At 36.8% G+C, this 72,089-nt stretch overlaps 2 protein-coding genes and 1 long non-coding RNA gene across 3 annotated transcripts; all 3 read left to right on the plus strand.

Annotated features, from left to right (window-relative positions):
• Positions 1-3,798: 3,798 nt before the first annotated feature.
• LOC118488100 lies at positions 3,799-5,683 on the plus strand. Its single transcript, XR_004883709.1, has 2 exons — positions 3,799-4,552; positions 5,118-5,683. It is a non-coding gene; the product is annotated as an uncharacterized LOC118488100 (long non-coding RNA).
• Positions 5,684-15,045: 9,362 nt separating this feature from the next.
• On the plus strand, positions 15,046-33,754 carry LOC110919548. Its single transcript, XM_022163816.2, has 5 exons — positions 15,046-15,111; positions 31,303-31,757; positions 31,821-32,130; positions 32,214-33,281; positions 33,365-33,754. The coding sequence occupies exons 1-5, from the start codon at positions 15,046-15,048 to the stop codon at positions 33,752-33,754; spliced, it is 2,289 nt and encodes a 762-aa protein (XP_022019508.2).
• Positions 33,755-69,811: 36,057 nt separating this feature from the next.
• LOC110919547 lies at positions 69,812-71,704 on the plus strand. Its single transcript, XM_022163815.1, has 2 exons — positions 69,812-70,070; positions 71,415-71,704. The coding sequence occupies exons 1-2, from the start codon at positions 69,812-69,814 to the stop codon at positions 71,702-71,704; spliced, it is 549 nt and encodes a 182-aa protein (XP_022019507.1).
• The last annotated feature ends 385 nt before the right edge of the window (positions 71,705-72,089 follow it).

The raw sequence follows: 72,089 nt of genomic DNA on the forward strand, positions 1-72,089 counted from the left end.
TAATCAACAAAAGACATAATAAAACACCCTACAACATTATAAATGGAAGAATTCCAAGTGTAAAATTTCTGCACACATTTGGTTGTAGATGTTTTGTTTTCAATGATTTTGAAAGTCTTGAGAAATTTGACAGAAAAGCAGAAAAGGGTATTTTCTTGGTTATTCAATGTCCTCAAAAGCTTATAGAATTTTTATTCTAAACACAAGGACAATCAGAGAAACTTTGTATGTATCTTTTGATAATTCATTAGAAACAGAAGTTTCTGATGAATATATGAAGGAAACAAACCTTTCTAATAAACAAGAAAAACTTGAACATCTTTTTGAAATGATAATAGAAAATTTCCTAGAACATGATCAATCTATCACAAACAAAGCTATAGATAATTCATGTACTAACCCTGCAGAACAAATGGAAAAGTATCAGAAACCTTGAATCAGAACAATGAAAATATTTCTAACAATCAAAATTCTGTTATTCAATACTACTGAGGCAAATGTTCAGGGGGAACTTCAAATCCATCAGAACCAACTTTTCACAACAAGTTGAGATGGATAAAAGGACATGTTCATTCTGACATCATTGGAAATCTAGAAGATGGTGTAAGAACAAGATCTCCAACAGCACATGAGTGTGCATTTGCTGGGTTCTTAAGCAAGATAGAACCCAAGACTGTCAAAGAAGCTCTTAATGACTCGGACTGGATTCAAGCAATGCAAGAAGAGCTTGGTCAGTTTGAAAATAGTAAGGTATGGGATCTGGTGCCTAAGCCAAATGACGAATCAGTCATAGGCTCAAAATGGGTATTTAGAAACAAATCAGATGAAAATGGCATAATAACCAGGAATAAGGCAAGGTTAGTGATCAAAGGTTATTGTCAACAAGAAGGTATTGACTATGATGAAACCTTAGCACCAGTGGCCATATTAGAAGCAGTAAGAATCTTTCTTGCTTATGTTGCATCCGAAGACTTCAAAGTATATCAAATGGATGTGAAATCTGCATTCCTGAATGGTAAGATTGATGAAGAAGTTTATGTGCATCAACCTGAAGGCTTTGTTGATCCAAAATTTAAAAACAATGTTTACAAATTAAACAAAGCCTTGTATGGTTTGAAGCAAGCACCAAAAGCATGGTATGAAACACTTTCAAACTTCTTACTCAACTCTGGCTTCACAAAAGGTACTATTGATACAACTCTTTTTCTTAAAACACATAAAGGTCACACTTTGTTAGTCCAAATTTATGTTGATGACATTATATTTGGATCAACAAATGAAAAGTTCTGCAAAAAGTTTCAAAAATTGATGACCAGCCACTTAAAAATGAGCATGATGGGTGAGTTAACCTTTTTCTTAGGTTTACAAGTCAAACAAAGAAATGATGGGATATTTCTGAGTCAATCTAAGTATGTAAAAACAATTTTACACAAATACTCACTTGAAAATTGCTCAATTTCAAAAACTCCCATGGCAACAGGGAATAAACTTGATTCTGATAAAGATGGAACATGTGTAGATATTAAAACCTATAGGGGGATGATAGGATCATTGTTATACTTAACTGCAAGCAGACCAGATATTATGTTTGCTACATGCTTTCTAGCCAGATATCAATGCAATCCTAAAGAATCACACCTAAAAGCAGTCAAAAGGGTTTTTAAATATCTAAAAGGTACATCAGAACTTGGTCTCTCGTATCCTAAAGATACAAATCTTGAACTAATTGCATACACAGATGCAGATTATGCAGGGTGCAAGATTGACAGAAAGAGCACATCTGGGGCATGTCAAATCTTGGGAGAAAAGTTGGTATGTTGGGCAAGTAAGAAACAAAATTGTGTTGTAACATCAACAGCTGAATCAGAATATGTAGCAGCAGCAAGTTGCTGTTCACAAGTACTGTGGATGCAAACTCAGCTGAAGGATTATGGAGTAAATCTGACAAAGATACCCAATCTATGTGACTCAAAGAGTGCAATTGCAATTACAGAAAATCTAGTTCATCACTCTAGAACCAAGCACATAGATGTCAGATATCACTTCATAAAGGATCATGTTGAAAAAGGTAACATAGAAATGTACTTTGTTCCAACAGAAAACCAAATTGCTGACATTTTTACAAAACCTGTTGATGAAAAGAGACACAATTTTCTAATCAGCAAACTTGGCATGGTTAACATAAAAGATGAAGATGTTTCAGAAAACAAAAAGTCACAACCTGAAAACCAAACTGATGACAGGGTGCAAATTCTAATAATCAACGAATGAAACAACAGATTTCTGATAAAGAAATCCATCAATCTGATGGAAAATTAGAAAATCTGATGAATTATCAGAAAATCTGATGAATCATCAGAAATTCTGATAAAACATCAGAAAATCTATTAAAACTTCAGAATCACCTCCAATCATCAGAAAATTTCATGATTTTACCATCTTTATTCATATCTCATAATTGTATAAACTCATAACTGTAAATAGTCTGTTTTTGAATTTTTTTTTCCTTGTTTAAAATTAAAAAGAAATCAAAAAGGGGGAAAGTAACTTGCATTAAGATAAATTCAAAGCCACAGCAGGGAAAATCAACCGTCGGAGGAAAAATTATTACAGAAAACTGAATTTTTCTTCTACTTCCAATGCATGCAATGTCATACTTCATAAGCGAATAAAGAGACACGGGGACGCAAAAATGATTAGGGGTTATGAGAGTAGCTGCCTAGTTATTCATTGCTTACTCACAAATGGGGGCTTCAAACTCTGTCATATACCCACTGCACCAGATATCGTCTTAAATGAATAGATAGAAATGGAAAAGAAAATCTTTGGTTGTCAATAACATTTGTGGTTTAACTATCACTTTCATCTATAAATATTAACAACTCTTGAAGACTTTCTTCATCTCAAACAACCTTCTCTTCAAACCACTTCTCTTCACAAACATCACAACCTTAGACTTAGGTCTAATCTGGAAGGTCCTGCATGGGAAGATTGCAGGTACGTGTACAACATGATTAAGCAAAATCCTTTGGGCTATGCTGTATCAACATATGTAACATTCTCATTTTTATCATATAAGAATTATAGATTGTTTAAATTTATTAACCACTAGTAACTAGTTTTATTTTTATAATTATTCAACCAAATAGTTTTAAAAACTATTCTATATATGGTTGGTTGAAATATTATACTAATTAATTGGCCTGTATATAGGTGACCTTTCTAAATAAAATAAAAGTATATAAACTTATATTATTAGACGGGTAGATTACGGGTAAGTGAAAATTAGAAATATGAAGTATTTAGACGGACCCATGAACCGTTTAATAATTAATACATTATATTTGAACCTACTCCGTTTTAATGAAACTTGGTTCAAAATGTAGATAAGATTATTCTCGTTCTCATGACATATTCATTACTTTATAAAACGTTATATTTTAGAAGTTATAAGCGCCAAATAAGTGAAGTAGTTAAATTAATTATAATATATATATATATATATATATATATATATATAATAAAATAACAATTTATAACTTACATAGTGTACGTGTAAGTTTTGAAAATAAAATAATATTAAAAATAAAACTAAAACATGAGTTGTATGCATTTTGAGTAAGTAAAGTATAAGTGTCCACCAGAAAAGAATCCAACATTGAATTGTGATTGATACGTGGCCCCTTTGAAAACTAATTCCCAATATGTATATATATAGAAGCGCTCAGTTTTCTTTTGTCGAACTCGCCATCTCTCTCTCATATATATGTATTTTCTTTTATTATTTACCTCATAATAATAATAATAATAAAGCCCTACCTCGTTTTAAGTATTTTAACTCTCGATCACCGCTACCCTTTCCGATTGATCTGGAGCCCCGTAACGCATGTCAAGGCTCTGCCCGACTAAGTTCGTTTGGGATCGGTCTCGTGACATAGGGATAAGGTTGATTTAGGGGTACTATAATTAACACAAGTGAATATATATATATATATATATACATATATATATATATTTAAAAATAGCTCGGGAGTTATACCCAAGATTTATACCAGGAGGCTTTCTAATTAAACCCTAAAGTTACAAAGTGAGTCCATTCTCTTTTCTCAACATTTTATTCCCTTTTTGTGATATAATTATATTCAAAAATGTCCCAAACCGACCCATAAATAAAAACCCGGACCCCCAAAACCCTAATCCATATCAAAAATCAAGAAATCAAGATTTGTGGTCTTCAGACGGGCCGCGTAAAGATTCAGCATAGTCTTACGCGGGCCACGTCAATGTGGAGTTGACCGGATAAGCGTCTAGATCCACGTGTAACCCACGTGGCACACCTACTCATGACCCAGCAAGCCTACACGTAGACTAGACCTCCTCGCGGGCCGCGTAAGGTTGGTCTTAGGGTTCACGCGAGCCGCGACAACCCCAGAAATCAGCTATAAATAGTTTGGTCATGAGCAGTTCGTCTGTGTTCGACAAATTCTCTCAAAATAAAGATTTACTGCATAAAATCATATTTTCCATTAAGGAGGCGCTGCCACGATACAGGGTATTAACTCGATCGCTGCTAGATAATAAAGCCCTACCTCGTTTTATGTATTTTCCATTAGCTTTCAAAATCTTTTTCTTTCTCTTTTTGTTTTTAGATTGAGTTTAAGTCGACAACTATATCGTCAATCCATGTGAATCGTTTAAAACTTAAAATGATTAAAGCTTAATGGTGCTAGTGATTTATCTTATAAACTGATATGATCCTCTTATACAAACTCGCAAAAATATTGTCTGTAAATATTTATTTTCTGTATTTCATTCTATCAAAAATCCCAAAAAGATTTTAGTGTGTTTTAACAAAAAATTTTGAAAAATCCAAAAAGATTTTCGACAACTGATGTTGATGAGCTGATTTTCAAAATCCCAAGTGCTAAACAAGAAGAATTGGTTTGGGTGTATGTGTGCTGAATTGAAAATTTTGTTTTAAAAAAAGAAGTGAGATTAGTTAATCAAGGTCATTAGTTTGAACTTGATGTAACTATTATGATTGAATGGTTTATACCAGTAAGTTTTTCTTATTGATTTAAGTAAAAACTTATGGTTTGGTTAGAGAATTTGTGCAGATGATGAGCTGAACAGAGAAAAAGCCAGGATTTGATTTCAAAGGCGATAACTAATTCCAGACAGAAAATCTCGGCTTGATGAAAGGGGGAGTCTGACGAGATTAGAGCTTGAGAAAGATCCAGGTACATTATTCCAGGAGAATTCCTGAAGAAGGCCGATCAAGATTGAAGAGTCGTCATGTTGAAGACTCTCACTGAAGATTCTGTCAACATTCAAGGGGGAGTCTGTTGGTGCAGTTGTCTGTCGACTTCATCTTCGTTCGAGTCTTGTTCTAGATAAGATAAATCATGACACGGAAAATGAGGAAATATGTGTTTATGGGTAATTCCGCTTGAAATGACACATGGTCATTTCAAGCGAAATCAAGTTGGTATTTCCGCTTGAGTGGTGATTTCACTTGAACAAGTGATTCCGCTTGAGCATGTTCAAGCGAAATCACATGCCTATAAATACCTCCTCAAGCGAAATTAGTGTTAATCTTCTTGTTTCCGATGCCGAAGTGCTGTCGAAGTGTCTCCAAGTCTGTAAACGTGTTCTAATCAATACAAGAGACAGTTAATAGTGATTCTAGTGCTGTACAAGCTAAACAAAGACAGAATCAATGAATTCCGCCTCTGATTCAGTCTAAGACCTCTTCTGATCGACTCATTAAGGTCGTTTCACGATCCTACATAAACAAGAAGGGCGCACGCGGCAAGGCATATGACAACCTTTGACCGAAGGATTAAATGCCATGAAAACAAAATATCAATAAAAAAGAGCAAGAAAGGAGTCGGACACCATTTGGGAGTCTGGAGGACATTGTCACATCTTCCTGGTAAGATTACCGAATAATTAAAATATGAGCAATGCTCAGGTGAAAACGAAACCAAGTCCATCGGATTAAACCCAAGGAACTACGTATGAAAGGTTTCGGGGATGAAACCTCTTTAGGGGAAGACTTGTAACACCCCAAAAACGGGTTTGGTAATCAAACCACGTTAATATTAAAGAATGGGTAAAATACCGTTAGTGGTAAAAGTGAACCCGTAAACAAAATAACTAGGAACAAATTAACTTAGTTAGTAACATGTATATAAGTAACAAGACAAAGAGTTGTAGTCACATATATAATCATAACTAAACTTGAGGGACCAAAGTTGCCAAAAAGGGAACTTGTGTTTTTAAAACATAAAAATTAACACAAAACACACACTTAGTGTGTGTGTATATGTCGATCATTAGGAGGTGAAATAAGGGCAAACCCTTGTTCACCAAGAACATCAAAATTGAAGGAGAGATTGGACCTCAAAGTCTTGCATGAACATGAATTATCGATCACCTAGGTTAGGGGATCGTAAGGTATGTCTAAAAACTTAGATTGGTGAAAGTTATAACTTGAGACAAGTAGAATACTTGCAAGTGGATTGATGGATTATGATCCAAAGATGAAATTGAGTGTATATGTATGCTTAATTTCGTAAGACATAATGAAATTATGAAATATTTGATGTAAGATTACTTGCAAGCGATTAACAAGTAGATTATGAAGTGGGTTTATGATTATATAATGAAATTGATTATATATGAGTGTTTATGATCATCATACTTGTATGTATGTGTAAGATACTTAAATAAATTAGAGATTTGGGTAAGTGATCTTACATGACTTAAAATGGGTTTTGTATGATATGATGAAATTGATGTTAAGTCAATGTTGATAGGTGCTTGAAATCATGTTATCTACTAGTTGTATGTAGAACTTGATTATATTAGGTATTCGGATGAATGTCTAGTAATATGATAAAATGGGTTTTACATAGAGATGAAAACACTTAGTTCTAGCATAATGAATGGATAAATTAGCATTTATATATGAATACTATGTTAACTTGATGTTAACAATTGCGTGAACTTAGTTAGGGAACATGGTTATAATGACGACCTAAGAATAGTGCCTACCGGGTAATTAATGAAATACCTAAATGAGTTGTCGAACTTATTTGTGGGTTTGTATCTGTTAATAGGCAGTTGACTTTTAAAGGTCAAACTGACCTATAATAAGATCAAATGAAAATTTTGATATAAAATCCGTAAGATGGAATAGTCGTGATAAATGATAATTTGACGCTTGACGAGCTAGGTGGAAGCTTGGGAAAGAATCGGGTCAAACGGATCAAGTACGCGGGATAAAGCATAAATGGATGCAAAGAAAGTAAAGCTTACATCTTAAAAATGGAATACTTATTCATGAATTTGGTTAAGAACAAGGTGACTTAGTAATTGAAATAAGTCCTTGAAATAAGATGTTCTGACGCAAATTGATACGGGTCGAAACAAGTAAAAATGGTAAGAAACCGTATTTTGTAGTAAAGAGGGTAACATGATAATAAGGTCACATGTTGACGAATAAATAATAAGTTTTGAAAAAGATTACATTATGGTGTAAGCCATAATGGATAAAACAGTAAAATGGTAATTTGGTCACGTGTTGACGAATAATAATGAGTTTTGAAAAGTCACCCTATGGTATAAGCCATGATGGGTCAAATGCGTAAGGAAACGACTTATGTAAATATGGCCACTAGGTCTAAACCGCAATGGGTCAAATGAGTGAGATGGTCAATAAATAACTTCTCACACTATTTTATTGTTCGATCATCCTAACGCAAAAAGGGATACGTTAGAAGTGGGTAAAATGGTCATTTAGGCCAAACGGGTCAAATGGTGATGTTATCACCATTTGAAAATAACGACTATTGTTTGCTTGTCGAGTCTTATGCTCACAGGGACGAATAGAGTATGAGATTGCGTTGTTATTAATTAGCAACTAATATGATGAGATATTAAAACGGGTCATTGCTTTGACCCGTGCTAGGTATGTGAAATGGGTCAAACTCTCATTGAGGACATAAGGTTTGACGAGAGTTAATCGAGTCATGGGTGGGCTTTGGATTACTTAATGTGAGGTATATCAAGCAAATTAAAATTTAGATATTATGTTCATAGGGACATAATGAATTTAAAAATGGAATATGCGTTAAAGAGTATACTTGGTCAAAACTTGCTTTCAAAATGTCCTTCGTGATTAAAAGGACTAAAGTTGAACAAAACTCCCTCGGATGACAAACCGGGCAAATGACCGTTAAGGGTAGTTTGAAAATGAGTTTTTATAATTCGATCAATCCTCATGGTAGAATAAAGTGAATGGCTTAAACCATTTTAGCTTAAAGCTACATAATGGGTCATTTTTGTAAATGTGTCAAACTCAAGGGTAAAATGGGGAATATAATGATTGTCCTATCATAACGCATCACAATTGAAGTTGTGATGATACATTAATAAAGATTATGGAGTGGGAATAATAGATATGGAGAAATGCGGATGAATTAAGTTTAAGTGCTTAAATTCCCTTAACGGGTCAAAATAAGCATACGCACAAAACGGATTAGGGGTGCGTAAAACGTAAGGATACCCCAGGTAACGGGGTATATTCATAAAAAGGCTGATCTAGCGAAAAAAAGAGGTAAATATATAAGCTCGTTTGTTTAATTATGCAAATGGGTCAAATATTTGTTTATATATAAATTAGTATCGTTAGTGTACAATTTAAATTTAAAAATCCGGGTCATGGGTTTACAACTTAAGAATGTGGGCAAATGTTTGACGGACACGTAGAAACAAGTTTCGTGCAAAACGGATAAGTATTCAGAAAGTTACGAAATTTTTCATTAAAAGGACAAAGTTGAAAAAGTTGCAGAGCAGCCAAATCGTAAGCTACGGCATAGCCGTAAGCTACAGAACGTAGTTGCTGTTTGGATCAGAACAACCAAATCGTAAGCTACGGAACGTAGCTGCTGTTTGGACCAGAACACTGCCGTAGCTTACGGCAGGCAGTTTTGCAAAATGTTGATTGTTTTGTTATTTTCGGCCTTCGGGCATAAATAGATACGTTATAAACTCCTTATAACTAACGTATCTTATAATTTATGAAATATAGGTAATGGTTTGAAGCACTGGATGATGATCAAGTTCAACGAAGAACCGAACACAATTAAAGTTCAAGCTTCCGCATTATGTTTAGTCGTTTACGAGACTAAACAACGATAACATGTATAATGCTCTAATGTTATGAAGTTTCTTATAAACTCAAAAAATGTGTACGGACGTATATTTGCTTTTATATAAAAAAGGTTTAAAAATTCAATTAATTAAGCAAGGGTCTTACACCAACCCATGCCCCCGACACCCTTCAGCCAACAAAAATGCTACTTGATAAGATAATTAGATAAAAAAACTGAAACTTAAAAAAAATTAAATTGTTATTAAAAGAGTGTATATGTACTTTTTATGGAGTTGATGCAACCTTATACTATAGCATGTCTCACCACTCTTCTGTTATATGTACGTAGTTAGTTTATTATTATTGTTGGTATTTCTTTTTGTTAGTGCTTTGATTTCTTTTGTCACATCTATGATATCCTTACATTTGTAGGATCGTGTCTTGACCCGAACGAGTCGTTCAGAGGAGTTTTCGTCAACTACAGGTGCGGAAAACAAGTAATTAACGTAGAAACAGCTTGCAAATCACTTTAAACACCTTTATGTATTGAATAATGACAGTTTACATCCAAATCTCGATCCGGCAGCACTTCGGTACGAGTATACAAGACTGTTACAAATGTTTCGCTTACGGGACTATTTATAGTTGCTGAGGTTCGCTTGTTTGTACATGTCATACAAGCGAAACCTTTAGCTGACATTCATGCGGAACTATATGTTGACACATAAGCGGAACCTCTACCTATGTCACTATAAGCAAAACTATCAACTAAAACACATACAATCTCCAGTTTTCTCGTAAAACGTGCCCTGATCTAACAATCTAAGACTAAGACTCGATACAAGACGAAGTCGACAGATGCATGCACCAACAACATTACACCCTTTTATCTTGATAAACATCTTTGTTTCATCTCACCCTCTTACATTATTTTATATCTTGCTATGAGAAGATATTATTGGGTCCATTTGTTAGTTTGAACTGTAAATTGATCTAACGGATAAGTGACACGAACCAAATCATTAACCAATTGAACGAAAAAAATAGATAAGAAATTTTAGAGAACTTGAAGATTTTTGAAAAATACTTAATTCATGTTCATTTCATAATTAATTCATTATATGGAAGATACTAGCCTATTAGACTAGTGGGTGTGGGGCGTTGGTTGGGGCGGGGGATGGCAGGCAACGCTGGCTAATCCACATCATGCCAGTATTGGCCACGGCGTTGCCCCGCTAGCGTGGCTTTGAAGCCCGGCGGGGGGTCTGAGGTGGCTGGCTATGATTGGGTGGTGAAATTGGACCGTTTGGGGTAGCCGTTAGCCAACGGCTAGTTTATTTAAAAAAATTATTTCTTTTTTATACCTTATAAATGCTCACCATTTTTTACAATTTTTTACCACTTCTCTACATCTCTACTTCTTCTATCTCTATATTTTTTTTTATAAATTTAACCCACCGAATCCTCTAAAATGCATCCATTTAACCGAAACTACGACCCAACCAACCCCTTTGGTTACCCAGAGAACCGAACCCTAGCCCGTCACAAAACTGTCAACCAACAAACCGCGATCATCCTCAAGGTTTAGTTTACTCACTGTGTCCGAAACTAGCGGGATTCGCGTTGTATTTAGGAAACTGTGTATTCACGAACTTTCCATACCACGATTCATTTATTCCTGTTAACCTTTCCCAACCTGATTCCGTATTCGAAACACAACCGCAAGACGTTGGTGGTTCGTCATCCAAACCGGCCAAAAAAAGAAGTCATAAGAAAAAAAAACGGATGAAGAGAAAGCACTAGCGGCCGCTCAACGAATACAAAGAAAGTGGACGCCTCAAGAAGAATCTACTTTGGCAAGATGTTATATCGACAAATCGCAAAATCCGATTCAAGGTACTTTTATATAACTTATTCTTTCAATTTTAATATAATTTTTTTATAACGCTTAAATTTTTTTTGGAATATGGAATTTCACGACACCACAAAAATTTTTGGGATTGCATTAAGAAATCCTTTCATACACAAATGCAAAGCAAGGAGGTATATCGTGAAAATTATAGCTTCTCGTCCAAGTGGGGTGACATAAATATACACAAGTCACCGCGTTTAATGGTATTTTCCATAAGGCGAAGAACTCGCCAAGGAGCGGTGAAACAGAGGCCGACTTTATCAAGAGTGCCATGATATCATACAGAGAAAACAAGAAGCACGAGTTCAAGTACATGCATTGTTGGGATGTATGTAAGTACGCTTCTAAATGGGTGAGAGTTCCTCTTGCTAGCGAATCAACTTCATCCAAAAGGGCACGAACACCCTCATCCCAAGCTCAGTCCGATGCTCGTGATCAAGAGATTGATCTAAATTTGAATGATTTTGATGATTCTCCTCGTCCACCAGGTGGAGACGCGTCAAAAAGGCGGCTTCAAAGAGGGAGATCGGGTTCGGCTCCTAGCTCGGTCTCCGGTAAAGGGTTGTACACCGAAAAGTTGAAAGAAATTGAGACGAAGGGATTGGGATGAGGGAAAATATCCAAGCTGCGTACGATAAAAAAACATCTCTAAAAGAAAAACGCGAAGATATGAAATTTCTCGCCATGCCTGTCGATCACCTTAGCGGCCCAGAATTGGAATTGACGTTGAAACAAGAAATCTTGAAAACATATGATTATGGATAAATGATGAAGTTTTTAATCTTTCTTAATGTAGCTTTTTTTTATTTTATGTAATTTTTTCTTAATTTTATTTTTAGTTTTAAAATTTTTATGTAATCTTCTATTTTAGTTAAATGAAATTTTAAATAGTAAAAAAAACTAACAAATTACACATGGTTGACCACGCCATCCGAAGACACGTCAACCCACTTTGTCGATCAATGCCCCCAGCCGCAGCCCCACACCCCAAAGTCTTAAATAACTTTACACGAACTAAACGTACGGAAATTACTGGTGCACTTAACCCACTGTTAGATGAAAAGTCTCATTTATTATAATCTCTTGCATTTTATCATATTCTTTAGGGTACTTAGGTGTATTTTATTTTATGTATATATTGGTCATATTCCTTGTATCTGATCATTCACAATCAATAGAATTATATCATTCACATGGTATCAGCCAATCCCAATCCATCGATTGGTTGAGTTCTCCTTCCTACCTCTTCTTCTTCTTCCTTTGCTCCCTCCACCTTCTGCCGCCTTCCTATGGCCTCCTCCTCATCCTATAACCTTCTGACCGGCCTTACCCCTCTCCTTTCCCTGAAACTTACAGCCTCAAATTATCTCTATTGGAGGCTACAAATTTTACCTGTTCTTTCTCTGCCGGATCTTGTGCCGCACATCGATGGCACCGTGTCTGCTCCTTCTCCAACCATCACGGCATCTGAAAAGACGATTGACAATCCAGAGTATGTTTCCTGGTTACGTAATGAGCAGAAAACTATGGTTATCCTCAACGCCTCTCTCACCGAGGAAGCCCTCTCGGTCGTTGTTTGCCTTCGCACGACCCGTGAAATCTGGCTTGCCTTAGAGAATGTGTTTTGCAACTCTTCGGTTGAGCGAATTCAGAATATTCGTGATAAGTTACGTCTCCTTTAGAAAGGTGAACAGTCCGTGTCTGAGTTTGGTCGCGCTTTCAAGACGTTATGTGATCAACTCAGCGCCATCGGGCACCTTGTCGATCCGATGGACCAAACCTACTGGTTCTTATGTGGTCTTGGACCACATTTTGAAAGTTTTTCGACTTCTGTCCGATCCCTTCATCCCCTCCTCAGTTTTGCCGATCTTCTGGCTCGGGCGGAGAGCCATGAGCTATTCGTCAAGGCTCTTCATGGCCCAAGTTCACCCACTGTTGCGTTTTCTGCCCAAGTTCAAAATTCCCGTTCCAATCGATCTGCCGATCCTCGTGGCCCGTCCAACTTTGCGGCCCAAAACTGGCGCAACCGTAACAACCAGTATACCCATCGCAGCCCACAAAATTCCTCTAATCACTCTGCCAATCGGACCAGAAGACCCCCAACCTGTCAACTTTGCCGCAACCAGGGTCACTATGCTACCCAATGTGCCAAACTATCTACTTTTGCCACATCTGTGACACCTTCTGATGAGCAACTCGCTCAAGCCTTCCATGCCCAATGTAGCCTAAATTCCGCAATACCTGATTGGACTTGTGACACGGGTGCGTCGGATCATATGGCAGCCAATAACAACAATGTTCCAAACTCATCTCCTGCACAAGGTACAAAATGTGTGTTTTTTGGTAATGGTCACTCCTTGCACGTTTCCCGCATTGGTAACACTAAACTTTTTGGTTCACTTGATCTTAATGATGTTTTAGTTGTGCCTAACCTTACAAAAAATTTGTTATCTGTAAGTAAATTAACCAAGGATAATTATGTTGATGTCCTTTTCTCATATCCTCACTTTTATGTTCAAGATCGTCAAACCAAGCAGGTCCTAGCCCAAGGGAGCCATGAAAACGGTCTTTATGTTCTTCATAATAATCACGAACCCTTGATTAGCACCTCTTCGTGTCCCAAAGCTTCGTTTGAGTTATGGAATTATCGTCTTGGACATGCCAATTTTGATATTATTAATATGTTAAAAACCAATGGTTATTTATCGTTTACTTCCATTTTACCCAAACCGGGATTATGCTCCCCGTGTGAGCTAGCCAAAGCTAAAAGGCTACCATTTTCTAATAACAATAAACGGGCTAATACTCCTCTTGCGTTAATACATTGTGATTTATGGGGACCATCCCCGGTAAAATCGGTTGAAAGTTTCTCATATTATGTTGCGCTTATTGATGACTTCTCCCGGTTCACGTGGATTTATCCCTTACGTGCGAAATCTGAATTTGTTGATGCTCTATCTATATTTATACCATATGTTCAAACCCAATTCTCGGCAAAAATTAAGACATTTCAAAGTGACGGAGGAACTGAATTTACCAATCATAAAGTCTGAGACATATTTGCTTCTAATGGCACGTTTCATCGTATGTCTTGTCCATACACTCTACAACAAAATGGTCGGGTCGAACGGAAACACCGACACATTGTCGAGACCGGGTTAGCTATGCTCTTCCATGCCAAAATTTCCTCTTCATATTGGGTTGAAGCCTTCTCTTCGGCGGTCTATATAATCAATCGACTACCCACCCTTTTACTTAATAAGAATCCCCATTTGAACTTTTATATAAACAACCTCCCAATTATTCATCCGTTCGCACCTTTGGTTGTCATGTGTACCCTTACTTACGCGATTATGCTCCAAACAAACTCGCACCTCGAAGCCTACCTTGCATCTTTATTGGGTATTGCTTCAAGTACAAAGGTTATAAGTGCTTAGATCCTAACACGTCTCGCATTTATATAACCCGGCACGCTCGTTTTGATGAAACATGCTTTGCTTTCGATTTATCCTCATCCGCCAAACCGATTGATAGTCTTGAACTATCTTTCTTCTTGGAAAATCCAAACAACGCTACATCTCCTCCACAAACTCAAAGCAAACCTACTGTTACCTCATCACCAACTACTACCACTCCCATGCATCCCATGGTGTTTTTCCTCCATCATCAAATCCTCCTATTGTTCACCCAATTGTCACACCACCTACACCACCTTCAATTCCAACATCACCCCCCACCTCAGCCTCTAAATCTACATCCACCTCCGCTTCCACCACTCCAGACATTACCCCACCCACTTCACCCACACATGCTCCACCTCCCCCCCCCTCCACCCCCTCAACCATCTCATCCTATGACAACTCTAGCTAAGTCAGGTATTTTTAAAATATGTCATCGTGCTAATTTGGCACATACTCAAAATATTCCTCTTCATCGTGCTTTATTTGCTTCCACAGATCCTAAATCCTATAAAATGGCGTCCAAGGACGTTAAATGGGTAAATGCCATGCAAACCGAACTCGATGCTCTTTGGACATTGGTACCATGTCCACCGAATACTAATATTGTCGGTTCCAAGTGGTTGTTTTGAACTAAATATCACTCTGACGGATCTATTGAACGCACAAAACCAGACTTGTGGCCCAAGGTTTTAGTCAAGTCCCCGGTCTGGATTTTTCGTTAACCTTTAGTCCAGTTGTCAAAGCCGCTACTGTTCGCACTGTTCTCACTTTAGCCGTCATTAACAAGTGGACCTTGCATCAGCTAGATGTCAACAATGCCTTCTTGCATGGACATCTATCTGAGAGTGTCTATATGGAACAACCTCCCGGTTTTATCAATCCTAAATTTCCTACACATGTGTGCAAATTGAACAAAGCTCTTTATGGCTTAAAACAGGCTCCCAGGGCATGGTTTCACCGTCTTAGTTTGTTCCTTACGGACTATGGTTTCTTATGCAGTCGTGCCGATCCCTCTTTGTTTATTCTTAAAAACCATCATTATATCATGTACCTTCTGGTCTATGTGGATGACCTTATCCTAACTGGTAACAATCCTGCTACCCTAATGTCTTTTATCTCTCGTCTACACAATGAATATGCTATCAAAGACCTTGGAGAACTCAACTATTTCCTTGGACTGGAAGTTACCTACACACAAGATGGACTTTTCTTAAATCAATCTAAGTATACTTTGGACATTCTAACGCATGCAAAGATGTTGGATGCCAAACCAGCTCCAACACCTTTAAGTACAAATGTTTCGTTTGTTTCTGCAGGTGATCCGTTTTCTGATACCACACAGTACAGGTCAATTGTAGGTGCTTGATACGTGATCGAATAATGGTGCTTGTGTATGTTTAAGTTTGGGTTTTTACTCGACTTTTAATATCGAATAGCCTACTTTTAATTAGATTTGTGTTTTGCAGGTTTAATTGAGTTTAAGGTGCTTTTTGGGAGCTTTACGAGCTACCGGGATGAAAAACGGACGATCGGGACGTGTTACGGATCGAACGGGAGTGCAAAATAGAAAATTGGAGAATTGGAGCCGGAGAGGCCGTCGCCGACGGGCTCCAAGCCGTCGGCGATGCGGTCTGGATAACCCCGTTGTCACAGAATTCGCGTAGCCAGACAATTAAGCCATCGGAGGGATTTCAATAAAAGGGATGTCGTCGCCGACGGGCCCCCTGGCGTCGGCGACGAGCTTTGTTTTTGTTAAACGCGATTTTTGGGTGTTTGGTGAAAAGGACGACTTCTATTGGTTCATTGGCCATGAATACGGGAGTTACACTTGAGTTTGAGTTTGAGTTTGAATCTCACCTTTGGAGCCTAATTCATTACTCTCACCACTTCCAATCCATCTACCATCATCAATCATCATCCGAATTAACCAACATCACCATCTAATTCACCTTCATCATCAATCTACAAACCCTAAACATTCATTCATCATTCTCTCTACTATCATCTCCCACCAAAACCCTAACCATCAACCATTCTTCCATTCTCCAAGCTTCAAGATGATCCAAATCGAGTTCCAATCACCCGGTGATCAAGTTCCTTCAACCATGAGCGGCTAATCACCTTGGTTTCACCCCGATGTAAGTAGTTGTATTACTTAGTTTTTGAATTGTGTTTAGTTTTGACTTGTGTGACAAATTGTGTTTTGATTTTGAACGCCTTTGATAATTGCCGTGTATTTGAATTGAATTGGCAAATTGTCGAACGATGATAAAGTTATGACTTTGTGAAATGAGTTTGTGCACTTATGCATTATCTTGGTTAGGATTTACTTATGTTGATTACGAAGTGCATTCTTGTCCATTCTTAGGAATGTTGACAGTTATTGGCACCTAAGTCACGGTACACTAAATCCGTTAATCACTTATCCAATTAGGTCAATTCTAAAACTTGTAAGAACCTAGGTTTGCAATTACCTAAACCGGGTGTGAACCCTTTTTCTCATTATTGTTTAAACAATCAAGTATCTTTCTTGTAATTTGTTAATCATTAGTAATTTAATCAATTCCATTAGTTTAATTCACATCTTTCAACCAAACAAAAATACAGAAAATATTGTAGCAAGCTTCATAAATTGTGACATTCATTTTAATTCAAACGAATCCATTCGCAAACCATATACTCTTCGTGGTTCGACCCCTTGCTACCACTAACTATTTGTTAAGGGTAATTAGGGTTTATAAATCTTATCTTTGACCAGAGTGCGACACTCCGATCAGTGCTCTCCAGTATCTTATGATCACGAGGCCTGACATATCTTATGCGGTAAACCAAGTTAGTCAGTTTCTGCATGCTCCAACTACTGCTCATTATCAGGAGGTCAAACGAATTCTTCACTACCTAAAGGGAACAATTGCATTTGGTCTTCATTATAATTGACCGAAGCACACTTATCTCCTTGGATACTCTGATGCTGACTGGGCCCGTTGTTTAGAGACTCGTCGATCCACCTATGGTTACTCGATATTCTTGGGTGGCAACCTTATCTCTTGGAGTGCCAAAAAGCAACCTACGGTAGCTCTCTCTAGCTGTGAATCTGAATATCGAGCGATGGCTAACACGGCAGCTGAGATCGTTTGGTTAACTCATCTTTTGCAAGAGCTTCATGCCTTACCCCCAGATAGACCCACATTCTATGTGACAATCAAAGTGCCTTGTTTCTCACGCAAAATCCAATCTCAGATAAACGTGCCAAACACATTGATCTTGACTATCACTTCTTACGCGAACTCGTTTCTTCATGAAAGCTAGTCACTAAATTTGTGCCAACCAAGCTTCAAGTGGCAGCCATTTTCACTAAAAGTCTTCCGGCTTCGCAATTCAACACGTTTAGACAGTTGCTTCGCCTTGGTCCGCCACCGTCTTGCTTGCGGGGGGATGTTAGATGAAAAGTCTCATTTATTATAATCTCTTGTATTTTATCATATTCTTTAGGGTACTTAGGTGTATTTTATTTTGTGTATATATTGGTCATATTACTTGTATCTGATCATTCACAATCAATAGAATTATATCATTCACACCCACTAACCCACTACTGTTACATTACATTACAATAACTAATAAAATGCAATAAGGAAATAAATGAAATGCAATTTAGGAACCCACATTCATGCTTGAATGGAAAGTGTATGGATTACGTGGGTTTGGGACGAACAATAAGGTCTATAAGAACACCTTGTCTAGCTCTTCAAAATAAGCTTATTTTGTCTGCATTAACTTGTATATCAATCTAACCATTTCAATTCACTTTACATCTGTCAGCATTCAAGGTGCCCTAGCTGGTTCGCTAGTTCAAACATGGCATGTGAGTATGTGACATATGTATAGAGTAGAAGAGTGCGTAAATTTACATATAATAAAATCAAAACTTAATGAACAGTACATCTTAAAATTAGAATAGATTAGAATGATAACATCATTAATATTTACATATAATAAAATCAAAACTTAATGAACAGTACATCTTAAAATTAGAATAGATTAGAATGATAACATCATTAAGAGATGAGCAAATGGTATCGGGTATAGGTATCGGTCTCAAATTTACTAAATCGGTGTTAATGTTAAAAACACATTTCAGGAAGTTGCTTTCTCTTCAATGGGCGACATTATTATTTTGTTGAATGGTGTTAGGCGTGGATTGGACTTGGACATGTATGGGCTCATTCATTGACACGTACAATATTAGTTGCATGTAGACGCCTACAAGGTTTGCATGCATTAATCATGGGGACGTTCTATTTGACTGAATTGAATTGACAAATATACAAGGCTATCTAAAAGGGATATGTATCCACGTATATGTTTGATATCACTAACAAGTAGTTATGCTTTCCCATTTTGGAAGACTTTTGTGTTAAATTGAAGTCCGGGTAATTAAGAGTGATCATTATATGCTCCACAGGTTTTAAATGTTTGGTCAATTCATATTCTGCTTCATGAGACAGGTAACTAATATAATTAAGTTTTGATCCCAAACCAAATAATCGGACCGTGACATTAACATTGGAGGTCCTAATTAACACACTCCTAACATGTTAAGATATCACTTTCCTTAACATTATTTGAAAGTTAAAAGCTAACTAGTTTGATTTAAACCACAAATCTCACCAGAAGATCAAAGCACGAAAATACACCATTCTTGATGGAAATATATTTGTCAAGAAACACAAAATCACTTGTAATAGATGGATCGATCTCTACCATTAGAGATGACATTGTACCATAGTAATTTGTATTGTTATATATAGCTTAGTGAAGAACAACTATTGGCAAAAGACTAAGGATTGCACATAGAACGGATTTGTTAATATTCACAGAGATCACTATACATCATTGTATTTGTGTAGTGATAGGCATTAGCGGATCATGAACTGAAAATCAGAGGGGCCAAACTTTCAAAATTCATATTTTACATTATAAAAAAATTTCATAAATTTTCAGTAAAATTAACACCACGAAGAGGAAACACAGAGGGGGGGGGGGGACCCCTGGCCATAAGGAAGCTCCGCCAATGGTGATAGGGTTGTAAATGAATCGAACCAAACTGTATTTAGCCTTGTTCATGTTCATTCGTTTAGAATTGGACTTGTTCACAAATGGTTGACGAAGATATATCAAACGAAATTTATTGTACGTGTTCATCTATTAAGGAATTGAATTTGTTCATGAACGGTTCCCGAACACAAACAAACATATACTATTTTAGGAAAAAATAAAAAACCACATTCTTAATCACGAATATCAGATATAATCATTTTGTTACGCACTTGATAAGTTGATATAATAGTCATATATATAATTATCCCCCCCCCCCCCCCCCAAAAAAAAAAAAAAAAATACACAAGTTAGACATAATAAGCTTAAACATAAGTATCGCAAAATAATGGTACAAAGATATAAGTTTCCAATGATTGAACATAAAATAAACAAAATAAATGACCATGAACACACGTAAACAAAATATCGAACATATTACTAAACGTTTATGAACGCAGTTGAACTAAAACGACCTTTGTTCTTGTTCTTTCATTTAATTAATCAAACAAAATTTCTTGTTCGTATTCATTTATTTATTAAATTAAATTACATGAACGAATGTAAATGAACTTTCTGCCAAGGTAAACTACCGTTCATCTACAACCCTGGTAGTGATATTTTTCTTGCATATATAATTAATTAGTGGACAAATACTCACTTGACTTTTTACAAACAATTTTAATAGGTTTTTTAATTAAAAATAACATATTCCCCATTATTATCAAATCAACTTGCTCTTATTTTGTTAAAACCGCCACAACTTATTTCATCATATATAATTTTTGCATAATACTTGAATCTAATCCATGAGTTAGACTAACTATATAGTTTTTTTATGGTTACACCATCCGTAAAAGTTAATGCTTTCTAATTAAGGGATATTTTCCGCTATGTTAGTATCACAATACTCCTTTAAAAAATGTGTAATGGTTAACACCATTAATGCTCTAATGCTCTTTCAATCATCATTTTCCAATTTCTTCCCCTCGTTTGCCATTATAACTCCCAGGGTCGGTGTTTGGACGCTATCAAGCCTTTTTCACACCCCTATAACGTCTATTACGCATAGTATTATACCATGGTTGCTACAAGAAGGTTGTTATTGGAAACAAAGATTTGAACTTATGTAGGTGTCACGTATATTGATGTTTATAATATTATTGAAAAAGGTAACTATATTCCTTAAACCATTGATTATTAAAATAATGATTACAAAACTATTTTTTTTTTATCCCGAAAGGAGGTGAAGTATAGATGATATATTAATCGGTTGCTAAAACTTATAGACAAGTTAATACTTTATAACCTTTTACATGGGAAAAAAAAGAAAAAAAAAGAATTTTATATTTGGGGAACTCTTCTAACAACTAATTAAACGAATACTATGTAACAAAACTTCCTAGGGCTCTATCTTACAAGAATGAGATCAAATGCAATGATCATAATTGAAGAATCAAAATACTTGAGCATCCATTAAATGGATGAACCCGATGGAAGCTTGAATGTTTATGATCTCATTGTGTAAGGAGATGAGGTAGCCTCCCACGCCAAGAAAGAAAAGATGAACTCCATTGCTCTCAAGTCCAAGCATTTCCAAGAAGTACTCAAGTGATCGACGATGAAGCATATAGCGAAGATGGTGAAGACTATGCTATGGTTGTTAGTCTTAAAAAATTTATAAAAGAGAGAATCTTATGTTCATTTAAGATCAACTAATGAGAATATCACCATTTAACAAACTAAAGGGAAAGTTTCAAAACAAGAAAAAAAGCTAAAGGAATTGCTTTGGATGTGGTTAGTGGCGGGGCTTGAAGGAAAATTAAGTGAGGGCCGGACTTTCAAAATCCAAATCTGTGGGAGCCGAACTCTTAAAAATCCAGTCAATATTTTACACTGTTGTGAAACTAGCCTATTGACAAAAGAATAAGAGATAATAATAGAGAGAAAAAGATTGATATTATTAATTGGATGTATATAATACAAGATATACAATGGTATATATAGGAGATGTAACTTGGAGAATAATACTAATCTATTTTAGGTGTTGATAACCATAATAAATAATAATAATAATAATAATAATAATAATAATAATAATAATAATATATTTATAACACTCCCCCTTGGTTATCAACTTCTTATGCTTGGAGATACTGCCTCGTTAAAAACCATGCCAGGAAAACCCAGTGGGATAAAACCATAGCTAAGGGAAAAAGAGTGCAGCCTATAATGCATATTTTCTCCCCCTGATACATCTAGATCAGGTTTGTTGCCTCGTTAAAAACCTTACTAAGAAAACCCAAATGGGACAAAACTTAGTAAGGGAAAAAGAGTGCAACTTGAATAAGTCTCCCCCTCATTTTAACATGTCTCCTTTAAGTGACGTGTGTCCATCTTCCTTGAAAGTTGATCAAATATTTTGTAGTCAATGATTTGTCACTCGATCCCTTAATGTGCAGTCATTTATGTTGAGCAATGTTGTATAATCTTCTAATGAGACTTTAGGTGCCTCCTTTCAAGAAATATCATATGTCGACGATTGTCGTTTGTTACATTCCTGCATCTACAAAACTAACCAAGCTTGTTTTGATGGGTTAGTAAAAGATAATCAAATATCGTTTATACCTGAAATATTTCTTTGAACTCATTCCAATGTCTCTTCGCTTGACAAAGGTTATATCATGACAATAAGGTCAAGTGAAAGATATTATAACCATACATAGCTAGCAAAACATATTAATGCACATATGCATTTAACGATGATACTTCTAGAATGAGAATCTCTACTTCGGTAGGAGATGAAAATAGGCATTTCTTATAACAAGTGACTTGAGAACCTTTAACATACTTTAAGGTTCAACTATGTCCATACTAAAATTTCCCAACATCATCTTGTAGATGTACTTGAGGGATTGATAAAATATAATTACATATATACTCAAACTGCAGTTCGAGTAATAATTAGACCGTGCCAATGTCTTTCAAAAATTCTCCCTCTAAAAGCTTGACAGTTTCTCTCGATAATGCCTAAACGTCATCACTGTAAACTGCGATTATAATGAACTTTTAAAAGTAGAATGTTGATAAAACATTGCTAATTTAATCAAACTTATATCCCTCTTTAGGCGAATATCTCGAGTTGTACAACACTCGATCCGACTATTTTAGTTCATACATATTTTGTCAACTTCATCTAGTATGTTCTTGAGGTTTTGACATCAATGCTTCCAGAATTATCAATCCATGAGGGAATTCATTCCATCTTATCCAAATATACATGTGCTTTCACTCTTCAGAAGTTTTGCTACATAAATTTGCCCATTTAACACATAGATAGCTATATTATATGCAAAAAATGTCATGAACACTTGCTTAGTTGCTTTTATCTCCAAAATCCATATTGTACAATACGTGTACACTATTTATTGAGATATCATAATCATCATGTACAAGTTTTCTATGTATCATTATTGGTGCACAAGAATTACATCGTTAAAATGTTTCAATTCACCTTTAGGTAACTCATCAGGAGTTCAGTCGTATTCAAATATGAATATGTATACAACGATCATATTGTTCTCGAGAACTATATTTTCATGATTTTGATAATTTAAATCCTCCAGAGACTTTCATGTAAACTTTCAGTATCAAGTGATAAATATTATTCATAAGACGCATGTCAATTCTCTCTTTAATTTTATTACCAGACTAGTTAAATATTGGAAAGCTATTGTATCCACCACTCGAGAATACGATTCCTCATAATCAATATTAGGTCTTTGCGAAATCCTTGTGCCACCAATTTTGCCTTATACCATTTACTTTTCATTTATTGATTCGCATAAAAGACATGTTTGTTTCTAATATGTTTTACAACATTTGTTGTATGGACTACTGGTCCAAAAACTTTCCATTTCAATAGAGAATTCAACTCTGCCTCATTTGCGTCTTTTCGTTTTGGCCAATTATTTCTTTGTATTTGTTCATAGGCAGATCTTAAATCTTGATCCTCATCATTTCATCATTACAAGCGCTATATTATATACAAAAGTATAACGACGTCGATTTTATTTCGATTCCATACATATCTTAGACATGATACAACTTATCGAGATCTCTTTAGTTTCAGGTACCTGAGGTTCTTCTTGAACCATCATGTCTATCGTCTCTTCAGGAGACCTTTTTAATATAACCCCGACTTGACCATCTTAATTAGTTGCTCCAACTTTCGAGGAATTTTATTATTGGAATCGACTAGTCTACCACGCTTCAGACGTGCAATAGACTCATTACAAACATGTGGTTGTCCTTCTTGGACACTCATCTTAGTTGGAGCATTAGCAGTTGGTATATGTGACATAATCACCTTTTTAAGGTCAGTGAATGCGTCTGGTAATAGATTCGCTAATCTTTGTATATGAGTTATTCTTTGAACTTCTGGTTCACACTTTTAGTTTTTGAGGATCAATGATAATTCATACCAACTCATCTATTTTCCAACTGCTTTTTATCTCCCCCCGCTGTTGGGATTGTTAATCCATTGAGATGGATATCAATTAATTTATCAAATATTCCCAACCACCTTTTAAGGTCCCATCTTTGTGCGTAGTGGTGGATCAATTTCAATATATGTCGCACAATCAAAATCTTTGATGGGACATCTTTGGTTCCTGACCAAAAACCAACGATACGGGGAGAAAGTATTATGACTTGTTGGCTTGATGTGAATTAATGTTGCATGTAAAATAACATGTCCATAACATATAATCATCGACGTTTAGCGATCATCTCAACAAAACATGTATTCCAATGTTGATCAATAACTTGGGAATCCAATTCACTATTTCAACCGAAATAAATATGTCAATCCGAAGTAATATGCTTGTGATCACATTAGCTAAGACATAATCACACAAACTTTAGGTTGTGGATTTGATAACCATTAGACGATGCATCGATTTAAAACACTAAATGGTATTATGTTGAGATATGCATATCCTTTATTCACTTTCAGAATATTTAGGGATTCTCACCTTTTTACTATGGTCGGTAAATAATGAATTTCCCCTGAGAGCAAATATTGCATTCTAATTACCAACTTGAAGAATCTTCTAGTTCTTCAAGACGTTTCACATCATCATTGACACGGTATGGTGATGTGCGTGAAGTTGTTATATTTTAGATGTATATTTAAGCCCCTTTTTACACTTTTAGCCAAGTTTTAAATTTATAAAACACGATATTTACTAACACTAAACACACATATGGGCAAGTGCACCCATCGTGGGCGTAGTATAGTGTTGGTAAGATACCGAGGTCGTCCAAGGACACAAGAGCTTTTAATACCGGTTTATCCTCAACGTCTAATCAAATCAAAAAGTGAGAAAAATGTTTTAAACTAAGAAAAATAAAAACTAACTAAATGCTGAAAAATAAAATAAAATAAAAACAGATAGACAAGATGAATCACTGGGATCCGACACGTGTGTTAGTATAACCTTTGATTATTTTCGCACTTTTGCACTTGTTTAAGAGATTATCTTAGTTATTGTAGTAGGCCCCTCTTTTGAAGGCGACGTTACCCTCAACCCAGTAGTTTGAGTCAGCAAGGATACAATCCTAAAGGGTCGGATTATTGAAAGATAATGAATTAAGTTATTAATGCAAATTGTGGTAGGCCCCGCTTTCGGCGGTGACGTTACCCTCGGCTAAGTAGTCTGAGTCAGCAGGGATACAGTCCTAAATAGCCGGGTTATAGTATTAATAGTAGTTAACTTATGAGGGGGTCAAAGAGTTTGGATCCCCGCCATCCAATACCTATGGGCATTGAAGGAGATCCTACTAAATTTGACCCAGGTCCCAAGCAGGACCTCTAAACGCTGAACAAGGGCAAGACCCTTACCAAACCATTCCCTTAACCCCCGACCAGGTAGCCAACATACCTCCATATAGACCGTGGAGATATGAATGGTGAAAATCTTTTATTTTATATAGACAGTAAAATAATGCCAAGACACCATGGACAAACGATAAGGAAAGATCACCTTCAACATAAGTAACTAGTTATTAAAGTCATTAATACAAAACCAAATAAAAAGTGCAAAAGATTAAAAATAAAAAGTATTATACTAAACACTTGTCTTCCCCAAGTGATGTAAGAGACTTAGGCAAACATGGCCTTGATTGTCAAGAACTCTTACGATCAATCTTGGATCCCGAGACGACTCACACACTCTATGATGGACAATGGATGATGGTGGTGGATGATGGTGTTATGGTGGTGGTGGGTGGTGGATGAAGTGTGAGAGAGGTGGTGTGCCAAGGGATGAGATGGAATGAAACCAAGCACCCCTATTTATAGGCTGAACAGAAGGCTGGGCACGGCCCCGTGTCCGCTGGACACGGCCCCGTGCCCGTCTGACATTCTCTCTCTTCATTAATTGTAATTCGCAATTACAATTAATGCGCCTGCTGTACTTTCACCACGCCCCCGTGCCCGCTGGACACAGCCCCGTGGTGGGTAATGGAAGCTTCTACTGGTTTGTCTTTTCTGCTGCTTCTTGGGCACGGCCCCGTGTTCGCTGGACACGGGGCGTGTTCAGTCTTCTGTTTTCTCTTCTTTGCCTTGGGAGGTGCCGTTGAGGGTCCGGGCAGTCTACTTTTATTCCTTTTCTTGTATTTATGCTAGAATTAGTTGTCTTTTTGCTTCTTTTGTGATTTTGAGCTCATTTCATCCTGAAAATACAAAAGGAAGACAAAAACACTCTTTTTCCAACATTAGTACTTAAAAAGGGTTAGTTTTATGCCTTAATTGATGTGATTTATATGTTGCATTTTACACACATCATATGGTCTAACCGGTCATGCCAACTAATTAAATAATTATGATCCATAAACTTCTGGTTTATGATCGTATATGTATTATTTGCACTTATTTACATTAGATAATTTTATTTGAAACTATCATGTTATATCACCATCATTATTTCCACATATTATTATCATATTATTATTCCCTTATTTTGCCACTTCTGGTGGTTAATCTCATTATTAACATAACCACCGTTGCAGTTGCATTTCTGATGACCAATCTCATTATTAATATGTCCATCCTTAACTCCCCAATTAAGTCCATGATCAAAACGATTAATATATAGTCACATTCACTTCAAGGAATGTAGTAAAACCAATTAGGCTTCATAATTTTCATTATTTTCTCATATATATACAGATATTAAGTCACTTCAAACCTTTCACACACTTTTAATAATATTGCTACTTCAAGAGCATATTTGAGGTGTGACAAACAATAATTGTTTTATCCGACTTTCCCTTGTAAATAATCTTCTCTTTGCATTTTCATAACACCAATAGAAAAAATAATTAGATGTCCGAGTGATATTAGATTTATCAATCTAGCATCTTACGACCTTCTACAACCTGATAATGAGATTCAAGGAGTATCACAATATAGATGTTATATCTAGACATATTAACACTCATTCATGATAGTGATAATAACCCATAACTTTGGTTTAGTTGTTCTCTCAATACTATCTTCATAAATAAATGATATCGTACTAAATATAAGGCATACTATAAAATTATATTATACGATACATGATGATCTAACATGTCACCATATAAACGAGTTATGATAAAACTTTATGAATTTTTTTCCGTGTCAAATTACAAACAAACATATGTAATTTATGTATTAACATATCACAGTCTAATCAATCACAAGTATATCTATATCTATAACTTAAAATATAAACACATATTAAAACCACCGTAAACGTTGGATGATCCATTCTATTGATAAAATAAATCTATTCCACGTATGATTAATATTAATATTGGATAAACAATACTTAATTATCTAAATGAATAGATTCTAAATCATATTTTTCAGATATTAAATACGACAATCATATTCGATAATCCATTTATATTTAAAAATATATAAAATTAAAACATATTTTAATATGTAATAATAAGATATTGCATAACAATACTTAAACGACAATTCATGGGTTCAAAATATTATTTACATGTAAACTTAGAACAATTATTAATCACATTATTAATAGCATCGCAAATATTATTAAACTGCAAGAAGTGGATTTTTTTAATTCGTATCCGTTAAATCCAACTGTATACAAATATTGATTTAATCAATGGATTATAAATAAATAAAAAACAATTAACTTGCAAGTTCAAAGTATGGTGCTATGTTAACAATGAAAATTTTCAAAAAGCTATTGAATCAAAGTAACCGACTAACTGTAGTACTTTAGGCTATAATTGGATTAATACTGAAATTATATTATATCATTTGATTTCTATTTTTTTTCTTTTTTTTTATCAATCCTATGGTAACCTTCCTAATAAAAGAAAATTTAAACTCAAACTTTTTACACTATTTTCCTAGACATAACATGCACTTATCAATATAGCAAAGCATACTAACATATTTTATAATTTATCACTGTAATATAGAAACAAGCACGTAATTGTTACTACAAACAAATTGCTTTTAATATTGCATACGCACCTATAGTCACCAATATTTACAACCATTCTTTTCTTTTACGGAAATTGTTAAATAAGGTTAAACATACAAACAAACAAAAAAATAATAATTAATAGCATATATTATAACAGAAAAAAAGCCTGGGTGAACACACTAAGTCATTAGATATTCTGATTCATATTTAGAAGCAATATCACTTCAAGATGTAAATGTCAAGGGCATGAAGTCATGAAGTTTCAGTACACAAACATAAAAACATGATATATTGCAAAATAAACATCAAATACAAGATCTAAACTCAAGAGCATGAAATCTTAGATCCATCATAAATTTAACATCAGGGCATTGAAAACATACTATTGAACATCTTTTAATGATTGAGAAGTTGAACCAAATATAAATTGAGCACATAAAACTTACCAATGCGTGGTATCTCTTTAGTATATAAAAGAAAAGAAATATATAAATAATTACTTTGTTTTATGAATTGCATGGACTTCTTTAGTATATAAAAGAAAATAAATATATAATTACTTTGTTTTATGAAGTGCATGGACTTGAGATGCTTTCTCAAATCCAATAGAATTTACACAATTAAACTTTATAATAATTAACCATCACCGTTCCAGTTGCAACCCAATACCCATAAATAATTTTTAATTTTCTAGGGAGTAGGAAGAAAACATACTTTGGAAACCAATATTGCAGCGCTTGCAGTTTGCGTACCATTATAATCATTCGAATGACTTGGAAGTAATAATAACGTTGGAGCATCAACGAACCTCAAACCACGAAGAATACGAATATTATGGATTAAGGTTTTGAATAGAGAACTCTCGTGCTGATAACGTGTTGTGAAACTAGCCTATTGACAAAAGAATAAGAGATAATAATAGAGAGAAAGAGATTGATATTATTAATTGGATGTATATAATACAAGATATACAATGATATATATAGGAGATGTAACTTGGAGAATAATGCTAATCTATTTTAGGTGTTAATAACCATAATAAATAATAATAATAATAATAATAATAATAATAATAATAATAATAATAATAATAATAATAATATATTTATAACATACACTATTTTTTTTTTGAGTTCGGTAAAATTAACACTACCAACGAAAAATCAGCAAAAGCCTGACACCCCTTGCCCCAATAAAGCTTCTCCCATGGATGTGGTGACACCGAATTTACATGATTTAGAGCATTCACATTCTATCCACCATTTTACACCCTATAAATACACTAAAAACAACTATATTTTCTCTCCCCTTTCAATTAAATAATAATATTTTATACCTTTATTATTATCTTTTCTCTCTCCTCTACTCACAACCACTTTCAAAATATATTAAAAAATTATACAGGGTGAACAGTGTCCTCCCAAATATACAGATGAACAGTAACATTTTCTCTCTCCTCCACTCACAACCACTTAAACCACTTTTTATAATTTAAAAACCTCTCTCTCAAGATTTGGTGGATAGAATATGAATGCTCTTAGTGATTTTCTAAACATGGCATCGTCAGAGCATTCATCGAAGAGCATGGAGTTATAGGATAAATGAAACAATCATCAAAAAGTTGGAAGATGCATACGCATGACTTTAAAATATATGAGGTTGGGATGAACATTTGGTACTGGATACTGATACCGTATTGGTACCAGTACCGAATTTTCCGTACCAAATTTTTTCGGTACAGGTACCGGTAAAATACCGAATTTTACCTTCAAATACCGGTACCAAACCGGTCCCGTACCGACACTGGTATACCGTACCGTACCGAATATTTCGGTACCGGTACCGGTACCCAGTTTGAACGAATTTCAGTATTGATATTTTCGATACTGATACCGGTTCGATACAGTCAATATCATGCTCATCCCAGGTATGTTATAACTTCAATTATTCTAACAAAGATAATTCTGTATTAACAAACATGATGGTTTATGACAAGTCATGCATTCTTAATTAGTTCCAAATTGGCAACAAGAAATAACTCACATCATTTTGATTCCCTTTTAAAAAGTGGTTTAGGATAAAATATAAACCTTTTAAAAGTAAGAAGTCGTACAAAGGGTATTAAACAAACTCTGATTGATCTCGTTCAAGCGGCATTGGAACCGTCTAATTGAACTCTATGATGTGAGATTTTCGGTTTTCACTTGTGGATTTATAGGTTGTAGATTTTAGAAATTTTGTTTCTTATCATTACGTCTTTTATTTATCATTGCGTCTTTTATGTATTTGCGTCATTGTGTCTTTTTTGCAACTTATTGTGTCTTTTTTCTTCGACAATTGTTATATATTTCGACATTGTGTTATATTTTGTTTGACATTATGTCATCTTGTGCAATCTATTGTGTCTTTTTACACTTTTTATTTTTTAAGAGTCTTTTTAAAATATGGATTTTTACATATTTCCCCCTCCTAAGCTTCCTTATTACGTATTTACCCAAACCAAAAAACTAATTACATATTTCCCCTTTTTTTGAGAAATTACCTTACTACCCTCAAATTAATCAGCGTGTATATCCCATTCCTGCATACTGAACGTCTGAACGCATCCAAACCCTACACCCGGCGTTTCTTCTCCCCCCACAATTCGATGTTCATCTTCATCAGGTTTGTGTGTTTTTTTCAAAAATCGTTCATCGATTGTTCATATATTACTTGTGTGTTTACTGGTTTCAACGATGAACGATTTTAACTGTTGATGTTCATAAAATCGTTCAACTTCATCTTCGATTGTGTGTTTTTTTGGTCGGTTCATCTGTTCATCGATTACCTGTACATCGATGATAACTGTTCATCGATCAGAATCGATGTTCATCTTCAATATTGCTTGAGCATGTTGTTGGATTACCTGTTCGATCGATTACTGTACATCGATTATAAGTGTTCGATCGATTACTTGTGTGTGTTTTTTTTTCGATAACTGTACATCGATTATAACTAGTTCACTGTGTTTTTTTTTTCATGGATTACCTGTGTGTTTTTTTTTTCGGTTCATCTTTTCATGTATGAACTGTAACCGGTGATATTACTGGTTCGATTTTATTCAGTTTATGTCTGATATTACTGGTTCACTGTTAATGGTGGTGTTTATGTCTGAATCAGGTGCTTTGTATGGAAGATGATATGGATGATATGGAAAATAATTCATTTACACCAACTTGGGAGAATGGCGCAGAATCGCCAATATTGCTTGAGCATGTTGTTGGCCAAGGATCGACTAAGTACAAGATAAAATTAAAATATGGAGGTTACTTTCGGTTAGCTAAGAACTCATACAAAAAACGTTATTGTTTTGGCTTTCAAAAATGTTTTAACATTGACACTTGCATATACGACTTTGATGATTTGAATGAAGAGGTTGCCACTCATTATCCTCCGGATCCGGAGCTATCCTTTTCAGTTTTTTATATTGACAAATACGCTACTAAGCAAAAATTTGTGAAGGTTGATTCTCATGAGAACTTTAAATTCATGCTTAGTATGTACGAAGTTGAGAAAGAATTAACCATTTATGTGACAATGAATAATAATGTCGAGACAAGCTCGGTGCAAGAAAGGTAAATATCGGTTTAGATACATTTTAAATATGTTTAGATACATTTTAAATATGTTTTTTATAGGGAATCGGATGATGCTCATGATGAAGAAGATGAGGAGGATGAATCAGTGACTTTTAGTACAGATGATGAAGTTGGGCATGCAAGTTCCGAACCGATAACTGTTAGCAGCAAGAATGGAACTATTAAAGTTAACTCCACGTTTGAAAATGTTGTAGAGTTTAGACGAGCGTTGTCCCATTATGCAATCATGAATGAATTTGCATACTTTACAGAGAAAAGTGAACCTACATGGGTCACAGCAAGGTGTAGTGACTTGCAATGCAAATGGAGGATACATGCTTCTGTTATGCAAGACGGAATTTCATTTGAGGTAAGTGTATTGATGTAACTAATTTTAAAATTAGAATCTAATTATATTTTTAATAAAATATATGTTTTATTAAAATTCTGTAGGTTAAGAAATTGGTCGAACCACATTCTTGTACTAGAAGCAACAAAGGTGCTAATAAGGTGGCAACACAAGGATGGGTTGCAAGTGTGCTTAGACATAAGTTGAAATGCGATGGGGATGTCTCAATTAAAGAACTCCACAAGTGGGTTAAGATAAATTTCAATGTTGATCTACCCTACATGAAAATCTTTCGAGGTAAAGAACAAACTTATAGTGATTTGTACGGGAATTGGGAAGACTCATTCATAAAGACGAATGCTTTTAAAGAGGAACTATTAAGGCGAAACCCGGGAAGCGTTGTCGAAGTTGACATTGAGACTAAAGGTAATAAGAAACTATTTTTACGCTTTTTTGTTTCACTACTAGCTTGTTGGAAGGGGTTTCTTGTTGGTTGTCGTCCCTATATTTATCTAGATGCATGCCATCTAAAAGGCAAGTTTAATGGGGTACTAGTCGCTGCTAATAGTGTTGATGGTAACAATTCTATTTTTCCGGTGGCTTATGGTGTACTTGAATCTGAAAACAAGAACTCATGGATATGGTTTCTTGAGTTACTTAAGAAAGCAATCGGTACGCCTAATGGACTAGTTATATCATCAGATATGCAAAAGGGTCTAGACATTGCAATTACACAAGTTTACCCTAATGTTGAGCATAGAGAGTGCATTAGGCACTTATTTAGTAATTTCCAGAAGCGTTTTCGTGGTGATTTATTCACAAGAAATTTATGGCGAGCTGCAAAGACCTATTGTGTAAACGAGCATGATCGACTGTTAAATGAAATTGCTGGAGCAAATAAAGATGCACTTACTTATCTTAATGAGAATCACAATAAGATATGGAGTCGTTGTAGGTTTGGGGAGACATCAAAGTGTAACTATGTTACAAATAATATTTCGGAGTCATTTAATGCGTGGATAGGTGAGGTGCGTTATAAACCGGTTCTTGAATTACTTGATTCCATTAGAGAGAAGATTATGGTACGATTTGACAAAAAAATGAGGCTTTCAAAAAAATGGAAGGGTACCTTAGTACCTAAAACTAAGACTTACCTCGACAAAATCTCTAAGGTTCGTATAATGTTCCTTTTTTTACATATATTTCAAATATATTTTAGGTTAACGATTTTTAATATTTTTAATGTTGTATGTAGAAATTAGGTGCATATGAAATTTGTAGAAGTGGTGAAAATCGAGCTGAGGTGAAATACGAGGACAAGCGTTGGGAGGTTTCCCTTGATGAGAGAAAATGTACTTGTCGGGTTTGGCAGGTAAAAGGTGTCCCGTGTATGCATGCAACAGCTTTTATTATTTTCATAAGGGATGTTAACTGGGACATGTATGTTGATCCATTTTATACTATTGAGAAGTTTAAATTAGCTTATGCGTTAGAAGTTGCTCCAATGCCTACAAAGGATCAATGGGTGCATATAGATAACGAAGAAAAGATATACCCACCTGCAATCAAACGTCCACCTGGGAGACCAAGAAAGAACAGAATTAGACCAGGTGACGAGCCTAAAAAACGACAAAAATGTCCATGATGTGGTGAGTATGGACACCGTGAAAAGACATGCAAAAACTCAGCACCTGAAGATCCTACTCAACAATCCTCAACAAGTAAAAGGGGACGAGGAAAAAGTACAAAAAAGACGTGAAAGTAATTAGTCAAAGATGAGCGGTTGATTTCGAATTTTTGGTATCGTATATATGTTTTTTGACCGGAAATTATTATGAACGGAATTTATGTTTTGATTATTATGAACGGAAATTATTATGAACGGAAATTATGTTTTGTACTTTTTGGTTTTATTTATGTTTTTATCATTGTAAATAGGGGCGAAGAACTATAGAAGAATTGGGGTGATAATACATAAATTGGGTAAATATGTAATTGATTTTACATATTAGAGTGGGGAAATATGTAAATATTCATTTACTAGTTCATTAAGGGTAAAATAGTCATAAATAAGGGTTATTTTAATGAAAAGGGGAAATATGTAATATATATCAGTTAGGAAGGGAAAATATGTAATTGATTTTTTGGTTTGGGTAAATACGTGGTCGTGGGTTCGAGTCCCACGGATGGCGCCAATGTTGAAACAGTGATTATCACAAGGATAATCAATGGGGTTGTTTCGTCCAGTGGGTTCAACCTCTTCTTCTACTCGTATTGATGGCTCGAAATCTGCAAAACAGTAAACACCGTTAGTCTCGTTAAGAGGGGGGAAAGGGGATTTTCCCTCTTAACCAGGCTCCGCCGTGAGAATAAGTACTGTTCCGAGAGGAAATAAACAGTGTGTGTATAGAGTGAGTAAGGAGAAAAAAGATCCTGAACCTGAATGATGAAGGGTCCTATTTATAGCCGGAGGGTGAAGAAGGAAGGAGCAGCCATGCCAGCTGTGAGCGCGTGCCAGCTGTCCGACCAAGGGGAATATCCTCTTGGTCTGCTCTGTCATGGCAGGTGTAGTGGTACACGTGGCGTTCTTGCATTCGCCTGCGCTGGGTACCTCGTACCGGTATTGTCAATGCTGCTCCCTGGATTGTCGCAAGCCTATGTGGCATTCTGCTAGTGGTGACACGTGTTGTCCTTTATGTCGGATAGAGCATCTTTGGTGCCAACTGTGAATCATCCAGAAGTTTCTAGAAGCTTCTGGAGTGTTTTGTCGACGTGGATGCCTTGTGTGCACAAAAGTGGTGTGGTCCCTGCCATGTAAGCAGGGAATTGGGACCATACCTCTTCAGAGGGGGAAATATGTAAAAAGCCCTTTAAAATAACTTAACCCTAAATTACTTAATTGTTGAAAGAATGAAAGATTTTAAACTTGTTTGAAGCTTAAATATTAAATAACTAATTTTGAAAGATGATCGAGGACGAGTAAAGAGTGACATCTATACCTATTAAAAATCACTAATAGTAATAACTTTTTTAAAGGCAAATTTCTCAACTAATTTATATACGACAACCGTTCAAAAAATTAAAAAAAAAAAAATAACATTTATTAATTCCTAATACATATTAAAAATGAAAATAATAGAATTGCAAACTATAAACCAAAAAGAATAATAGAAGCATATTACAATGGAACTTGAAAATTAGAAACAAAATACTGAAACTGTAAACAAATAACAAAACAAAGGAAAGAAACATAAGGCGATTAATGCACGTGTTCAACACGCTTCTGTTTAAACAGATTTTGGGCAACGTAGGTGAACCCGTCTGTTTCTCAGAGTACAACAGCCAAAATAGATTGTACTGCCAGACTTAGCCATGCCCTAGGGATGGCAAAAATACCCGAGCCCGATGGGTATACCCGAAACCTGACACAAATGGGACGGGTATACCCGATACCCGACGGGTATTGGGCCGGGTATGGGTTTAATTTTAAAAATTTTCGCGGGTATGGGTTGGGTATGAGATTAGGTGATACCCGACCCGATTACCCGAAACCACATACCCGTTTACCCAAACTATATACCCGATCATATACCCGATTTTTTTAATTTATATTTTTATTTTTCATTAACACTTGCCTATTGTTGATTTATTTTAGTATGATCATAATGTGAAAAAATAAATTTTCTTTTATTATATGCATTTGATAATAGTATTATATTTTGTATGTTGTGAAGTATATATATATGTAAGTGTATAAGTATAATAAAGTTATTATTAATTTATGATAAACCTTATATGTATGTAATGTATATTTTTAATTTATAATTGTTGTTGTATAAATAAAATTATATAATAATTATAATAGTAAAAAATGTATTTAGAAATCCCAATGTATTTATTTTAACAAACTAATGGGTATACCCGGTACCCGTGGGTATACCCGATACCCGATGGGTAATTACCCGATGGGTATTGGGTCGGGTATGGGACACGATTTTATAACCGAGTATGGCTATGAGATTACCAATACCCGACCCGAACCCGACCTATTGCCATCCCTACATGCACCTGAAAGATTATCTGGGAATTTGTTGGATGTGGTGTGTGTTGAATTATGAACCATAAGAATTTTGTCTTGTGTCTATGTAGAACAAAGCACAAAACTTCGTATATGATTTGTTTATAATTCCAAATGAAAAGTCTCACTTGAATACAAAATTCAATGACACAATGAATTTGAAGAACTTGATCAGACTTGACAAGTAGGAATGTAAATAATCTCCAGCTGACCACACCAAGCCACTGCCTTGAGCCCACACGAGTTAACCGAGCCACGACACATCTAAAAAATAGTAAAGGCGGTAGAAGCGGCTCGTAACGATATGAAGTGTGCCCTCAAAATGGCACATTTCGCCCATCGCCCTCGTCCTGGTCACGTGCGCGGGGACATTTGCGCGTTGGGTGCTTCGCACCCTCCTGGCTACCACCGGGTGTGACTTGTCACATAGGAATACAATTATGTAGATAATTCCACTTATAAATCAACAAAAGATTTATCTCTCCACCAATGTAGGACAAACAAAATTTCCCACACATTAAAGTTCCAACACACAAACTTAAAGCTCAAGATCTCTCATTCATCTTAGCTTATAATTAAAGAATAATTATATTAAACATAAATATAATTATTATTCCTAAATTTCCAACAAATTACACCACAAATATCCCATGCCTAGAACCAATAAATCACACTCCAAACCGGGGTTTCTTTAGTGTGTTTCTCCCTTTCCCAAAGGGTTATATAATCATTGTAAATGAACTTAAAAAAATGAAATTTTTAATTTTAATAACTGTAGGATCGTTAGACGACCTGACGAGTCGATCAGAAGAGTGCTCAGACTGAATCAGAGGCGGAATTCATTGATTCAGTCTTTGTTTAGCTTGATTTCACTAATTTGTCTCTGTTTATTGCACTTATTAACAATTTACAAGCTCCGGAGACGATTTGGCAGGGCTTCGCCGTTACACAACTTCACAACTCTGCTGCTACCTAGTTTCGCTTATATGTACCCTTATATAGGGTTGGGGTTTCGCTTCAGTATACATGTCATACAAGCGAAACCTCCAAGTGACATTCAAGCGGAACTATATGATGACATATAAGCGGAACCTCTACCTATGTCACTATAAGCGAAACCTCTTCAATAAACACACTATACTTCCTATTTTCTCGTACAATGTACCCTAATCTAACATTCTAAGACTAAGAACTGATCCAAGATGAAATCAACAGATGTAGTGTGATGGATGGGTTTAGGAATGTGATTTATATGTGTTTAATGTCTAATCTTATGCATATTTGGTTGTTTATATGTGTGGAATTGGATAACTATGAGAAAATGATGTTTAGCAGGTTAAATACGAAGATTGGGTGAGTTTTGGGGAATGTTAATGGATTGAAAATGAAGATATTAGAAGATGGCATGATAGAGGGTTGAATTACGAAGACGTGGGCGAAAACGCTGCGTAAAACAGAGCTAAAACGAAGAAGTTATGAAGAAAACAATTTTGGAAGAATCTGCTGAAACTGTAAGCTACGGTTCACCAACCGTAAGCTACGGTTGGGTGCTGATGTTGGTCAGAATTCTGAAACTGTAAGCTATGGTTCCCAAACCGTAGCCTACGGTTGGGGTTACGAAAAAAAGACGCAAATAAGGTTATATGGTATATATTAGGGTTTGTGATGTTGGTATTCATTATCATTCATACACAATCGATCAAGGACACTCCAAGACTCAATTTTCAAGGCTTCTTTCACCCAATTCCATCAAGATTCTTCATCCGATCATCGAATCAACCATGATTTCTTCATCAATTCAAGCTTTTGAAGATTCTTCGTGCGAGATGAGCGGCTAAACTTTTTATGGTTTCCTCCGGATGGAGGGTTTTTGTAAGTTAATGAATATTATGTGTTGATACAATCGTATAACTCGGTGATCTAAGCATTCGATGCTTTTCACCATTGATTTGATTTCTTGATTGTAACCAATTGCATTTATTTAAACCTTAATTTCTAAGCATTCAGTTCCCGAGAGTTCTAGTAATTGGGATATATTTGACATGGGGTTAGGGTTTGTAAATTGTAATTGATAATCATTCGATAACCTCCCGTTATGTATTGACCGGAGTACTTAGTCGTTGATTATCAGAATTAGTTAATCAGGTTTAACACCTATGTCTATGTAGGTAACGATTAAACACATAGTTGAAGTTAACTAGAAAACCTGAAATCTGAAGGAACCATCTTTTCTTCCATTGATTTAAAACACAATTTTTATTCGTTAATTTAGCTATTTCTCAAAATCAAACAAACCGATTTTCTAATTCTGTAGTAGTTAATTGAAACTTTTCATTACAACACTTTCCACAATCCTCCTCTGGTTCGATATCCGACTTACTCTAGCTACTAGTTTATTTCGGTTTTTGCATGTCCTTAACGACAGACATCAAAATGCACCAACAGACTCCCCCTCAGATGTTGATGGAGTCGTTCATCAAGTCTTTGACAACTTCATGTCTGCACTTCTTCAGTCTTGATCAGTCTCTGGGCTTTTCTCACTTATTTTGGACTCGAACTAAGATGTAGTCGACAGACAACTGCACCAACAGACTCCCCCTTGAATGTTGACGGAATCTTCAGTGAGAGTCTTCAATCATGACAGTTCTTCAATCTTGATCGGTCTTCTTCAGGAACTCTTCCTGGAATTATGTACCTGGATCTTTCTCTGGCTCTAACTTTCATCAGACTCCCCCTATCATCAAGCTGGGATCGCCGTCTAGAATTCGTTATCACCATTGAAATCAACTACTGGCTTTATCAGTTTAAATTTCTTCTCAGGTTCTGATGTATCTCCTGTTTTTCCGTAGCAACATGATCAGAAACCTGCACAACTCAAACACTCTATCACAAAACAAAACACAATTGTGATTCAACTTAATGAATCAGCTAATCATTTAAGAATATCAAGAATTTTCATATTTAAACCTATTAAACTTTCCAAAATCTGATTAACCATTTCAAACCAATTTAACCAAACTTCTTGTTCATCCTGTTTAGCCTTTGAGATCTTGAATATCAGCTCTCCAACATCAGTTGTCGAAAATCTTTTTGGATTTTTCAAAATATGAAATGCAAAAATTAAATGCAGAAATGAAATATATACAAACATATTTTTTGTGAATTTGTGCAAGAGGATCATATCAGCTGTTGACAAGACACTAGCACCATTAAGCTGTTATTTCATTTTAAGCTTTTAAACAGTTCGCATTGATTGTCGATATATTGATCCACTTAAATTCTCACAAAATGTTCAACCTGTCCGGGATACTGAATTAGTGTTTTAGAACTTAAACATCTACATGTGTCCCACCTCAGTATATACTCCCGTATCCAGACCCCAGTATTCAGTCTTACAGGTGAGTATATCACAGTTGCTATCTGTTAAGGGGTTATGTGCGAGGGCCGTGAGAGCTCAGGTCGATACTTCCGTATATGCAGAGAGATGACGGCTTCGACTTTCGGTGTGTCCCCTTTAGAGGATCTTTTAATTACAACAACAGCGACTATCAATTTTATTGTTTCATCAGCATGCTGAGGGCGAATGAAATATATACACACATATTTTTTGTGAATTTGTGCAAGAGGATCATATCAGCTGTTGACAAGACACTAGCACCATTAAGCTGTTATTTCATTTTAAGCTTTTAAACAGTTCACATTGATTGTCGATATATTGATCCACTTAAATTCTCACAAAATGTTCAACCTGTCCGGGATACTGAATTAGTGTTTTAGAACTTAAACATCTACATGTGTCCCACCTCAGTATATACTCCCGTATCCAGACCCCAGTATTCAGTCTTACAGGTGAGTATACCACAGCTGATATCTGTTAAGGGGTTATGTGCGAGGGTCGTGAGAGCTCAGGTCGATACTTCCGTATACGCAGAGAGATGACGGCTTCGACTTTCGGTGTGTCCCCTTTAGAGGATCTTTTAATTACAACAGCAGCGACTATCAATTTTATTGTTTCATGTCACACCCCGATTTCCACGTGTCACCGGTGGGCCCGGTGTGGGGTACAGTGACGTAGTTGGCATCGTCATAGACAATCAACACAATATAATAATGCACAGCGGAAGCAGAATAGATACATTTCAACTTTTAAATAAAGTGCAATAATAATATCACAGTAGTTGAAACGGATCCACAGGCGGATCAATAAAATAAGATAAAAATTGTTCAACAGATATTTTGTCGTCCGAGCTTGCGAGACTATAGTGGACGCTCTTAGGAAAACAGCCAGCCTATTTCGTATAGTACCTGCACTTAACCTTTTGGGAAAAATACGTCAGTTTACACTGGTAAATACAAATCGACTGACTCATTTTGAAAATGATTGAAAATTGATTTAAATGCACAAGGCATAAATATTTTTTTTTATTAACTTGGGATAATTATATAATATAAACTTGTGAACGATTTACATGCACTCGTATCTCTGGTGGCCCGGGATCTGCTGTCCGGGCTAAGAATTAAATGACACACCACATTAAAGAGTTATACACGCCGAGTGTACGCCTACACCCCGTGCTCTGGTCGTGGCCATCTCGTAAGATAATGCCAAGGATATCCGGGACACGGTCAATAACCCCCCAAAGCCTAAAGTAAGACAAGACTGTTTAAACGAAGTCGCACAAGCTATTCAAGATTGTACACCCATAAGGTGCAGGACTTGTGCGCCCGATCAAGCGGTATTTTAAATACCGTACCCCAAGCCCGTATAGGGAAAATAAGTCAAAATGTATTTACCTGAGCAAGTACAAGTCACAAATGATAAGTGTTGGTAGCTTTTACCGGGCCTCCTAATCTGGAACAAAGGTTTATAATTAACCTATTAGATTCCTAACGGCCTTTTATTTAAGCTTAAGCTTTGACCGGTTAGTTTAAGGATGGTACGGTTTACGCACGATTAAGCGAAAGACCGGATAGAATGTGATTTAGACCCGACAAGTTTGAATACTTGTATAATATGGGTATACTAAATACATTCTGGATTTTGAAATAAAAATGATATCGTTTGACCCGTTTCGGTCAATTTACGCAAACTAGTTACGTAAACCGAACCGAATGCGAAAAGGGCGATACGGGTAGTCAACTGATTCAAATGCAAGCTCCCTGATATAATATGCTTTAATTATGATATAATATCAGTAAGTTATGTTCTATATTGCCCGGAATAATTTTAAACCCGATTTATGCCTTAGAAGGGCATTTTGGTCATTTAAAAGGTAATAAAAGAGTAAAATTAGAAATCTGAGTTTCGGGTCTGGTTCATACAGTAAATATACTTAATATAACATATTATATCAGTAGGGTATGACCCATATATCAAATTTATCATTTAAAATCAAACTATGCACCGTAGGGGTATTTTAGTAATTTCACAAGGGCTAAAAGTGCCAAAACTGGAAGTCTGAGTTCATATACTTATACTTACTGTTTTTATATGAAAATATGCTAAACACATCAGTAGGTATAGGTCTTATATGTTAAAAACAAGTATAACGCTTACTATGCGCTTAAAACGCTAAATATGCGATTTAGAGCCGTTTCCGGGTTTATATATGAAAGCTGAGATTTTTATACTTCCAGAAGGCTCAAAATAATTTATTTAACATATAAGATCAGTAGGAAAAGGTTTCGGGTCAAAAGAATGTGAAAAACTCATTTTATGGCTTAAACGGTCAAAACCGACATAACCCGAAATAACTAGGCGATCTAGGATCCGTTCAGCCAAAAATTAATTAAAAATCATCAAAATTCCCAGAATATTATATTACATCTGTTGGTAAAAAGTTTCGTATCAAAACGTGGCCAGAAACGGGTTCTACGCGAAAAGGACCGTTTATGTAAATTTATAATATAGTTTTACGCTAATGGCCATAACTCACAATCTGGACCACCAACTGATCCGAAATTTTCGGTGCAAGTTTATATATTAGAAATAAAGATTTCTACTCTTTCACTTTTCCAAAAATCACGTTTTATATCAAAAAGGGAAAAATAGTCAACTTTATGCATAAATCGGAACATGCATTCGAATCGGTTAAGCATAGACTTATGACATAAAATTTCCAGAAAGTTTAACTAAAATGCCAATGGTCAAAAATGCTCTAAAATACAGATCTCACACATGCATGTACGGATCCGAACCGATAGTTTACGAAAAAAGTCGTTTATTAAGACTTTCGGTTCCAATCCGGGTTTACACTAAAGATCGTCGAGTTGATCGTGATAAAATACATTCTTATATTCATAATAAAGCTTTCTATGAAGATCAAACAGATTGCATGTCATCTATATCATTATTCATGTCATTTTTCACAAAAATCGCTTCTGTTGACTTTTTAGAAATAGGTTTGACTCGACATTTAGCATGCATGTAGTGGGAATCAGAGAGTACCCTTTTGAGGGTTTGTTTCCCATAATATTACCAACATGTATCAGGTTTCAATTCGAGAAATGACTGATTGAAACTTGTTTAATCAGAAAGTCAAAGCTTATGAACAAACAGTTTGACTTTTAGCAATAATCACAACAAGAACGGATTAAAGATTGAATTGAGAGCTTACAAGGGTCCTATTGATGTTTAGTGAACACTAGGAATCAGCCTTGACGTTCAGATTAGCTCCAGAAATGCTTGAGAGAGTTCTTGAATGAAGAGAGCTCCTTGTTCACAACTTCAAGTGCCAAGAAAAATGATAAAAATCTGATTTAAGGAGTGAATCAGATGTTTGGAGTAGGCTACTGTAGAACTAGGCATGCAAGGGCACGTATTGGAGCAGATGGGAGGTGGAATGAGCTGTTATCAACTTAAATTCGGACCCAAATCAGCCTGTTTTGCGAATTCTGTCGCTGGCAGACCCACGCGGCCCGCTTGGGTCAGTCCAGGCGGGTCGCCTGACCCCCTGTTCAGCCAAACAAGTTTCAATCTTTGACAGCTTTGGCCCCTGAACTTGTACGCGATGTTTCGGCTACTTTTCTCGACCCGTAAACCCCCAAACTTGGTTTCTAAGAACCTTAGGACTTTTACCAACATGGAAATGTCCTCGGAACATTTTGCGCTCAACCGAAAAGCCCTGAAATTCGACGTTGACGCTTTTAGTCCTTCAAGTACGGTTTTAGCCATAACTTTCTCATACGTTGACGAAACTTCATGAAATTTTTACCACATATTCTAGTGAGTATATTTTAGCTTTACAAAGCTTCGGGTCTGCCAAAAGTTCACTCAGAGGTATAAATTAAACATGTTGACACTTTTGGCCCTTATAGTTTGAAATACTTCACTTTTGTGCAATTTCCGCGCCGTATGATCCATGAACCATCCGTTTAAGGTTATAAACCTTATGTAGGGTTATCATAGAGTCTATTTATCCATTGTTGACACTTTGGACCCTTACGTTCCATAGTTTTCACCGTTTGTCACTTTTAGTCCCTCTAAAGTATATTTTCACATACCGGAACCTTATGACACGTGTCAAGACATTATTGGACGAAATTTTTCGAGGTGTTACATCCTCACCCCCTTAAAAGAAATCTCGACCCCGAGATTTATTCAAACAAATGGGGATATTTTTCTTTCATCGTGGATTCCACTTCCCACGTGTATTCGGGACCTCTACGGGCATCCCACTTGACCTTAACAATAGGCACATGCTTCCTTCGAAGCTTCTTTACCTGTCGATCCTCAATCGACAAAGGTTTTTCCACAAATTTTAGACTTTCGTCTATGTGTATATCTGTATGCGGTATAACCAGTGAATCGTCAGCGAAACACTTCTTCAAATTACAGATATGGAACACATTATGAATAGCACTAAGCTCTTCAGGCAAGTTTAACTTGTAAGCGACTGACCCGACACGTTCGATAATCTCGAAAGGTCCTATGTATCTCGGGCTCAGCTTGCCTTTCTTTCCAAATCTCATCACACCCTTCCAGGGCGATACTTTAAGCAATACTTTTTCACCCACATCAAAGTGAAAATCTTTGCGCTTAGGATCCGCATAACTTTTCTGCCTATCCCTGGCAGCTTTCAAACGATCGCGAATCTGAACGATCTTGTCCGTCGTTTCAAAAACGATATCTGGTCCTGACAACTGGACATCTCCAACTTCTGCCCAACAAATGGGCGATCTACACTTTCTACCGTACAGGGCCTCAAAAGGCGCAGCCTTTATGCTGGAATGGTAGCTGTTGTTGTAGGAGAATTCAATCAGTGGTAGGTTCTTATCCCAACTACCACCTAAGTCGATCGCACATGCACGAAGCATGTCTTCCAAGGTTTGAATAGTACGCTCACTCTGACCATCGGTCTGAGGATGATAGGCCGTACTAAAATTCAAACGAGTGCCCAACGACTGTTGGAAACTTTTCCAAAAATGCGACGTATATCTAGTATCTCTATCGGAGATAATAGATATAGGTATACCATGTAGCGCTACTATCTTATTGACGTATAATTGAGCTAACATATCTGAGCTATACGTCTCTTTGATGGGTAGAAAATGAGCTGACTTAGTCAGTCTATCTACAATGACCCATATAGTATCATTTCCCTTTTTCGTCTTCGGCAACTTGGTGATAAAATCCATTGTCACCATTTCCCACTTCCATTTGGGAATTTCAGGTTGTTGAAGCAAACCTGACGGCTTCTGATGCTCGGCCTTGACTTGCGCACAAGTCAAGCATTTAGCTACATGCTCAGCTACTGACTTTTTCAAACCAATCCACCAGTAGTTTGATTTCAAATCCTGGTACATCTTATCTGCTCCAGGATGAACTGAGTATTTAGAGCTGTGGGCTTCCTGGAGGATAACATCCCGAAGTCCTCCATATACTGGAACCCATATTCGTCCGTTTAGGCGTAGCATTCCATCTTTATCGTAGGATAACTGCTCCTCAGTTACTCCTAACTTTTCTGCAGGATAGTTAGCTTCCAGCACAGCTTCCTTCTGTGCAGCTAACACCCTTTCATTCAAGTTATTTCTTATTTCAATGCGCTTGGCATTGATTCTGATCGGTTTAACCCTTTCTTTTCTGCTTAAGGCGTCGGCAACCACATTTGCCTTGCCTGGATGGTATCTTATCTCACAGTCATAATCATTTAGAGTTTCCATCCATCGCCTTTGTCGCATGTTCAATTCCTTCTGATTGAACAGATGCTGAAGACTCTTGTGATCCGAATAGATTATACACTTGGTTCCATACAAGTAGTGTCTCCATAGCTTCAAAGCAAATACAACCGCACCCAATTCCAAATCGTGGGTGGTGTAGTTCTTCTCATGCACTTTGAGCTGTCGAGAAGCGTAAGCAATGACTTTGCCTTTCTGCATGAGTACACAGCCCATGCCAGTATGTGATGCATCACAATACACCACAAATTCATCTATACCATCGGGCAACGTCAATACTGGCGCATTGCTCAGCTTCTGCTTCAGAATGTCAAAGGATTCCTGCTGCTTAGGGCCCCAATCAAACTTAATCTTCTTACGGGTCAATGAGGTTAGGGGCGCAACAATCCTTGAGAAGTCCTCGATGAATCTCCTATAATATCCTGCCAATCCGAGGAAACTGCGAATCTCAGTAGGAGTCTTCGGCTCCTGCCAATTCATGACTGCTTCTACTTTAGCGGGATCTACTTGGATACCACGCTCACTCACTACATGTCCAAGGAATTGGACTTCTCGAAGCCAAAATTCACACTTCGAGAATTTGGCATGAAGCTTCTCTTGATGCAGAAGTTTGAGAATACAACGAAGGTGTTTCTCATGATCAGCTTGGCTCTTCGAGTAGATAAGAATGTCATCAATGAAGACGATGACGAACTTATCTAAATAAGGTTTGCAGACGCGATTCATGAGATCCATGAACGCGGCTGGTGCGTTAGTGAGCCCAAACGGCATCACTAGGAACTCGTAATGTCCATAACGAGTCCTAAACGCGGTCTTGTGTACGTCTTCCTACTTGACCTTCAACTGATGATATCCTGACCTTAGGTCAATCTTGGAGAAATAGCTTGCTCCTTGCAACTGATCGAACAGATCGTCGATCCTGGGTAACGGATATCTATTCTTAATAGTGACCTTGTTAAGCTCACGGTAATCGATGCACAGACGCATCGAACCATCCTTCTTTTTAACGAATAAGATTGGCGCTCCCCAAGGAGAGGAGCTAGGTCTAATAAAACCTTTGGCTAAAAGCTCATCCAACTGCGTCCTCAACTCCTTCATCTCCGTTGGTGCCAATCTGTATGGTGCTCTTGCTACAGGTGCAGCGCCTGGTATGATATCTATCCGAAATTCTACTTGCCTATCTGGTGGCAAACCAGGTAGCTCTTCAGGGAAAACCTCAGGATATTCCGAAATAACAGGAATATCTTCAATCTTCGGCTTCGGCTCATCAATGGTAACTTGTGCCATATAAATGACACATCCTTTCTGCATGCATCTGGATGCCTTGAGCATGGACACTTGCTTCGGCAATCCATGCTGGGTGTCTCCTTGAATAGTAAGTGACTCACCGGACGGACTCTTAACTATTACTTGCTTTCTATTGCACAGAATCTGGGCTTGGTTGCTCGACAACCAATCCATGCCTATCACTATGTCGAATCCAGCTAGCTTAAAGGGAAGCAAGGATAACGGGAAAGAATGATTCCTAATGGATATAACACATCCATCTAGAATAGTCGAGGCGGTTTCTAAGGTTCCATCGGCTAATTCCACCTCATATTTCACACTTAAGGTTTTAACAGGAAGGTTCAACAGTTTACAAAACTTATCATCTACAAACGACTTATCAGCCCCTGAATCAAACAAGACTCTAGCAAAAACATCATTTACAAGAAACGTACCGGTAATGACGTTATCGTCAAGGACTGCTTCCTTTGCGTCCATTCTGAAGACTCTCGCATTAGTCTTCTTCCCATCATCTGCTTTCTTCGCATTCTTTGGGCAGTTGGGCCGAATATGCCCTTTCTCGTTGCAACCGAAACAAGTTGCATCCTTCATTTTCTTGCAATCCACAGCTTTATGATCTGTGGACTTGCAGATCCCACAACGTTTCTCGAAAGACTAGGACTTAGACTCCTGCCTGCATCTCCCAAAATGATGCCTCTTACAAACCTTGCATTTGGGTTTCTCACCCGACTGATCCCCTTTCTTGAACCCCGACCCTTTCCTATGGTCGTTGTTTCCCCTGTGTCGTTTCTCAGATCTTCGTGAGGTGTCATCCTCACGTTTCCTTTTGTTTTCCTCCGAGCTCTTCATAGCTCTTAGTCTGACGACATCTTGAGTGAGGGAGAGGGATAGATCAGCTACTGACCTAAATGTAGTAGGCCTTGAAGCCTTGACGCTTGCCTTTATCTCCGGTGCCAGACCCCCAATAAATCGAGCAATCCTACGCGGCTCCGGGGTCACCAAATAAGGCACCAACCGGGATAAGGTGTTGAACGTAGTAAGATACGCCTGACAATCGAGATTCTTCATAACCAGAGACACAAAATCCGATTCAATTCTCTCGATCTCATGCTGCGGACAGAAATTTTCCTTGATCAGTGCTACAAACTGATCCCAAGTCATGCTATACAGAGCAGTCTTTCCAGTAGCTTGTAGAAGCGACTTCCACCATGCTAACGCGTCTCCCTTGAACGACTGGGACACGTACTTCACAATATCCCTATCAGCACACCCGCTGATATCGACCACAGTATCCATCTCATCGATCCACGTCATACAATCGACGGCTCCCTTTTCCCCAGTGAAATCTCTGGGCTTGCAAGATACGAAGTATTTGTACGTACAGGACCTGCTGTGCGTATCATGGTTCATCTTAACTTCTTGCTTTGGGATGCTGCTGTGGTTGGAGGAGTGATTATCATCCTCAGCTTTCTTCGGCTCACTCTTTTTAGAGGGTGGCTTACTATGAGCCTCAGAATGAGTCTTGGGCTTTGCGTGCGGTTCTGTTCGGGTCCTACTCCGAGTACCACTAGATTCCCTGAATTGCCTATCCATAGCTTTGGCAACAGCGTTATCTATCAGTGCTTGCAACTCTGCACCGGTAACGTGAATCTTTGCATTATCTGAGTGTTCCCCAGAATGACTGTTGGTCTCCTCCGATTTGGCCATTGTAGCTTTAAGCTACAATAAAGGACAAGGTCTAATTTAGAACTAACAGTATTATCGTTCTAGACGATTTATTAACCATGGTATCAAGAACCTTAGCAGTTAATTTAATAAATTTCATTCAGGCTCTTATTAGCAATAAAGGAATGAAAATATATATATTGGCACCATAGGCCTAGTCACTTGGACAATTACTAAATTGTAAATTTAGATTTTTATAGGATTATAAATTGTATAATTAAACAAATAATCCTTTACTAGACAGAGAGTCATAAACCACAACTGTCACTATATGACATAGTCATAACAGGTAGGTATCAAGTCATTAATAGACTTGTATACAGATATAATCTGTAGATAATTTATTAAAAAAGGGTGGCTTGTGTGATTCTACCGATCACGCTTAGCCAGGAATGTTAACATGTTTTCAGATGTCAACAGGGAGTGGAATCTTTTCAACCAGGTTTTACCATCATGGTCAGGCCTGTTAATAAGGCATTCAAGCTAGGTTATACCTTACTAAGATTCTTATAAAATGGCAAAATAAAAAAAAATTTATATTTTCCATTATTTAATTGTTAAATTCATGCATATAAATAAAATGAGAAATTCAATTTAACCATTTCAAATTTCAAATAAAGTACTAGTACATCTTTGCCCTAAACGGGACTTTGAAATAACCTGAATAACATGAATAACATGCCCGCGCAGGGGCTAAACAAATAACAACAAAAGCAAAATAAAATAAAGCAAACCCACGCAGGGGTCAACAGAACAGCATACCCACGCAGGGGTAGAATAAGATAGATATACCCACGCAGGGGTAGAGTACAAGGATAGATGTCCACGCAGGGACATGAGTAAATGAGACAATAATTAAAGGATTCAATGATCCCTCTTGCTCTTACCCTTGAGCAGGTCAAACACCTTCTTGAACATGCCACTGGTGCGTCGGCGATCGGCTCGCATCTCGTGTTGAAACTCACGTCGCATGCTATCAATCCCATGCAGGATTTCCTGAACCTGCGGCGGCGACATCATAGGCGCCGGTGGCGGTGGCTGGTACTGCTGCGGCTGCGGCGGCTGGTACTGCTGCGGCTGCGGTGGCTGCTGGTAACCCGGAGGGTAACCAAAAGTAGACTGCCCAGCAGCCCAAGTGTCTCCCAATGGACCACTAGGTGGGAGTGAGCTGTAGTTCACAGCTTGCCAATAAGGGTCTCCTGTGTAATCATAACCCTGAGGGAAAACATGCTCGAATGGGTTAAACTGAGCTGCACTAGCATAAGCCGGAATCGGCTCTCCATAATTCTGCGGCGGCAGAGGCGGGATCGGTACTGAAGTGACCTCCGATACGGGATGCTGAGACTCCCCCGTCTCGGACTCCTCGGGAAGAGGCGTGTAGCGGCTGCTACCAACATGTGGAGGGGTGCCTATGCGAATCCCTCCGCGCGTAGACATGCGCGCATTCCTCCTTGGCCTCTGAGGCGGAGGAGGTAAAACTGGTGGCGGCGGTGGTGACGGAGTGATCACGTCACGCCATAGGGCCTCAGATAGGTCCTGCGGTAGAGGCGGCTGCTGCTGAAGCTGCTGCTGCTGCGAGTGGTGCTGCGAGTGCACCGGCGAACCATGGCGAGACTGGAGCATCGGAGAGTTGTGGCGGCTGGGGGTGTAATACCAATCGTGCTGCTTAAATCTCTCCTGAAAGCTGTCCCCACCATTGTAGGGTGATCCCCTAAATGGCGATCCATCCGATATCTCAATCGGATGGTTAGGCGTACCTGACGGTGATAGCGAGGGGTCCGTATCCTCGTCGACGTCCATCTCGTGACCACCAGAAAAGTGGTCCTCCGGTCCAAGTGGGTTATGACCCACTGGCTCATCCACAAAAGCATCAGGGTTATATAAACCCTGGTAGACTGGTGCTGGATACTGGTGCGGTGACTGATGCAAAGGTATGTAGGATCCATGCGAACCATGGGGCCCATTCTCCGAGTGGGGCCCAAACGAGTGGGGTAATGACGGTGAAGTGCTCGCGGATACCGAGTGTCTAGCAGGCTCGGCGAAAGACCTCCAAAGGTCGTTGGCGGCTGTGTTGTGCGTGGCAGATGGAGCTCGCCTATGTGAGGGCCCTGCCTCATGGTCGTGAGACGTAGCAAATCCTCCTCGACCTCTCATACGGGGCGGCATAGTGATCCTGTCAAAAGTCAAACAAGTTGCACAACAAAATATATAAGACAAAGCAAAATAATAAAAATAAATTAAACGAAATGTTGAACATTTCCTAAGTTCTTTGTCTAGACTCGAAAATCGAGGAATGTGCATTTGTGTAACTGAGATTAAACACAAAAGACTAGTGTTTAATTCACTCAACGTTGGCTCTGATACCAACCTGTCACACCCCGATTTCCACGTGTCACCGGTGGGCCCGGTGTGGGGTACAGTGACGTAGTTGGCATCGTCATAGACAATCAACACAATATAATAATGCACAGCGGAAGCAGAATAGATACATTTCAACTTTTAAATAAAGTGCAATAATAATATCACAGTAGTTGAAACGGATCCACAGGCGGATCAATAAAATAAGATAAAAATTGTTCAACAGATATTTTGTCGTCCGAGCTTGCGAGACTATAGTGGACGCTCTTAGGAAAACAGCCAGCCTATTTCGTATAGTACCTGCACTTAACCTTTTGGGAAAAATACGTCAGTTTACACTGGTAAATACAAATCGACTGACTCATTTTGAAAATGATTGAAAATTGATTTAAATGCACAAGGCATAAATATTTTTTTTATTAACTTGGGATAATTATATAATATAAACTTGTGAACGATTTACATGCACTCGTATCTCTGGTGGCCCGGGATCTGCTGTCCGGGCTAAGCATTAAATGACACACCACATTAAAGAGTTATACACGCCGAGTGTACGCCTACACCCCGTGCTCTGGTCGTGGCCATCTCGTAAGATAATGCCAAGGATATCCGGGACACGGTCAATAACCCCCCAAAGCCTAAAGTAAGACAAGACTGTTTAAACGAAGTCGCACAAGCTATTCAAGACTGTACACCCATAAGGTGCAGGACTTGTGCGCCCGATCAAGCGGTATTTTAAATACCGTACCCCAAGCCCGTATAGGGAAAATAAGTCAAAATGTATTTACCTGAGCAAGTACAAGTCACAAATGATAAGTGTTGGTAGCTTTTACCGGGCCTCCTAATCTGGAACAAACGTTTATAATTAACCTATTAGATTCCTAACGGCCTTTTATTTAAGCTTAAGCTTTGACCGGTTAGTTTAAGGATGGTACGGTTTACGCACGATTAAGCGAAAGACCGGATAGAATGTGATTTAGACCCGACAAGTTTGAATACTTGTATAATATGGGTATACTAAATACATTCTGGATTTTGAAATAAAAATGATATCGTTTGACCCGTTTCGGTCAATTTACGCAAACTAGTTACGTAAACCGAACCGAATGCGAAAAGGGCGATACGGGTAGTCAACTGATTCAAATGCAAGCTCCCTGATATAATATGCTTTAATTATGATATAATATCAGTAAGTTATGTTCTATATTGCCCGGAATAATTTTAAACCCGATTTATGCCTTAGAAGGGCATTTTGGTCATTTAAAAGGTAATAAAAGAGTAAAATTAGAAATCTGAGTTTCGGGTCTGGTTCATACAGTAAACATACTTAATATAACATATTATATCAGTAGGGTATGACCCATATATCAAATTTATCATTTAAAATCAAACTATGCACCGTAGGGGTATTTTAGTAATTTCACAAGGGCTAAAAGTGCCAAAACTGGAAGTCTGAGTTCATATACTTATACTTACTGTTTTTATATGAAAATACGCTAAACACATCAGTAGGTATAGGTCTTATATGTTAAAAACAAGTATAACGCTTACTATGCGCTTAAAACGCTAAATATGCGATTTAGAGCCGTTTCCGGGTTTATATATGAAAGCTGAGATTTTTATACTTCCAGAAGACTCAAAATAATTTATTTAACATATAAGATCAGTAGGAAAAGGTTTCTGGTCAAAAGAATGTGAAAAACTCATTTTATGGCTTAAACGGTCAAAACCGACATAACCCGAAATAACTAGGCGATCTAGGATCCGTTCAGCCAAAAATTAATTAAAAATCATCAAAATTCCCAGAATATTATATTACATCTGTTGGTAAAAAGTTTCGTATCAAAACGTGGCCAGAAACGGGTTCTACGCGAAAAGGACCGTTTATGTAAATTTATAATATAGTTTTACGCTAATGGCCATAACTCACAATCTGGACCACCAACTGATCCGAAATTTTCGGTGCAAGTTTATATATTAGAAATAAAGATTTCTACTCTTTCACTTTTCCAAAAATCACGTTTTATATCAAAAAGGGCAAAATAGTCAACTTTATGCATAAATCGGAACATGCATTCGAATCGGTTAAGCATAGACTTATGACATAAAATTCCCAGAAAGTTTAACTAAAATGCCAATGGTCAAAAATGCTCTAAAATACAGATCTCACACATGCATGTACGGATCCAAACCGATAGTTTACGAAAAAAGTCGTTTATTAAGACTTTCGGTTCCAATCCGGGTTTACACTAAAGATCGTCGAGTTGATCGTGGTAAAATACATTCTTATATTCATAATAAAGCTTTCTATGAAGATCAAACAGATTGCATGTCATCTATATCATTATTCATGTCATTTTTCACAAAAATCGCTTCTGTTGACTTTTTAGAAATAGGTTTGACTCGACATTTAGCATGCATGTAGTGGGAATCAGAGAGTACCCTTTTGAGGGTTTGTTTCCCATAATATTACCAACATGTATCAGGTTTCAATTCGAGAAATGACTGATTGAAACTTGTTTAATCAGAAAGTCAAAGCTTATGAACAAACAGTTTGACTTTTAGCAATAATCACAACAAGAACGGATTAAAGATTGAATTGAGAGCTTACAAGGGTCCTATTGATGTTTAGTGAACACTAGGAATCAGCCTTGACGTTCAGATTAGCTCCAGAAATGCTTGAGAGAGTTCTTGAATGAAGAGAGCTCCTTGTTCACAACTTCAAGTGCCAAGAAAAATGATAAAAATCTGATTTAAGGAGTGAATCAGATGTTTGGAGTAGGCTACTGTAGAACTAGGCATGCAAGGGCACGTATTGGAGCAGATGGGAGGTGGAATGAGCTGTTATCAACTTAAATTCGGACCCAAATCAGCCTGTTTTGCGAATTCTGTCGCTGGCAGACCCACGCGGCCCGCTTGGGTCAGTCCAGGCGGGTCGCCTGACCCCCTGTTCAGCCAAACAAGTTTCATTCTTTGACAGCTTTGGCCCCTGAACTTGTACGCGATGTTTCGGCTACTTTTCTCGACCCGTAAACCCCCAAACTTGGTTTCTAAGAACCTTAGGACTTTTACCAACATGGAAATGTCCTCGGAACATTTTGCGCTCAACCGAAAAGCCCTGAAATTCGACGTTGACGCTTTTAGTCCTTCAAGTACGGTTTTAGCCATAACTTTCTCATACGTTGACGAAACTTCATGAAATTTTTACCACATATTCTAGTGAGTATATTTTAGCTTTACAAAGCTTCGGGTCTGCCAAAAGTTCACTCAGAGGTATAAATTAAACATGTTGACACTTTTGGCCCTTATAGTTTGAAATACTTCACTTTTGTGCAATTTCCGTGCCGTATGATCCATGAACCATCCGTTTAAGGTTATAAACCTTATGTAGGGTTATCATAGAGTCTATTTATCCATTGTTGACACTTTGGACCCTTACGTTCCATAGTTTTCACCGTTTGTCACTTTTAGTCCCTCTAAAGTATATTTTCACATACCGGAACCTTATGACACGTGTCAAGACATTATTAGACGAAATTTTTCGAGGTGTTACATTTCATCAACATGCTGAGGGCGAGCTTATATTTCAAAGCTTTTGCAGAAAGTATTATCCGGGGACTAGGTCAGTACTTCCATATAGCAGAAGTCCCGGGATAATACCACAGATACCACTGAGCATAAAGACCTAGTATCTCAGAATAAGAGACCTTTCAAACAAGATTTCAGGGGTTACCTATATATCCTGGAGATGTTCCCCACATAGACGCAAGTTAAATTTATGTTTATATCCCAAACTAATCTACTAATTTTGCAAAAACCTATCAGCACATCTTTAGCGAAACTGCTTAAATGCATTTTAAACACTACAAATCTTTAATTTTTCCAATGTTTTTGACATTTTCAAATTTTCTATTTTTTTTAAATTTTTACTCCCCCTAAAATCAAAAAATGTTTCAATTTTGATTTTCTGGGAAAATTTGAAACAAACTGTACAAAGTTTGACAACATGATATCGAATCGCATCAATTCTCCATCCACCATGCGTAAACAATCAGAACTCCCCCTCTCAACAAACTATTTTCCCATTATGATCTCAAAACACTTAAGTTTATTTTAATCAAAATGGTTTTTCCGGAAAAATTAGTTTGTTTACCAAACATTTGTAGGTTTGGGGTTACTTCATCACATTGTTTTCTTCTAACATTTGAAAGATTTATCATTTCCAGTTCTACCATAAACCATATGTAGAAAATCAAGTACAACTTAATGTCCCTGATTTACCATATGTAAGGCGAAAAATACCAGAGTGAAATTTCTCAAGAAATGTGCCGATTCATGTTCCACTTTTACCAACCTGGGAACTCCGGCAAGTCAGGTTTTTCATTTAAACAGATTCACCCAGTGATTTCGAATTCTTGTTCAACAATGGTGGAAAGTTTGCATCATCCATTGTTAAACCTGAATTCTCCTTTTTTACCTCAACCAATGGCTCCTCTGGCTTTAAAGAACCAGATTCATCGCCTGAAGGTGGCTTGTCTGACTTTGACCTGTCAGATTCATCGCCGACCATTTTCTTCTTCTTCTTTTCTTCTTTTGTCCTCAGATTTGTATCGAATGAATTTGCCTGGCTTGACTTTGCATTTGAGGGAGTCGATTCATCAGAACTCTTATTCGATCTGTTCGGTGAATCCGAGGACAATATCTTCTCAAGATACTCTCTCGCCTTCTTCCTCTTTTTCCTCAGTTTGTCTTTCTGCCCCTGTGAAAGTTTAACTTTCTTTTCTTGAATTGTCTGTTCTTGAACTTTAGGTTTTAGAACCTTCGGTTCATGGGGCTTGACTTTGACTGGAATCTTTACCAAATTCTGAGACTTAGCCCTCAATCTGTCATTCGATCTCCTTGGGCAATCTCTGGCAATATGACATTTAATTTGATAGTTAAAGCATCTCCTCGTCTCATAACTCCAACCTTGGCAGTTAACAGCAATGTGTCCTTGATAACCGCATCGGTAACACACTCTGTTATCGTACCATGTACCACCTTCACACCAAACGCTCAGATCATAGCATTGTCTGGCTTTGTGGTATTCCTTCCTCATGTTTGCTGGATTTGCCTTTTGAGCACTGTGGTCTGACCTGCATCACTTATTACCAACAATTTTTGAGTTTTCATTTTTTACTTTTTGTAATTTTTGAATTTGACTGGATGATCGATCTGATGAGCTGTTATTCTCTTTTTCAACAATTTTCAAATTTTTACCCTTTTGTTTTTGTTCCACTTTCTTCTTCAAAGGTTTTTGCTTAGAGCATTCTCCCTTTTCAGTCGATTGTAAAACAGTTTTCTGAAATTTTTCTTATTTATCATCAGATTTCTCATCACAATCTTCAACTTTGACATTGTCAAAGTTTGTGACATCGTCACTTATTGGAACTGAATTGATCGGTTTTGGACAGGGAAAATTCAAACTGTCTGATGCAGTCACAAAACCTATCAATTTCTTTTCAAGTACATCAATCTTGCTTCTGGAATTCTCAGCTTCATTTTCAAGCTGAGATATTCTTTCAAGATGAGACTTGATTGAATTTTCATTCTCATTCTTCATGTTTTCAAGAACAAACTTTTCATTTTTCAAAACTTTTATCTGTTCTTGAAATTTCATTTCATTTGCTTTCAGATTCTTGTTTTCCAGCTTAATCCAGAAATCCTCATCTTCTGAAGATTTCTTTTTTCTTTCAAACTCTTTTTCTAACTCTTTGATTTTCTTTTAAGCAAATTCACCTTCTTTTTCTAATTTTATAATTTTCTGAAGATGGGAATTTATCATTTTTTTATTTTTCAATGTTGTTTTTGCTAAACACATCTCTCCCATCTTCAAGAATTTTCATTTGATTTTGAAATTCTTTTTCAATTCTTGATTTTTCAATTTCAAAATTTTTAATCTTTTCTTCAAAAACTTTTGCCTTTTCTTTCTCACTTTTGTTTTCAGATTTCAAACTGTTCAAACCATCCAACAGTTTGTCATTTTCAGCTTTCAGTTTCTCACAATTTCCCTGCAATATAAGAATCTGTTTAAAATCAGCTTGCTTCTCGTCTTCCAACTTCTTGACTTTCGATGTCAAACTTTCCGCATCCTTCAAGAGTTTGTCATTCGTAGTCTTGAAGCTGTCACATTTGAAGCACACTGATGCAGAATTTGAAGATCCAAATTCTACCAATTCCTCAGCATTTGAAGCTTTTTCTTCCTTGGCCTTGAATGTACCTGCACAAAATATTTTAATGAAATCAAGAGGATTTTCATTCTCATCTATATAACAACCTCTCTTGATATCGTATTTCATTACATATTTTGCTCTAATACATTCAACAATCCTTCTGTTTATCTCACCAATCACATCTAATTCCATATCCATCAAATGATTTTCCAACACTTTAATCATATTTTTTCTTTTCTTTCTATTTTCAGATTCATAAGTTTTAAGTATGCTGATGAATCTGTTTAGAGGTAATTTTGAAAATTTTGAATCCTCCCTTAAATTTTTCAAACATTCACTCCATTCAACAGGTAATGCATCTGCAAACTTTTCTAAGTTTTCAGCATTTGACAGACATATCTCATGATTTTTCAAGTAACTAAGTAAGACTCCATATCGGTTTTCTAGATCTTCCAAAGTTTCATCTTTCAAACATACAAAATATTTAAACCTTTTTGCCCATCCATCCTTGCTCACTCTTTTATAACTCTCATCTATAAACCCTTGATTCCAATTATTAAATCTCTCAAAATAATAATTTTCTTGTTCATCAAAGACCATTGCCATTTTTCTAATAATCCCGACAAATCTTTGTTGTTCACAAAAACGAAATAGGTACTGTCCAAATAAGCGAAATCTTGTAATGGACAATTAAGCGAAATCACTTATGTTCAAACAAGCGAAACTGATCTGTTCACAAAAGCGGAACTATCACAACTATCCTTTGAAGCAGAACCTATCAAGCGGAACTCCAACCTGTCACTTGAAGCGAACCTTTCAAGCGAAACCTTATAAGCGAAACTCCAACTTGTCACTTGAAGCGAACCTTTCAAGCGGAACCTTGATGATTTTGGAGCGAAACTACCTGATTTTGTTGTCACAAAAGCGGAACTAGGTGGTCATATAAGCGAAACTATAAACTGTCCGAATAAGCGGAACCTAGTCCGAAGGTAATTTGACCCATTTTTAGTCCATATTTTGGCATGAAACTTTTCAGGATTTGTTAATGTCCAGTAACACACAATCTGTGAAATTTTGAACCGATTCTGACCGTTACAACTTTCTGAAATAATAAAAGAAGGTGTAGAAGTAAGAATTTTTAGTGAAAAACGAGCTAAACGGTAAGAACTCTTCCTCCTAAGCTCTAATACCACATGTAGGATCGTTAGACGACCTGACGAGTCGATCAGAAGAGAGCTAAGACTGAATCAGAGGCGGAATTCATTGATTCAGTCTTTGTTTAGCTTGATTTTACTAATTTGTCTCTGTTTATTGCACTTATTAACAATTTACAAGCTCCGGAGACGATTTGGCAGGGCTTCGCCGTTACACAACTTCACAACTCTGCTGCTACCTAGTTTCGCTTATATGTACCCTTATATAGGGTTGGGGTTTCGCTTCAGTATACATGTCATACAAGCGAAACCTCCAAGTGACATTTAAGCGGAACTATATGATGACATATAAGCGGAACCTCTACCTATGTCACTATAAGCGAAACCTCTTCAATAAACACACTATACTTCCTATTTTCTCGTACAATGTACCCTAATCTAACATTCTAAGACTAAGACTTGATCCAAGACGAAATCAACAGATGTAGTGCACCAACAATAACAATCCAAATACCTATATTTAACCAACTTAATTCGTTTCTTTCTTAGACCAATTTATAATCATTCTCTCTCAAATTACTAGAATTATCTCTCAAATCATAAATATATTCAAGCCGAAACATTCGCAAAAATCAACCATAGAACTTGCAAAATGAACCCCTAAATTCATAAAATTAACCCAAACCTAACCCAAGGTTCTTTCCACAATTCAATCACTATTCCCAAATTTAATCCCAATTCTATCAATATTCCTAAGTTTCACAATTCCCACATAATATTCGTACACCAGGTCCATTTCCCATAAGATCAACCTAACTTGGATCTGTTGTATCACTATCATATTGCCAAAAATGGCTGTTCAACAAATCAAATTTTGAATATTCAAATTCGATTGTTAAATTTTGAAGCTAAATCCAAATTCCATTACTAACTTTCAAATTTTGAACCTAGATTCTAAATTCGATTACTGAATTCAAATTCAAGTTCAAAATTTTAGTGATGGTTGATTTTCGCACATACGAATACATTCATGTAGAGAATTCCACTTATAAATCAACAAAAGATTTATCAATCCAGCAATGTAGGACAAGCACAATTTCCCACACATTAAAGTTTCAAGACACAAACTTAAAGCTTAAGATCTCTCATTTATCATAGCTTATAATTATATAATACTTATATTAAACATAAATATAATTATTATTTCTAAATTTCCAACAAATTACACCACAGATCTCCCATGCCTAGGATTGAACCTAAGACTTATTCCCTAAGAGACTTTTGTCTCTACCTCTGGGCTACAGCTCAAGTGGCACTAATAGTAATAACATGTTAAATAAAATACTCAACAACAATAAAACCCAATAAATATTACAAATAGAAAAGCTATTAGTATAACAACAATCAAACCCAATAAATCTCACAAATAGCAAAGCTATTAGTATGGTCTAAAAAGTATGAGATGTAGGTAAACAATTGGGTTAATTAAGGTTGATGCTCACGAAATGTATTGAACTTGAAGTACTAATGAAGTGTGCTGCTGCTTCTAAAAGCTTACAAGTGTGGAAGTTGTCAAGTGTTAAGAGTCTTCATGTGCTCTATTGAATAATGCGTCTATTGAATCTTAGTAGTTCCACTGATGTCTTCCATTTCAATAGTGTCAAGTAGTGTTGTTAGTTTTTTTTTTGGGTATGTCCGTTACTATTTGAATATACTACTATTAGTTGTGTGCAGAATCCGTGTGATAAATGAATGAACTATGTCAATAGCTAGGGAATGCTAGCGATTGGATGCCCATTCGCTAAATGGGTGATGTAGGGCGTGAAGCGATAGCAAGAACGAACACGTTGATTCTAAGAATACCAGCGAAGATCTTTTCCCAAACCCCCAAATTCGTCCCCCAAAAGACAAGAATTTAAAAAAAAGTCAAACAATTATTTTATAAAACTCAAAAACTCTCCCCCAATACAAATTATATGAAAACATATATAGAGTTTTTATGATCAACTCAATAGACATAAATTAAAACAAAACTTAATGAACACTAAATGTGGATTTATTTCATTACATAATTGAGTTGACACTTGATATTCCCGCATCATTCTCCCCACCTTTGGAAAAACTCGACCTCGAGTTTTGTCCCAGGCTAAAGCCACCTGGATCGAAAGGAACATCAATCCGATTCTTTTCGATTATTATCAAGGCCCGCCCAAGTAGTTCTACTTCACGGGTTATCTCATTTGACTCTGAACCTGTACCACCTGGGTCGAACGGAGCATAGGACCATTTCTTGTTCACTATTGTCTTGACCCTCTCAATTAATATAGTTCCAACTAAATAACCATATAGTCGTAAACCATGGACCTCATTGTATTTTTTTTTTACAAAATACCCATCAAGTTTAACAACTTTTTCTTCATTTTGATCAATATGAGGGGCATCTTTTGACGACATAGCTTCTCCAACCTCCACAATCTGGCCATCAACCAAATTTTCAAATAGAACCTCGTACCAGATTTTTACCGCATGAGAATTTTATATACCATGGTTTTCATCATCCAAAATAATTTCCTCAAAACTATTTGCTGGAAAATTACCTTTTAAAATTGTACAAAAGTAAATTTGAGAAGCACCAAAATCTATTGTGTTTCTTAATGCCTTCGACTTCATTGCTTTGCTCATGAAATTTTTTTGCAAGCCCCTCATGCTAACAGGTTGAGTTCCAAATGTAGCCGCTGGACCACCCGTTACCATAGTAGGACCATCACCTTTAACGCTATGACTTTTGAAACTTGATTCGTCATCACCGGCTCGCATGATCGTCGACTCTTTTTTGTGGTCATGTCTAATGGTGAGCACACTACTGGTACCACCCGAATCATCGTCGCATGCCCAAGAATACCATTGCTCATCCTCGTATTCATCAAAACATGGTAGAGTGTGGTACAAGCGATAATCCCTCTCATAAGCCATTTTGAGCCAGGAATTTAGCTCTGATACCAACTGATGTAGGGCGTGAATCGATAGCAAGAACGAACACGTTGATTCTAAGAATACCCGCGAAGATCTTTTCCCAAACCCCCAAATTCGTCCCCCAAAAGACAAGAATTTAAAAAAAAGTCAAACAATTATTTTATAAAACTCAAAAACTCTCCCCCAATACAAATTACATGAGAACTTATATAGAGTTTTTATGATCAACTCAATGGACATAAATTAAAACAAAACTTAATGAACACTAAATGTGGATTTATTTCATTACATAATTGAGTCGACACTTGATATTCCCACATCAATATGTTAGCGAATGGCACATTTTTTGACATGTTGTTAGCGAGAGAACTCATTCGTATGGTACCATCCACCCATTGTCTCTCATTTGCTAAGAAGGCCTTAGCGAATGAGAGCATGGTCACTAGGTAGTACCCTGGCATAATAAAGAGTGAAATAACTAGGGTTAACATAAGTTTAACACGTGTCAACGAATTATAAGGGACACGTAAATCTCGTAAAAAGGAGGAAGCTATTTGGCAGCCAAGTATAGTCCTATTTTTATTTATTTGTATAAAGATTTGAATACAAACAACTTAATATACCCCGGTCATTTATATTAGCATAGCCAACAATTTAACCATGTACCATCGAAAAATATTATATTTTAAAAGAAAATAGAGCTAGTTTTTTTCTTCTTTATTTAACTTTAGGAATGGTAGAAAAATAAAGCGAGGATGCGTATTAAGCTTATAAGGGTATACGGTATCCATGTGAGTTGGGTATTGGGTGGGGGTTGGAGCGGTACTCACAAGAACATCTCCCCATTCTCGGCCCCAAAGAAATCACACCCCAATCGGGGTTTCTTCAGTGTGTTTCTCCCTTTCCCAAAGGGTTATATGATCATTATAAATTAACTTAAAAAATAAAATTCTAATTTTAATAACAATCCAAATACCTATATTTAATTAACTCAATTCGTTTCTTTTTACACACCAATTTATAATCATTTTCTCTCAAAATACTAGAATTATCTTAAAATCGTAAATATATTCAAGCCGAAACACCTCTCGCAATTCTCTCAAAATACTAGAATTATCTCTCGAATCATAAATATATTCAAGCCGAAACACCACTCGCAATATTATAAAAACCAGTTCAAGCCGAAACATTCGCAAAATCAACCCTGGAAACAAGAAAATGAACGCCTAAATCCTTAAAATTAACCCCGAACTAATCGAAGGTTCTTTCCATAGTTCAATCACGATTCCCAAATTTAATCCCAATTCTATCAATATTCCCAAGTTTCACAATTCCCACATAATAATCGTACACCAGTTCCATCTCCCACAAGATTAACCTAACTTGGATCCGTTGTATCACTATCATATCGCCAACTATGGTTATCCAAAAAATCAAATTTTGAATATTCGAATCATTCGAATGTTAAATTTTGAAGCTAAATCCAAACTCTGTTACTAACTTTTTAATATTGAACTTGGAGTTGAAATTTGATTACAGAAGGTTCAAATGTTAATGATGGTTGATTTTGGTTACTAAATTCTCTTTAGTTCGATAAAATCTAAATGAACTCAAAATAGAACAACGTAGTATACTAAATGAACTCGAAATCGAACATATAAACTCTATTTGAGTTATCGTTCTTTAATGATGGTTTTATACAAAAGTGGAATTGTCAAAGCGAACCAAATTTTAGAACTTTAAGTATTATAATAATTTCTACAGTGTGTGTATATATACATACATACATACATACATACATACATATATATATATATATATATATATATATATATATATAATAAAATGTCTTGAATTTTAATTCGAATCAAATAGAATCAAAGATCATATATTAGTATTCGAAATTAGATTACTCAATTCGAATTGAATTTGAATATTCAAAAACCAAATTTGAACATGGAAGTCAAATTAGATTCAAATATAATTTTAGGTTTCCCAAGTTTGATTCGAGTACTAAAGATGTCTATCGACAACCCGAACTCAAAGCATCTGATGAGTTGAAGTGTAGGATGTTAATTTGACAGGTTTGAATGGGTTTGGGTAATCCAAACCTGCTACATCTATTAGTTTATTAATAATACAGGTTGGGTATACCTGTTACAAACCGGTCAGGCATCTATCGGTTATTTATTAATAAAATGATTCTCGAAAAATAAATGGGTCAATGGTATAAATTTTTTAAATATAACTGTAATAACCCGACTTTCCGAAGTCAAAGTCAAAGTACAAGTCAAAGTTAAAGTCAAGGTCAAAGTCAGGTTGTTGTTCAGATCTGTCATTCCTTGCTCAATTATTGCTTGTACTCTTGAGACCCGATAGTCGATATATTAGTTACGCTATTTTAATCTACAATTTATTATTATGTGAAGTAACAATGCGATAAACGCAACTAAACGCTAATCTACTAGACGCTATCACATCGCAACTAGAATCGCAACGCATTCTCATGGCAAACTCTAAACGCAAATTTACTTACTTTTATGATGTTATGTGTTAGTTATGTTATTTGTGTAACTATTGTTTAATACTATCGCATCGCTTACTCGCAACTCGCTTAAGCGCAACGCAACGCTCAACACGCGAAACGAAAGTTGGAAAACTAACCCGCACGAGCCAACCGATTGAACGACTATTCGATTGAATGGACATCCGACCGGATGACCATCCGATCGGATGGCCATCCGATCGAACAGCCATCCGACCCACTCAACCCTTCACCGCCTTTCACCTCTTCACCTATAAATACCCCTCCTGTCACATCAACTATTCATTGATGTGACATCTTCGTCCGACCCACGCACTCTCAGACCTCTTTTCTCTCGATTCCTCGCGATTATTGTAAGTTTTCTTCCTAAATCTTGTACTTCCATCTTCATTACACACTTTCTCATCATCTTCTCCATCAAATCTCACATTTTCACCATGAAATCATCTGATTTGGGGCTGTTCTAGGGTGACGTCACCATGAGTTCTCATGAACACTAAAGTGTGACCTCATCTCATCAAGAATAGTTCGGGTCTAAAGGATTTCTACAAGTTTTTACACTGATTTCGCCTAAATCTAAACATTTTCAAATTGTTTCCAACTTTTCTTCAACATCTTTTATTATTCACTCAAAACTATTAGAATCTGGACTCGTTCAGGCTCTCTACTCATTCTCTAGTGGAGAACTGACCTGAGAATGGATTTCTACCGAAGAGACGACTGATTCATGGGTTGAATATGAAACTCCATCAAGAACAGTTAAGTCTGATCGAACGGGGTGATTCCCGTTCGATCGAACGAATTGGACTTGATGTGATTTCCATTATTTAACACGTCGTCATGCCGTCTCCGTCAAAGCGCAAACTTTTTAACTTAACTGATTTCACAAAATTTGCAAAACATCCCGTCCGATCGGATGACCATCCGATCAAACGACTATTCGACCAGATGTTGAACTTACTTAAGCAATTTTGTAAAACTTCAAAGAATATCAGTTTTTAATTGAATAGCCATCCGATCGAATGGCCATCCGTCCGGATGACCATCCGATCGAATGACTTTATTTTTACTACAACGAAAACTTCAAAAGTTCAAACATTTTACAAGTACACTCCCTTAATCGAAGGACCAACCAACCGAATGGTCATCCGTCCGGATGACCGTCCGTCTGAACGGTTATCCGATCGAACCATTATCCGATCACCCCTCTCACTCAACGCACTGTTACACGCTGTTCAACGCTTACACTATCGTTCTGTGATCAGGCTAATCTCTCAAGCGCTCCCTTCAATCCAAGACTGTGTTTATTTACTAAACACGCTCTGTGAGTATACTCAATCCCTTTTTTGCTTAACGCACTTTTAGGTGTTACATACATTACCTATATCAAATCACATCGACACACAACGCAAACACTTATATATTCTAACCGCTCTCACATGTTATACGTGTTATTCAATGAATTCTTGTACGTTATGTTTACACAGTGATTGTTGCCTGACACTTAGCAAGGATGGTACTATAGTTTGGACTCAGCACCTGTCGTGATAGGGGTTGTTAAGGCTTTTACTTCACATGGTCACGGTGGTGATAATGTGTTGCGCATTCTACAACTCGCAGTCATGTCTGTGCATATTTCATTGTCGATGGCTTACTTGCTTCACATTTCTACGTGTTACATGCTGGTTATGCGTAAATCGCTTTCGCTATACTATATGCTATTAAACTTGTGTACTCACCTTTACACTATGTGTATTGACTTTATTTTAACGTATGTGACAGGTGTTTAGGATGCTATGCCATGCTTTGCTTAACGAATGAAGTAGGTGGTCTAAAAACGTCATTCAATAAAAATTTGAGTTGTCGGAACAATTATTTGTCTTTGAGAATAATGTCTGTAATAACTATTTATGCTTTATATGTTTGTGGTATGGGACATAAATGTTAAATATATTGTCGCTAATAGTGTTATGGATTCTCTTGGACAATCTGTTGCGCTCATTGCCTCACCCCGATGTTTTCGCCATCGGTTGGGGTGTGACAGATTGGTATCAGAGCCATAACTATAGGGAATTAGGAAAGACTCGACCTAGTCCGGGTCGATGTCTTAGAAATGACCTATTCTATAGTCTAAGTACCAACAGACTGCCTTATGCGAACCTACCTCTGTTACTCTCTCGGCTCGCACTACACTCTATCGACCTTTCCTAAGGTCGAACACTGCCACTTAGCCTTTCCTAAGGCTAACGACACACACAATTTTTCAAAAACAGACGAGTGATTGGGTCGAGACTAGGTGTGAAAACCGCAAACTCTCGATTAGATCGCTCGTTCGACGGGCATTTTTGTTGTAAACACGAGAATTTGCGTTGAGTTAGGAGTGAAATCCATACCTCAACAAAGTTCTCTGTAACAACCCGAAAATATAAAACCTTGTATAAGAATTGTAAATTATATAATCAATTAACTAGGAATTTATAACCTAGTTAAATACAAGACTTGAGGTGGCATTTAACAAAGTTAAATCAGTTAGATTATAAATCAAATAAGGTTTAGGGACCAATCTTGCCAAACTTGAAACCTAATTACTAAAATAGAGAATAATTACACCCAAACACACACTGGTGTGTGATTGGATCGAACAGAAGGCAGGGGCGACCAGAGGTTTCTTCAAACCCTAGTTTTCACATAAAATCTCTGAATTGAAGCCTCAAATCTACTCTAAATCAAGTCTTGAACATAAATTAGTGATCACCTCGTCGTAGAGATCAAGAGGTATGTAAAATTTTGGTATTTTGTTTCATCTTGAATTCTAGGTTAAATGGAAGAAACTGAAATTGAGCCTAAATATGTGATACATGAATGAATCTAAAGTAATATGATGTCTAGGGTTAAACCCTAGATGATTTCTTGTGAAAATCATTGCATGATACTTGAAGAATTTATAGTCACCATTGTAGGTGATTTATGAAATTGTAGAGACTAGACAAACACTAGGATTATGATTTCTATTCTAGTGGAAAACTGAATTTGTATGATGAAATTCAGCAATTTGAATGATAAAGGAGTGTAAATTGCTTAAATTGAAGTGAATTTAGATGTAAATAACATGTCAAGAACCTAGTAATGATTATGTAGAAATCTGATCACTAGGTGTTTGTAGAAACGCATAGGTGAAGATCAAAGTGTTAATAATCGGACAAAACGCAGATTTGATTTCAGTAATATATTGTCCGTTAATGAGTATAAAAGAGTTCTAAATTTGGTTGCGAATGGAACTCTTTAGGTAAAGAATCCGGGTCGTCAAGTGGACAAGCCGGGGGTGATATGTAACAACCCTCATCAAAACTATTATTTATTGTATTTTTTCATCCAATAGGAAACCCTAATTGAGACACCCAAGTGATTCTGCACAAACCCTACAAATTTCAGAACAATCAGAATCAGGATCAGGGCCCCTAAAACTCAGGGGGGGGGGTATTCCCTACTCAACGATTATCCTTATAAGTTACTATAAAAATCGAATTTAATCATTTCGTCGACTCAGCTAGCTTACATACACACGCGGCAAGACTACAGTGATTTCGTGTCCCTTACGGACCGTAAGGGAAAAAATGCTTACGGTCCGTAAGCATGTCAATTTTCGTGTAGAAATAGCAGACATTGGGACTTGAATTCTGGCGATTGAACGACGATAAAATTCAAATTGTACGCAGAGATATCATCCAAATACTCTAAAAAAACACACACGAATCACTAATTAGTATAGCGGGGTGCTGCTGCGATACCGGGTATTAACTCGATCGCTGCTACGATTCAATGTCCGATCGATGGAAACTATCCGATGGATGTTTTAGTTCTATCCTTTGTCATTCGTCGTGATTCCGACAGGATGTTTGAGTATCACCCGAACTCGGTGAATACTCTATCATTCGTTGTGAATCCGATGGATGTTTAAGTGATTGCACTTTGTCATTCGTTGTGAGGGTTTTAATCTCGTGAGTTATCGTAATTGCTGTATTAAGTTACCTACCTAGTTCGTATGCACTAGGTTACAAGGTTAAATCAATAGGCTAAGCTCTGCCTGTATAAATCTGCAATATATCAAGGATTATCTGTAGACTAAACTTTGGCCATATGAATTTGCATGCTTATAATGTGAGTCATTCTCTTTTTTTATCAATTGTTTTACAAAACTCCAAGTTATTTTCAAAGTTATAATTACAGGGATTAAGTCTTTGTAATCACCAAATTACAGCCGGTATGTGGGGTTTTGTATACATTACTTGATAATCTTCACCATTGGGGCAGCCAATGGGTGATATGACCATAATCACAGACACCATTGGACAATTAGAGGGCCAATGGGTCGAGTGACAAAGTACCGTGGGTAGTTGGTTTGATATCAGAAACATTGTAATCGCTCTTAATACTGTAAATTATAACAAATGTGTCGTTTTCAGTAAACTGAATGATTCACTCAGTATTTTCCGCTGACAAAACCTTTTTTTAAAACGTGTTTTAGGTAATTACAGTAGATTGGAGTAAAAGATGGATACGGCACTGAAAGGCATCAAGAAGTGGCTTATTTTATTAATTAAAATCAAATTAAGAAATATTGTTTTATGTAATAAAATTTATCTTTATTAAAACTACCTTTGTAAAACATGGATTTATTCCATCTATTTAATAAATAAAAATCCGGTGTTTCTAAACTCTGATATTTTTCCTAACTCACGGTCCTGATTAAATTTCCGCTGCAATATTTTTCAAAATAATCACCGGTACCACCGGGCTGTTCGCGACTCCCTATCCCGTCGAGGGTGGGTCGGGGGTCGTGACAGAAGGTGGTATCAGAGCCACTGCTTTAAGTCTTTAGGTGTTGTGACAATAATACCTAAGTTCATATAAAAGAGTTAGGAGATTGCTATTAACTAGTAGCACACATTATAGCATTTAGACTTGAACTTAAGAAAAGATGCCTTAGTATAAACTTCAAAATAAGCTAAGTACTTATGTGAATAAATTAGGATGGATTTTTGTATGCCATAAGAATGGTAATTAGAATATTGCAAGATATGATAAATAAGCAAGAATTAATAGTAATTATTGCTTATTGATATTACCTGGTCTAGAATAAAATATGTTATGGAAATACAAATTTCCTTGATTCTGGATAGAAGTCCTAATAAAAGAAGCACTTTTAAAATCTTGAAAAGATACTATTTATGGGAAATAGAAAATTTTCTCTGGCAAGACTGGGTATGGTGTAGGAGACTCTCCAGTTTGTCCAGATATAACGGGATTACCTCTTCGGCACGAACCGGATAAGACGGGGTATATAATATGTCAAACAAGTGACAAGATTTCCCTAAATAGTATCATGACCTAATATCTGACTTATTTTTGGAAATATGAATCTGTTAAATACATTGACCTTACTACAGGTATGTATATTACAGCATGTGAAATATGTGATTATATAGATATGTATATCTCTAAGAAATTCCAAAAAGTCAATTAGGAATAAAGCATAAGCATATGTGTCTAGATTTCTTTATTAGGAATCTCTTTTCCAATATCAAACATTATTTCGTTTGATCATCTGTCTTATAGCCCGTGTGATAAAATAAACAATGGAAACCCTTTAAAACGCCATCAAAAGAATTTCTAACGCGTTACCATAAACTGTTAATGCAAATAAGAAATATGTAAAGTTGTGCTAGTACACAAGAAAACACATAAAATTTAAATTATACACAGACGATGAAATATATCACACACAACTTTTGAAGCAAGACCTTTGGAAAATATAAATTGGGCATGATAACACCAATGTTAATTCCGTCAGTAGAAGAATTACTAATTAAAAAGAAGCACTTTTCCACGTAAATTCTATAAACGACATGAATCTCGATAAGGTACGTTGTAATAAGATTTCACAATTATCAGTGCACAGTCTAATCAGAGTCATAATTATTATCACTGAAAAAGGAATCGTATACCTTTGCAAATTCCTTATTTCACAATTATCAGTGCACAGGCTAAGGCCATGACATGGGAGGAGTTTAAGACACCGTTTCTTAAACATCATAGTCCCAAAGCGGTCATTAATAGAGTCAAGGAAGAATTCATGCAACTCAGGCACAAGGGTGAGTCCATAGACAAGATCACGGGGATGTTTATGGATAAGATGAAGTTCTGTGATGATTTGGTGACGAATGAAGAACAGAAGATATATTACTACCACAACATGTTGAGTGCAGAATATAGAGAGTTCATAACCCCTTCAAAATATGAGACCCATACCGAGATCATTAATGCAGCTCGGGAAAGGGAGATCGAATTGAAAAAGAGCATTGAACGGGGTGAACGGAGGGCGCAAGAGGTAAATCCAAGCCCTACCAAGAAAGCACGAACAAATGAAACCGCGAAGAAATCGGATACGCAAGGTGGGTCGCCAAGTTGTAAAATTTGCGGGAAAGGTCACAAAGGCGAATGCCGGTTCAAGGATAAGCCTTGTCCCATATGCCGAAAAACGGGACATATGGCTATATCATGCCCGGACAAAGTGACTGTCTGTTACAATTGCTACCGACCGGGTCACAAAAGATCGGAATGCCCAGAACTGGTTAGAAAGAAAGATGGGCAAGACTCGAAAAGTGAAGCCCCGAAAGTAAAAGCAAGATCTTTCCAATTGACCGCTGCAGAAGCAAAAGTCGAACCTGACATGGTCTCAGGTTTATTTACTATAAACTCGATTCCCGCACGTGTGTTATTTGATACGGGTGCGAACAAATCCTTTATTTCATATGGATTTATTCGGCATCCTTCATTTGTTCTAACGAAATTACCTATGACTTTAGAAGTAGAGATAGGTAATAACAAGAGCTTTATTGTTTGTGACGTATGTGAAAACTGTAAAATGAGCATTGATGAAGAATACACAATAGACTTGATTCCGATGTCGATGGGAGAATTCCAAGTGATCATGGGGATGGATTGGTTATCCCGATACCATGCGAAGGTGGTCTGTTTCCGAAAGGAAATTAAACTGACGTCTCCTAGCGGAAAGCAAGTTACGATATACGGTGAAAAAGGAGGTAACCCGGTGCTATGCTCAATGCTAGAAGCCCATAAACTTATTAAACATGGATGCAAGGCTTATATGGTATACGCAAGTGAATCGGAAAAAGAGCCCCTCAAAATTGGAGATGTGCCGGTGGTACGTGATTATGAAGATGTGTTCCCGGAAGAACTCCCGGGAATACCACCAGAACGGGATGTAGAGTTCGAAATCGAATTGATTCCGGGCGCAAAACCCGTGGCCAAGGCACCGTATCGACTCGCTCCGTCCGAGCTACAAGAATTGATGTCACAAATCCAAGAATTTCTCGATAAAGGGTTCATCCGACCAAGTGTATCCCCGTGGGGCGCACCAGTTCTATTCGTGAAAAAGAAGGATGACAGTATGCGTATGTGTATCGATTACCGAGAGTTAAACAAACTCACGGTGAAGAATCGATACCCACTTCCAAGAATTGATGACTTGTTTGACCAACTACAAGGAGCAAGTTGGTTCTCAAAGATTGATCTCAGATCTGGTAATCACCAACTGAAAGTCAGGGAAGAAGATGTACCGAAAACAGCCTTCCGGACACGGTACGGGCATTATGAGTTCCTTGTAATGCCCTTTGGGTTGACAAATACACCCGCGGCTTTCATGGACCTCATGAACCGGGTTTGCAGACCCATGCTGGATAAGTCGGTAATTGTATTTATCGATGACATTTTAGTATATTCAAAGAATGAAGCTGAGCATGTGCATCATTTGCAAGAAGTGTTAGAGACACTCAGACGAGAAAAGCTCTATGCGAAATTCACAAAGTGCGCCTTCTGGCTACGAGAGGTGCAGTTTCTTGGGCATATCATTAGTGCGGATGGAGTATTAGTGGATCCGTCAAAAGTAGAAGCTGTGTCGAAATGGAACACTCCAAGGAATCCTTCAGAAATCCGAAGCTTTTTAGGGCTCGCGGGATATTATCGAGATTCATACAAGATTTCTCCAAAATTGCTTTACCTTTGACTAAATTGACTCGTAAGGAGGAAAAGTTCGTATGGGGTGTTGAACAGGAGGAGGCTTTCCAAACGCTCAAAGAAAAGTTAACTCAAGCTCCGGTGCTAACATTACCAGAAGGAAATGACGATATGGTGGTTTATTCGGATGCGTCGTATTCAGGGCTCGGATGTGTTTTGATGCAACGAGGCAAGGTCATCGCCTATGCCTCGAGGCAATTGAAGATCCATGAAAAGAAATACCCGGCCCACGACTTGGAGTTGGCGGCAGTGATATTTGCTTTAAAAATCTGGAGGTATTACTTATATGGAGTAAAGTGTAAAATCTTTACCGACCATAAAAGTTTGAAATATTTCTTCGACCAGAAGGAATTAAACATGAGACAAAGGAGGTG

The sequence above is a fragment of the Helianthus annuus genome, chromosome 16, assembly GCF_002127325.2.
Source record: "Helianthus annuus cultivar XRQ/B chromosome 16, HanXRQr2.0-SUNRISE, whole genome shotgun sequence".
In the NCBI taxonomy this organism is placed as follows: Eukaryota; Viridiplantae; Streptophyta; class Magnoliopsida; order Asterales; family Asteraceae; genus Helianthus; species Helianthus annuus.

Excerpts from the sequence above, each read along its gene's own strand:
- LOC110919547 (XM_022163815.1), top strand. The coding sequence starts at position 69,812 with ATGAAGTTCTGTGATGATTTGGTGACGAATGAAGAACAGAAGATATAT. Across the intron at positions 70,071-71,414 it reads GAAGAAATCGGATACGCAAG|TATATTCAAAGAATGAAGCT; the intron begins GTGGGTCGCCAA and ends ATGACATTTTAG.
- LOC110919548 (XM_022163816.2), top strand. The coding sequence starts at position 15,046 with ATGGCGTCCAAGGACGTTAAATGGGTAAATGCCATGCAAACCGAACTC. Across the intron at positions 32,131-32,213 it reads AAGACGGAATTTCATTTGAG|GTTAAGAAATTGGTCGAACC; the intron begins GTAAGTGTATTG and ends AAAATTCTGTAG. Across the intron at positions 33,282-33,364 it reads ACCTCGACAAAATCTCTAAG|AAATTAGGTGCATATGAAAT; the intron begins GTTCGTATAATG and ends TGTTGTATGTAG.